We start from the raw sequence: 72,089 nt of genomic DNA on the forward strand, positions 1-72,089 counted from the left end.
TATAAAAAACTTTTAATACATTTTTTATAAAAAAAATTTTAATAAAATGTATTAAAAAAGTAGGAATTTTGGACTTTTTTTTATTTTTTTTCGTTCACCGCCGTTCACCGTACGGGATCATTAACATTTTATTTTAATAGTTCGGACATTTACGCACGCGGCGATACCAAATATGTCTATAAAAAATGTTTTTTACGCTTTTTGGGGGTAAAATAGGAAAAACGGACGTTTTACTTTTTTATTGGGGGAGGGGATTTTTCACTTTTTTTTTACTTTTACTTTTACATTTTTTTTTACACTTGAATAGTCCCCATAGGGGACTATTCATAGCAATACCATGATTGCTAATACTGATCTGTTCTATGTATAGGACATAGAACAAATCAGTATTATCGGTCATCTTCTGCTCTGGTCTGCTCGATCACAGACCAGAGCAGGAGACGCCAGGAGCCGCACGGAGGAAGGAGAGGGGACCGATCGTTCATTTTAATTGCGAACTGCCGCAGATGCCGGGATCTGTATTGATCCCGGCACCTGAGGGGTTAATGGCGGACGCCCGCGAAATCGCGGGCGTCGGCCATTGCCGGCGGGTCCCTGGCTGCGATCAGCAGCCGGGATCAGTCGCGCATGACACGGGCATCGCTCCGATGCCCGCGGTTATGCTTAGGACGTAAATGTACGTCCTGGTGCGTTAAGTACCACCTCACCAGGACGTACATTTACGTCCTGCGTCCTTAAGGGGTTAAAGGGGTACTCCAGTGGAAAACTTTTTTTTTTTTTTTTTTTTTTTTTTTATCAACTGGTGCCAGAAAGTTAAATAGATTTGTAAATTACTTCTATAAAAAAATCTCAATTCTTCCAGTACTTATTAGCTGCTAAATACTATAGAGGAAATTCTTTTCTTTTTGGAACACAGAGCTCTCTGCTGACATCACGAGTACAGTGCTCTCTGCTGACATCTCTGTCCATTTTAGGAACTGTCCAGAGCAGCATATGTTTGCTATGGGGATTTTCGTCTACTCTGGAAAGTTCTTAAAATGGACAGAGATGTCAGCAGAGAGCACTGTGTTCATGATGTCAGCAGAGAGCACCGTGTTCCAAAAAGAAAAGAATTTCCTCTGTAATATACTGCAGCTAATAAGTACTGGAAGGAATAAGATTTTTTTAATAGAAGTCATTTACAAATCTGTTAAACTTTCTGGCACCAGTTGATTTAAAAAAAAAAAATTAAATAAATAAAAAGTTTTCCAGTTACCTAGTGACTACTATTCAACTCAAACATAAAATTAGTAGCACAGTGGCCTGTTCAAATCTCAAGACCACTAGTCCCAGCAAAGCCTGTGAGGTATCCTGCATCCTGGTTACCTCAAGAGAAAATGTTTAACTGTAAAGACTGTTGCACAAGAAGTTAAGTAAAAGTTCCAGTTATCTCATAATCCGGCTGTGGACATTCCATTATTTATTTCCTGACGTTTTTGGGCCGGTTGTCGGCAGGGCCTCATTCAGAAAACTACCCCATCCTGGCATCACGACAAATCAAGGGTTAATCCCACCAGACCCTGTAACACCATTGCCTCACCCAGCCACCACAGAGGCATACGCTTTTCTTGCCTCCGACTCCGAATCTGCCAGTGAGGACGAGGAAGATCCTTCTTTCCTGTGTTCTTCCTCGTCCTCCTCATCATCTAGCAGTGATGATGAGTCCCCTGTATGGCGGCAGATATGCCGCCAGGCGAGGCCACGCACCCCCCATGATAGTGGCCCAGTGGTCGGCACTAGTATGAACGACAATGCCGCTCGTAATAGGAGTCGGCGCCCCAGACAAGTGTACCGGAGCCCCCTTCTGGTGAACCTGCCTGGAGCTCTCCAGAGGGTTATCAGCCACAGGTTCCGGAGTTTCTTGACGACTCCGGAATCCGGATTGACAATTCTGGATTCACTGAAATTGACTATTTCAGTTATTTTTTCAGTGACAGTTTTGTCAATCTGATGGTGGAGCAGACGAATCTGTACGCCAGGCAGTTCATCGCCCACCACCCTGATTCTGTTTTGGCCAGGTCCAATGAATGGTACGCCGTCAGTGCAGAAGAAATGAGGACATTTTGGGGCCTCTTGCTGCATATGGGCCTGGACAAAAAACCAAGTGTCAGACAGTACTGGAGCGGGGACGTCCTATACAAGACCCCGCTTTACAGTATGGCGATGACACGGAAGAGGTTCGAGGCCATTCGGAAATGCCTCCATTATGCAGATAATGCGGCATGTCCACCCCGAGGTGATCCCGCCTATGACCGGCTTTACAAAGTGAGGCCGGTCATCGATCACTTTGGGGCCAAATTTTTGGAGGCCTACGTACCGCTTAGGGAGCTCTCGGTTGATGAGTCTCTTATCAGTTTTAAGGGGAGACTCATCTTCCGCCAGTATATTTCCTCGAAGCGGGCACTGTATGGCGTGAAACTCTACAAACTTTGTGAGAGTACCTCCGGGTACACTTACAAGTTTAGAGTATATGAGGGACGAGATTCCCGTATTGAACCCCCAGATTGTCCCCCCCCCCACTCTGGGTGTTAGCGGGAAAATCATTTGGGACCTTATGCACCCATTGCTGGATAAAGGTTACCACGTGTACGTGGACAACTTTTATACCAGCATCCCTCTGTTCACATCCCTTGCCGCCAGATCCATGTCCGCTTGTGGGACCATGCGGAAGAACCAGAGAGGCCTCCCTCTAAATTTGATCCAGACACGTATGCCCAAGGGTGAGTCCCATGCCCTGACCCATGATAACCTGTTGCTGGTCAGGTATAAGGATAAGAGGGATGTCCTTATGCTGACCACTATTCATGGTAATGGCAGCTCACCTGTCCCTGTGCGAGGTACCACAACACCGGTCCTCAAGCCCGTTTGTATTCTGGACTACAATCGGTATATGGGTGTGAATGTGTACAAGGGTCATGAATTCTGAGGATTACCAATGGATTTTGGGTCGCACTTTACAGCCCAGTGTCAGAAAGCTGGGTTTGTGTCCGAGATCTTGGGTCTTCAAGCAGGACAATGACCCCAAAACATACGTCGGAAAGCAACCAGAAATGGATCGTCCTCAGTGTCCAGAGCCCCGCTTGTCCTCAGTATACAGAGCCCCGCTTGTCTCCTCAGTATACAGAGCCCCGCTTGTCTCCTCAGTATACAGAGCCCCGCTTGTCCTCGGTGTCCAGAGCCCCGCTTGTCCTCGGTGTCCAGAGCCCCGCTTGTCCTCAGTGTCCAGAGCCCCGCTTGTCCTCAGTGTCCAGAGCCCCGCTTGTCCTCAGTGTCCAGAGCCCCGCTTGTCCTCAGTGTCCAGAGCCCCGCTTGTCCTCAGTGTCCAGAGCCCCGCTTGTCCTCAGTGTCCAGAGCCCCGCTTGTCCTCAGTGTCCAGAGCCCCGCTTGTCCTCAGTGTCCAGAGCCCCGCTTGTCCTCAGTGTCCAGAGCCCCGCTTGTCCTCAGTGTCCAGAGCCCCGCTTGTCCTCAGTGTCCAGAGCCCCGCTTGTCCTCAGTGTCCAGAGCCCCGCTTGTCCTCAGTGTCCAGAGCCCCGCTTGTCCTCAGTGTCCAGAGCCCCGCTTGTCCTCAGTGTCCAGAGCCCCGCTTGTCCTCAGTGTCCAGAGCCCCGCTTGTCCTCAGTGTCCAGAGCCCCGCTTGTCCTCAGTGTCCAGAGCCCCGCTTGTCCTCAGTGTCCAGAGCCCCGCTTGTCCTCAGTGTCCAGAGCCCCGCTTGTCCTCAGTGTCCAGAGCCCCGCTTGTCCTCAGTGTCCAGAGCCCCGCTTGTCCTCAGTGTCCAGAGCCCCGCTTGTCCTCAGTGTACAGAGCCCCGCTTGTCCTCAGTGTACAGAGCCCCGCTTGTCCTCAGTGTACAGAGCCCCGCTTGTCCTCAGTGTACAGAGCCCCGCTTGTCCTCAGTGTACAGAGCCCCGCTTATCCTCAGTGTACAGAGCCCCGCTTGTCCTCAGTGTACAGAGCCCCGCTTGTCCTCAGTGTACAGAGCCCTGCTTGTCCTCAGTGTACAGAGCCCTGCTTGTCCTCAGTGTACACAGCCCTGCTTGTTCCCTCACACTTCCTGTATTTCGACTCCTCACAGAGACACACAGACAATAGCTGCAGGGACAAAAATATACACATTTTTAACAAATGTATATTACAAATATACATATAATGGCATCATCTACATTATATAAAATGTTTTTGTTAAGGACGGGTACATTTTAAGGATAAGAACACACAGCACTGCTGCCTCACGAAGCCAACACCTCAATCACACTTGGTGAGTGGGATTTCCCTATAGCTTGTTAATTGGCGCCATCATTTCGTTTTACATTGTGGTTTTAATGTGTTTTTATCTATTGCGAAGATCATGGAAAAGACATATTGCAAAAAACTTCTGCGTTTTACTATGAAGCTTCGCAGTTTTCCAATGCAGTGACTGGCAGCGTCGTTTTATCAGGTAAAATACATTTTTGAAATGTTTCACCTTTTAATATTCACATAAATTCTACTGCTACAATTTGTAGTAACCTTTTCCTTGACACTCAAATAAAATAAAAACACAAAACAAAAGGCACCATATGAATCCACCCGGACCCTCGAACCCTGGGGCCTTTTACAATCTGCATGCGCCTTCTTAGGCTAAGTTCACATGATGGAATTTCCAATTATGCAAATCACAGTATAATAGGGCAATTTTTATGATTTCGGAAAATATTGGTAAAAATGTGGTAGTAATAAAATGCCATGTGTGATCCCAGCCTAAAATGAACTTATCATGGAGATAATTGGTCAGTGCTTACTTGGGGCGGACTGTAAATTAAGGCCTGACTACAACACAACATGACAAAATAGAGTGCAGCCATGGTGTAACCTAACCTGACTGTTGAGACCCAATTAGCTCCTAGCAGGCTATAACTACCCCTCCCCCTTACTACAATAAATAATTAAATAATAACTGACACAACAACAATTCAACTTTTCCGTGGGTGGGGATCGGCCACAGCTTTATTTATAAAATTACTTATATAAATAACAATTTAACTGTAACAAAGACACCGATTGGCTTCTTGCCAACCCAAGAGGTGCTGCCACACTGTCCTGTGTGAAGGTCTACCCTGGGTTGACTCCGCTTTCACCGTCTTCTTACCGCCAAGCTGTGACTTACAATAAACAGATACAAAAAAAAAGGGAGGGAGGGAGGGCAAAACTCCGGGTCCTGGGCAGATTAAGGGGGGGGAAGGGAGGCACCACAGCTATAAATACCCAGGGGAGGGCCCCTGAAAGCCTGGGAAACTATTAAACCCCTGATTGGTGCACTCCTTCCCCCCCACCCATGGGACATACTGCTATATTTACCCACAAGTTTTACAGGCGGAGGAGGGGGCTAAAAAAACCTTGCCTGTACATTTCTTAACCCCTTAACTGCTCACCAGTCAGGGGGCAAGCTAGTTATGCACAGCGTGCCCCTCCAGACTGTTGAGACCCAATTAGCTCCTAGCAGGCTATAACTACCCCTCCCCCTTATTACAATAATTAATTAAATAATAACTGACACAACAACAATTCAACTTTTCCGTGGGTGGGGATCGGCCACAGCTTTATTTATAAAATTACTTATATAAATAACAATTTAACTGTAACAAAGACACCGATTGGCTTCTTGCCAACCCGAGAGGTGCTGCAACACTGTCCTGTGTGGAGGTCTACCCCGGGTTGACCCCGCTTTCACCGTCTTCTTACCGCCACGGAGGAGACCAGTTAGCCCTACACTGGGCTCCGACCCCCACCCAAGAGACACTGGATAGCCAACACCTGGGGCCAACTAAGCCCCCCGAACCCACCCAACACATTTCCTCACCAGGAAATCCGCCCAACACATTTCCTCTCCAGGAAATCCGCCCAACACATTTCCTCTCCAGGAAATCCGCCCAACACATTTCCTCTCCAGGAAATCCGCCCAACACATTATCTTCTCCAGGAAATCCGAGGTACCTGCCGCCAGGACCTTTGTTTTTGCATTTCCTTTTTTTTATTCACTAACTCTTGTGTGAACTCATCTCTCAGACTCGCCCATACACCGAAGAGTGCCGCAGCACTCGCACCTCCTTGCGGAAAGCCGCTCGCAAAACAAAAACACATATGGGAAACCAAACTGGGCGAAAATAGCAACGCAACATGCAGATCGCCCGCGCCCCACGCGCTGCGCTACCCTCTCCGGAAACCAAGCCCTCTCCGCCGACACCGATACAAAAAGAGAGCGAATCCCAAACTCACAACACCCCATCCTACAAAGAGAAGCCAAAACCCAAAACAGACAATCGAGGGCGGGGAGCAGAAAAGAAAAAAAAAGGGGGGGGGAGGCCCCCACCGCAGTCCAGTCAACAATAGGACGACATCCGGAAAAAACAGTCATTCGTGGACCCTCATGCAGCACAAGCTGTGTGTCCCAGATCGCCTAAGCAGTCTCAGACCGACGGACCTGAAAACGCACAAAATAGGCACCCAAAAAACACATCAGACACCCAAGTGCCATGGAAGGAGACGAGGAGAAAGAAAGTGCCCCATCCACCTATCCCCGAAAAAAGCCAGCGCAAAACCTCAGATCAGAAAAAACTACGCAAAAGCGACAACCAAAAATCCGACCCACAGCCGCCACCAAGCGACCCAAAAACTGATAGGAAAAACCGGTCGCCGACAGCAAGGCCACCCTTTTTTTATTTTTTTCTTATTTTTTTTTTTTTTTGCATTAAGTAGTAGGTGATTCACACGAACAGGTGAAGATACCCAGCGTCACATACTAAGAATGTTAATTGGATACATGCAGAATACAGCCCAAATCTCGAACCTCCTTGGATAGGAGACACAGCAGTTAACATATTTTATCACAGCCTATCAAAACGAAATAGGAAATCAAACAGCAGAACCTTGTAGGTACAAAAAACAAATCCCCTATCCACAGACACATTTGGAACCTCCGGGACCCTCCTCGACTGTAGACATCCCGGCCTCCACACCAACCCCAACCACTCGCAAGCGCCTCACCGCGAGTGCGACCAAGTCGCAGGAGCCACCAAAGCGGACCAAGAAATACACCACTCTCCACGATGACCCACAGGCCGAAAGTTTAACCACAACACTTTATCACTCTGTCCTACCCCGGGACCCGAACCCGAGGTGGTCTCCCATTCCACAGCCACATGAGCAAACCTTCCGACTCCACCCGAGGGAGCAACCTCCGGAACCACTGCCAGAGAACGGGACAAAGCGTCAACACCCAATACCGACCCCAGGGAGTACAGCCGCAAAATAAACCTTAACTCCAAACAGCGAAGCACTAGGTGCAACAAGCCGAGCACAGGAAGAAAGCCGAAAGAAATAAATAATAGCAGTTACAACGCCCCAAATGTCAGACCGACAAAACGCCCCCGATCACTCAAGTCACACCCTAAAAAGAAAAGCATCACCATATTAAAGCGCAACCAAGCGCAGGGGCCACGCCAACCCACACAGTACTGTTACAATTCGAGAACATGAGCTGCCGAAGCAAGCACCCAAAGTCCCACAACCAACACCAAAGGAAAAAGCGCAAACAAAAACCCAAGCATGGCAGAAACCCACTGACTAACAAGACACCCAGTAGTAAACCACCCTGCAGCACAACTGGAAAACCAAAACACCACACCAGCAACCAACCAAATCAGCCACACCTGGGAACAGAGCGAGCTCCCCATGAGCTGCAACGGGGGACTGAAAGCAGGCCTGTCCACTGCATTACACCTGAAAAAACCCCAACCAACCGTAACGTCAGCCCATAGTGCACCAGGGGCACATATGCGGGGGCACAGATACCACACACCCTCGGCGGCCAGAGACAACCAGCAGGAAAAAAACTCCGCCCAGGAACACATTCCACATGGAACATTCAGTAAACCAGCAAGGACCGGAACCGGGGCACCTAGCGAGCCCTGAGGAAACCAAATCAGAGAAAACGCAATCACTCCCTGACCACAGGAAAGCAGCAAACCAACGCCAACACGGCATGCGGAACCCATGCTAATCTCCTCTGCATCGTTCCAATTCTAACATAAGTGCTGCCGAAGCGAGCACAAAATATGGACGCTTCACAAATTTGCGTGTCAGCCTTGCAGCAACAAACCACACCCCAACAAGTGTAGAGCACAGGAGAATCACCCTCCGGAATACCACCACGAACAGAAGAACCCACACAGGCAAGACACAAGCGAAACCTACCCACCGCCACATCAGCCAAAGCACCCAGCACGACATACAGGAGTCCCATGCCTACAAGAGATTGGGCAAAACAGGAAAAAACATCAGACAGATACACTAGGACAAATGGAGCAGCGGAGAGAGACTACAACTTAAGATGGAGAGATAAACCGAACAAAGGGGGAGAAAAACCCAAAGAAACAAAACCGTGACTGGGTTGCAGCCACCGATTCAGGAAAAGAAACAAGCCTCGAGAGCTAAGTCAGCAAAACCCCGGCCACCCAGAGCGTAAGGCCAAAAGACCACACACCCAAGCGCGCACTGCAAAAATGATACCCTACCAAAGCACCCCGTCAAGAAGAGACGTACCCAACTCACAACCAGAGACCAACATAGACATAACACCCATATCCGAGACTCAACAAACACACGGGACAAAAGGACGAACACTACTCAGAACATAGCCATAAGCACACAAACCAGGGAAGGGGCCAAGCCCCACATCAGAACACTCACCAATTCCAGAAGATGGAGAAGCACAACAGCTGGAGGAACCACTTCACCACCGCCGCAGGCGTGGGCCAAGGCACGCTGGAGACCGCCGGGTCGCGGGCACTCGGCCGCCGCCTGGAACGGCGCCGGAAACCATGCCGGGAAACCAGCAGTAGAGGACTCCGAGGGAGAACCCCTGTGGGAAGAACCGAAACACCTACTCCCTGCAAGTGAGCAGAAGGCCCAAAAAACACCGCCTGTGCCGCCTCCCAGGGCCAGAGCGGCGACAAATACGTCTATGCTCCCATCCGGCCCCAGAGGGGGAAGAGCAACATGAAATCAGGGGAGCACTTCCTACCCCTCCACGGGGGGCATTGGAGAGGCAGGAGGAAGGAGGACAGCAGCGGCAGCAGGGGGGGGTTGGGAACTCGGGGCGAAGAGGTGATGGGGAGGCGGGGGGGGGGGGCGCAGTGGCTGCAAGAACCATGGGGAGCACTAGAAGAGCACGAGGAAAAAGGGGGGCAGCAGCAGCCACGGTAGCAGTGGGCAGGGGGAGAGTGCTAGTGTGGTGGGGGTAAGGAGCCGGGCAAAGGAGTGGGGACGGTATGAGGGCTCATATAGTTGGCGTTGTGATCTGAAGCTGTCCGTAGTACCATTGTCGTTTTGATCGAGCTTGAGATCGCTGTTTATTCATATTTACGGTATAAAAAGGGATCATAAATACGCTATTCTGGACTGTGAAATTTATTTATTAAAGTAATATTATCATTTATTTATGTATTTTATTCATTGATTGAATTATTTAATTTATTTATTAATTATTTTTTTAATACGCGTACGCCAGAGACTGAGCGCCTCAAATGACGATATATTTTTTATACTACGGACATGTACGCACACGGCGATACCACACATGTGTATGTTTGTTGTAATATAGAGTATTTTATGTATTGTTATTATTATTAATTTATTTTATGAATTTTTTTATTATTATTCTTTTTTTTTAATTATTATAATTATTATTATTATTTTTTTTTTTTTTTCGTATGGGGAAAAGGGGGGGGGGTGATCAAACGTGAAATATTGCAAGGGTAAAACAATCTTTATTAACTTAACTATTCAAATCCTTCAACTTTATATTTTTTTATTTTTTTTGCAATGCTATAGCTCCCCTAGGAGCTATAACACTGCACACACTGAACCTGACACCAATCACTTGCCATGTATTAACATGGCAATGATCGGTGTTATCAATGATTGATTGCTCAAGCCTGAAATTCAGGCTTGGAGCAATCAATCGAGGAGCGGACGCGCAGGAGGCAGGTGAGTGATCCTCCTGCAGCGTCCCAGCTGATCGGGACATCGCGATTTTATCGCGATGGTCCCGATTAGCCCGCTGAGCAGCCGGGATGCATTCAATTACATTTTCAGACGTGGCGATCAACTCTGATCGCCGCGTCTAAAGAGGAAATGCCGGACATCTGCCAGATTGGCGATGTCCGGCATTAGCCGGGGTCCTGGTTGCTAATAGCAACCGGGATCAACCGGCTACAATGCGCGCTCACATTGTGAGAGCGCATTATAACTGGGAACGCGCAAATGGACGTTACTAAACGTCCATTTGCGCAAAAGGGAGGGTTGAAACAGCAGCAGCCACCGAGGGGCCGCCACCTCCAGAGTGGAGGGGACAACAGGGGGGGGGGAAGGAGATGAAGGGGACCGCAACAGGGGGGGGGGGGATGAGTGGGCGCATACAGGGGGGGGAAAGAGACGGACGGGGCAAGGAGGAAATCAGAGCCTGCTCCAGGAGCACGCCCGGAGGAGGAATCAAAGCACAGGCAGGGGAGAGGGCAAAAGAACGGGACAAGGCTCACAGGGATTACAGTGGCAAGGGAGGGCAGGACTGATAAGAGGTCCGCCAGCCTCCCGAGCCCGCCACGGGCGCAACAGGAGGGGAGGCCAGCTCAGCCACTCCTGCTCCATCCGGGCCATAAATAAGGGGCAGCAACATACCCACCAGCAGCCAAAACTCCGGGTCCTGGGCAGATTGAGGGGGGGAAGGGAGGCACCACAGCTATAAATACCCAGGGGAGGGCCCCTGAAAGCCCGGGAAACTATTAAACCCCTGATTGGTGCACTCCTTCCCCCCTACCCATGGGACATACCACTATATTTACCCACAAGTTTTAAAGGCGGGGTAGGGGGCTAAAAAAACCTTGCCTGTATATTTCTTAACCCCTTAACTGCTCACCAGTCAGGGGGCAAGCTAGTTATGCACAGCTTGCCCCTCCAATCTCTGTGTAAAGACTGCTAGGAAAATGCTGCTATACTGCCCACTAGTGGCCAAATGTAGTTAAACTTCACAGGAAAGTTCAGGAATGATTGGCAGCATATGAATTGTAATCCCCCTGTACTTGCACTGTACCGCACTAATGTTGAACCAAAAATCCTGCAACAAACAACAATGAAAAAGACAAAGGAAATGTCTACTGGGGCTATTGGCATGTAAGGTGAAGGGAACAAGTCTAGGAGCGGCAGTCTGTCAGTATTTTCTAAACAGTGTGTCTCCAGCTGTTGCAAAATTAAAGGGGTATTCCAGGAAAAAACTTTTTTTATATATATATCAACTGGCTCCAGAAAGGTAAACAGATTTGTAAATTACTTCTATTAAAAAAATCTTAATCCTTTCAGTACTTATGAGCTTCTGAAGTTAAGGTTGTTCTTTTCTGTCTAAGTGCTCTCTGATGACACCTGTCTCGGGAAACGCCCAGTTTAGAAGCAAATCCCCATAGCAAACCTCTTCTAAACTGGGCATTTCCCGAGACATGTGTCATCAGAGAGCACTTAGACAGAAAAGAACAACCTTAACTTCAGAAGCTCATAAGTACTGAAAGGATTAAGATTTTTTAATAGAAGTAATTAACAAATCTGTTTAACTTTCTGGAGCCAATTGATATACAGTATATGAAAAAGTTTTTTCCTGGAATACCTCTTTAAGATCTATAGAGATCTCTGGTTTACTATATGTTGACAAAAGAGTTAAGCTGCACTGCATTATTTTTTATTGTTGGGCCGAATGCACTGCCACTGCTACATGAACATAGCAGAGCACACTCCTCACTGCTACATGTACATAGCAGAGCACACTCCTCACTGCTACATGTACATAGCAGAGCACACTCCTCACTGCTACATGTACATAGCAGAGCACACTCCTCACTGCTACATGTACATAGCAGAGCACACTCCTCACTGCTACATGAACATAGCAGAGCACACTCCTCACTGCTACATGAACATAGCAGAGCACACTCCTCACTGCGACATGAACATAGCAGAGCGCACTCCTCACTGCTACATGAACATAGCAGAGCACACTCCTCACTGCTACATGAACATAGCAGAGCACACTCCTCACTGCGACATGAACATAGCAGAGCACACTCCTCACTGCTACATGAACATAGCAGAGTACAGTCCTCACTGCTACGTGTACATAGCAGAGCACACTCCTCACTGCTACATGAACATAGCAGAGCACACTCCTCACTGCTACATGTACATAGCAGAGCACACTCCTCACTGCTACATGAACATAGCAGAGTACAGTCCTCACTGCTATGTGTACATAGCAGAGCACACTCCTCACTGCTACATGAACATAGCAGAGCACACTCCTCACTGCTACATGTACATAGCAGAGCACACTCCTCACTACTACATGAACATAGCAGAGCACACTCCTCACTGCTACATGAACATAGCAGAGCACACTCCTCCCCACTGCTACATTAACATAGCAGAGTACAGTCCTCACTGCTATATGAACATAGCAGAGCACACTCCTCACTGCTACATGAACATAGCAGAGCACACTCCTCACTGCTACATGAATATAGCAGAGCACACTCCTCACTGCTACATGTACATAGCAGGGCACACTCACCACTGGTACATTAACATAGCAGAGCTCACTCCTCACTGCTACATGTACATAGCAGAGCACACTCCTCACTGCTACATTGACATAGCAGAGCACGCTCCTCACTGCTACATGAACATAGCAGAGCACACTCCCCACTGCTACATGAACATAGCAGAGCACACTCCTCACTGCTACATGTACATAGCAGGGCACACTCACCACTGGTACATTAACATAGCAGAGCACACTCCTCACTGCTACATGAACATAGCAGAGCACACTCCTCACTGCTACATGTACATAGCAGGGCACACTCACCACTGGTACATTAACATAGCAGAGCACACTCCTCACTGCTACATGAACATAGCAGAGCACACTCCTCACTGCTACATGAACATAGCAGGGCACACTCCTCACTGCTACATTAACATAGCAGGGCACACTCCTCACTGCTACATTAACATAGCAGAGCACACTCCCCACTGCTACATTAACATAGCAGGGCACACTCGCCACTGGTACATAAACATAGCAGAGCACACTCGCCACTGCTACATGAACATAGCAGAGCACACTCCTCACTGCTACATGTACATAGCAGAGCACACTCCTCACTGCTACATGAACATAGCAGAGCACACTCCTCACTGCTACATGTACATAGCAGAGCACACTCCTCACTGCTACATGAACATAGCAGAGCACACTCCTCACTGCTACATGAACATAGCAGAGCACACTCCTCACTGCTACATGAACATAGCAGAGCACACTCCTCACTGCTACATGAACATAGCAGAGCACACTCCTCACTGCTACATGAACATAGCAGAGCACACTCCTCACTGCTACATGAACATAGCAGAGCACGCTCCTCACTGCTACATGTACATAGCAGAGCACGCTCCTCACTGCTACATGTACATAGCAGAGCACGCTCCTCACTGCTACATTAACATAGCAGGGCACACTCGCCACTGGTACATGAACATAGCAGAGCACACTCCTCACTGCTACATGAACATAGCAGAGCACACTCCTCACTGCTACATGAACATAGCAGAGCACACTCCTCACTGCTACATGAACATAGCAGAGCACGCTCCTCACTGCTACATGAACATAGCAGAGCACACTCCTCACTGCTACATGTACATAGCAGGGCACACTCACCACTGGTACATTAACATAGCAGAGCACACTCCTCACTGCTACATGAACATAGCAGAGCACACTCCTCACTGCTACATGTACATAGCAGGGCACACTCACCACTGGTACATTAACATAGCAGAGCACACTCCTCACTGCTACATGAACATAGCAGAGCACACTCCTCACTGCTACATGAACATAGCAGGGCACACTCCTCACTGCTACATTAACATAGCAGGGCACACTCCTCACTGCTACATTAACATAGCAGAGCACACTCCCCACTGCTACATTAACATAGCAGGGCACACTCGCCACTGGTACATAAACATAGCAGAGCACACTCGCCACTGCTACATGAACATAGCAGAGCACACTCCTCACTGCTACATGTACATAGCAGAGCACACTCCTCACTGCTACATGAACATAGCAGAGCACACTCCTCACTGCTACATGTACATAGCAGAGCACACTCCTCACTGCTACATGAACATAGCAGAGCACACTCCTCACTGCTACATGAACATAGCAGAGCACACTCCTCACTGCTACATGAACATAGCAGAGCACACTCCTCACTGCTACATGAACATAGCAGAGCACACTCCTCACTGCTACATGAACATAGCAGAGCACACTCCTCACTGCTACATGAACATAGCAGAGCACGCTCCTCACTGCTACATGTACATAGCAGAGCACGCTCCTCACTGCTACATGTACATAGCAGAGCACGCTCCTCACTGCTACATTAACATAGCAGGGCACACTCGCCACTGGTACATGAACATAGCAGAGCACACTCCTCACTGCTACATGAACATAGCAGAGCACACTCCTCACTGCTACATGAACATAGCAGAGCACACTCCTCACTGCTACATGAACATAGCAGAGCACGCTCCTCACTGCTACATTAACATAGCAGAGCACGCTCCTCACTACTACATGAACATAGCAGAGCACACTCCTCACTGCTACATAAACATAGCAGAGCACACTCCTCACTGCTACATAAACATAGCAGAGCACACTCCTCACTGCTACATTAACATAGCAGAGCACACTCCTCACTGCTACATTAACATAGCAGAGCACACGCCTCACTGCTACATGTACATAGCAGGGCACACTCCTCACTGCTACATGTACATAGCAGGGCACACTCCTCACTGCTACATGTACATAGCAGGGCACACTCCTCACTGCTACATTAACATAGCAGGGCACACTCCTCACTGCCACATTAACATAGCAGGGCACACTCCTCACTGCCACATTAACATAGCAGAGCACACTCCTCACTGCTACATTAACATAGCAGAGCACACTCCTCACTGCTACATGAACATAGCAGAGCACACTCCCCACTGCTACGTTAACATAGCAGAGCTCACTCCTCACTGCCACGTTAACATAGCAGAGCACACTCCTCACTGCTACATTAACATAGTAGAGCACACTCGCCACTGCTACATGAACATAGCAGAGCACACTCCCCACTGCTACGTTAACATAGCAGAGCTCACTCCTCACTGCTACATGTACATAGCAGAGCACACTCCTCACTGCTACATGAACATAGCAGAGCACACTCCTCACTGCTACATTAACATAGCAGAGCACACTCCTCACTGCTACATTAACATAGCAGAGCACATTCCTCACTGCTACATGAACATAGTAGAGCACACTCCCCACTGCTACGTTAACATAGCAGAGCTCACTCCTCACTGCTACATGTACATAGCAGAGCACACTCCTCACTGCTACATTAACATAGCAGAGCACGCTCCTCACTGCTACATGAACATAGCAGAGCACACTCCCCACTGCTACGTTAACATAGCAGAGCACACTCCTCACTGCTACATGTACATAGCAGGGCACACTCACCACTGGTACATTAACATAGCAGAGCTCACTCCTCACTGCTACATGTACATAGCAGAGCACACTCCTCACTGCTACATTGACATACCAGAGCACGCTCCTCACTGCTACATGAACATAGCAGAGCACACTCCCCACTGCTACATGAACATAGCAGAGCACACTCCTCACTGCTACATGTACATAGCAGGGCACACTCACCACTGGTACATTAACATAGCAGAGCACACTCCTCACTGCTACATTAACATAGCAGAGCACACTCCTCACTGCTACATTAACATAGCAGGACAAACTTGCCACTGGTACATTAACATAGCAGGGCACACTCCTCACTGCTACATTAACATAGCAGAGCACACTCCCCACTGCTACATTAACATAGCAGAGCACACGCCTCACTGCTACATTAACATAGCAGAGCACGCTCCTCACTGCTACATGAACATAGCAGAGCACGCTCCTCACTGCTACATGTACATAGCAGGGCACACTCACCACTGGTACATTAACATAGCAGAGCTCACTCCTCACTGCTACATGTACATAGCAGAGCACACTCCTCACTGCTACATTGACATACCAGAGCACGCTCCTCACTGCTACATGAACATAGCAGAGCACACTCCCCACTGCTACATGAACATAGCAGAGCACACTCCTCACTGCTACATGTACATAGCAGGGCACACTCACCACTGGTACATTAACATAGCAGAGCACACTCCTCACTGCTACATTAGCATAGCAGAGCACACTCCTCACTGCTACATTAACATAGCAGGACAAACTTGCCACTGGTACATTAACATAGCAGGGCACACTCCTCACTGCTACATTAACATAGCAGAGCACACTCCCCACTGCTACATTAACATAGCAGAGCACACTCCTCACTGCTACATTAACATAGCAGAGCACGCTCCTCACTGCTACATGAACATAGCAGAGCACGCTCCTCACTGCTACATGAACATAGCAGAGCACGCTCCTCACTGCTACATGAACATAGCAGAGCACACTCCTCACTGCTACATGAACATAGCAGAGCACACTCCTCACTGCTACATGAACATAGCAGAGCACACTCCTCACTGCTACATGAACATAGCAGAGCACACTCCTCACTGCTACATGAACATAGCAGAGCACACTCCTCACTGCTACATGAACATAGCAGAGCACGCTCCTCACTGCTACATTAACATAGCAGAGCACGCTCCTCACTACTACATGAACATAGCAGAGCACACTCCTCACTGCTACATAAACATAGCAGAGCACACTCCTCACTGCTACATAAACATAGCAGAGCACACTCCTCACTGCTACATTAACATAGCAGAGCACACTCCTCACTGCTACATTAACATAGCAGAGCACACGCCTCACTGCTACATGTACATAGCAGGGCACACTCCTCACTGCTACATGTACATAGCAGGGCACATTCCTCACTACTACATTAACATAGCAGGGCACACTCCTCACTGCCACATTAACATAGCAGGGCACACTCCTCACTGCCACATTAACATAGCAGAGCACACTCCTCACTGCTACATTAACATAGTAGAGCACACTCGCCACTGGTACATTAACATAGCAGAGCACACTCCTCACTGCTACATGAACATAGCAGAGCACACTCCCCACTGCTACGTTAACATAGCAGAGCTCACTCCTCACTGCTACATGTACATAGCAGAGCACACTCCTCACTGCCACGTTAACATAGCAGAGCACACTCCTCACTGCTACATTAACATAGTAGAGCACACTCGCCACTGCTACATGAACATAGCAGAGCACACTCCCCACTGCTACGTTAACATAGCAGAGCTCACTCCTCACTGCTACATGTACATAGCAGAGCACACTCCTCACTGCTACATGAACATAGCAGAGCACACTCCTCACTGCTACATTAACATAGCAGAGCACACTCCTCACTGCTACATGTACATAGCAGAGCACATTCCTCACTGCTACATGAACATAGTAGAGCACACTCCCCACTGCTACAGGTACATAGCAGAGCACACTCCTCACTGCTACATTAACATAGCAGAGCACGCTCCTCACTGCTACATGAACATAGCAGAGCACACTCCCCACTGCTACGTTAACATAGCAGAGCACACTCCTCACTGCTACATGTACATAGCAGGGCACACTCACCACTGGTACATTAACATAGCAGAGCTCACTCCTCACTGCTACATGTACATAGCAGAGCACACTCCTCACTGCTACATTGACATAGCAGAGCACGCTCCTCACTGCTACATGAACATAGCAGAGCACACTCCCCACTGCTACATGAACATAGCAGAGCACACTCCTCACTGCTACATGTACATAGCAGGGCACACTCACCACTGGTACATTAACATAGCAGAGCACACTCCTCACTGCTACATGAACATAGCAGAGCACACTCCTCACTGCTACATGAACATAGCAGGGCACACTCCTCACTGCTACATTAACATAGCAGGGCACACTCCTCACTGCTACATTAACATAGCAGAGCACACTCCCCACTGCTACATTAACATAGCAGGGCACACTCGCCACTGGTACATGAACATAGCAGAGCACACTCGCCACTGCTACATGAACATAGCAGAGCACACTCCTCACTGCTACATGAACATAGCAGAGCACACTCCTCACTGCTACATGAACATAGCAGAGCACACTCCTCACTGCTACATGAACATAGCAGAGCACACTCCTCACTGCTACATGAACATAGCAGAGCACACTCCTCACTGCTACATGAACATAGCAGAGCACACTCCTCACTGCTACATGTACATAGCAGAGCACGCTCCTCACTGCTACATGTACATAGCAGAGCACACTCCTCACTGCTACATTAACATAGCAGGGCACACTCGCCACTGGTACATGAACATAGCAGAGCACACTCCTCACTGCTACATGAACATAGCAGAGCACACTCCTCACTGCTACATGAACATAGCAGAGGACACTCCTCACTGCTACATGAACATAGCAGAGCACGCTCCTCACTGCTACATTAACATAGCAGAGCACGCTCCTCACTACTACATGAACATAGCAGAGCACACTCCTCACTGCTACATAAACATAGCAGAGCACACTCCTCACTGCTACATAAACATAGCAGAGCACACTCCTCACTGCTACATTAACATAGCAGAGCACACTCCTCACTGCTACATTAACATAGCAGAGCACACGCCTCACTGCTACATGTACATAGCAGGGCACACTCCTCACTGCTACATGTACATAGCAGGGCACACTCCTCACTGCTACATGTACATAGCAGGGCACACTCCTCACTGCTACATTAACATAGCAGGGCACACTCCTCACTGCCACATTAACATAGCAGGGCACACTCCTCACTGCCACATTAACATAGCAGAGCACACTCCTCACTGCTACATTAACATAGTAGAGCACACTCGCCACTGGTACATTAACATAGCAGAGCACACTCCTCACTGCTACATGAACATAGCAGAGCACACTCCCCACTGCTACGTTAACATAGCAGAGCTCACTCCTCACTGCTACATGTACATAGCAGAGCACACTCCTCACTGCCACGTTAACATAGCAGAGCACACTCCTCACTGCTACATTAACATAGTAGAGCACACTCGCCACTGCTACATGAACATAGCAGAGCACACTCCCCACTGCTACGTTAACATAGAGCACACTCCTCACTGCTACATTAACATAGCAGAGCACACTCCTCACTGCTACATGTACATAGCAGAGCACACTCCCCACTGCTACGTTAACATAGAGCACACTCCTCACTGCTACATTAACATAGTAGAGCACACTCCCCACTGCTACGTTAACATAGCAGAGCTCACTCCTCACTGCTACATGTACATAGCAGAGCACACTCCTCACTGCTACATTAACATAGCAGAGCACGCTCCTCACTGCTACATGAACATAGCAGAGCACACTCCCCACTGCTACGTTAACATAGCAGAGCACACTCCTCACTGCTACATGTACATAGCAGGGCACACTCACCACTGGTACATTAACATAGCAGAGCTCACTCCTCACTGCTACATGTACATAGCAGAGCACACTCCTCACTGCTACATTGACATACCAGAGCACGCTCCTCACTGCTACATGTACATAGCAGAGCACACTCCTCACTGCTACATTGACATACCAGAGCACGCTCCTCACTGCTACATGAACATAGCAGAGCACACTCCCCACTGCTACATGAACATAGCAGAGCACACTCCTCACTGCTACATGTACATAGCAGGGCACACTCACCACTGGTACATTAACATAGCAGAGCACACTCCTCACTGCTACATTAACATAGCAGAGCACACTCCTCACTGCTACATTAACATAGCAGGACAAACTTGCCACTGGTACATTAACATAGCAGGGCACACTCCTCACTGCTACATTAACATAGCAGAGCACACTCCCCACTGCTACATTAACATAGCAGAGCACACTCCTCACTGCTACATTAACATAGCAGAGCACGCTCCTCACTGCTACATGAACATAGCAGAGCACGCTCCTCACTGCTACATTAACATAGCAGAGCACGCTCCTCACTGCTACATTAACATAGCAGAGCACGCTCTCCACTGCTACATTAACATAGCAGAGCACGCTCCTCACTGCTACATGAACATAGCAGAGCACACTCCTCACTGCTACATGAACATAGCAGAGCACACTCCTCACTGCTACATGAACATAGCAGAGCACGCTCCTCACTGCTACATGTACATAGCAGAGCACGCTCCTCACTGCTACATTAACATAGCAGAGCACACTCCTCACTGCTACATGAACATAGCAGAGCACACTCCTCACTGCTACATGAACATAGCAGAGCACACTCCTCACTGCTACATGAACATAGCAGAGCACGCTCCTCACTGCTACATGAACATAGCAGAGCACACTCCTCACTGCTACATTAACATAGCAGAGCACGCTCCTCACTACTACATGAACATAGCAGAGCACACTCCTCACTGCTACATAAACATAGCAGAGCACACTCCTCACTGCTACATGAACATAGTAGAGCACACTCCCCACTGCTACGTTAACATAGCAGAGCTCACTCCTCACTGCTACATGTACATAGCAGAGCACACTCCTCACTGCTACATTAACATAGCAGAGCACGCTCCTCACTGCTACATGAACATAGCAGAGCACACTCCCCACTGCTACGTTAACATAGCAGAGCACACTCCTCACTGCTACATGTACATAGCAGGGCACACTCACCACTGGTACATTAACATAGCAGAGCACACTCCTCACTGCTACATGAACATAGCAGAGCACACTTCCCACTGCTACGTTAACATAGCAGAGCTCACTCCTCACTGCTACATGTACATAGCAGAGCACACTCCTCACTGCTACATTGACATAGCAGAGCACGCTCCTCACTGCTACATGAACATAGCAGAGCACACTCCCCACTGCTACGTTAACATAGCAGAGCACACTCCTCACTGCTACATGTACATAGCAGGGCACACTCACCACTGGTACATTAACATAGCAGAGCACACTCCTCACTGCTACATGAACATAGCAGAGCACACTCCCCACTGCTACGTTAACATAGCAGAGCACACTCCTCACTGCTACATGTACATAGCAGAGCACACTCCTCACTGCTACATGTACATAGCAGGGCACACTCACCACTGGTACATTAACATAGCAGAGCACACTCCTCACTGCTACATTAACATAGCAGAGCACACTCCTCACTGCTACATTAACATAGCAGGACAAACTTGCCACTGGTACATTAACATAGCAGGGCACACTCCTCACTGCTACATTAACATAGCAGAGCACACTCCCCACTTCTACATTAACATAGCAGAGCACACTCCTCACTGCTACATTAACATAGCAGAGCACGCTCCTCACTGCTACATGAACATAGCAGAGCACGCTCCCCACTGCTACATTAACATAGCAGAGCACGCTCCTCACTGCTACATGAACATAGCAGAGCACACTCCTCACTGCTACATGAACATAGCAGAGCACACTCCTCACTGCTACATGAACATAGCAGAGCACACTCTTCACTGCTACATGAACATAGCAGAGCACACTCCTCACTGCTACATGAACATAGCAGAGCACACTCCTCACTGCTACATGTACATAGCAGAGCACACTCCTCACTGCTACATGAACATAGCAGAGCACACTCCTCACTGCTACATGTACATAGCAGAGCACGCTCCTCACTGCTACATTAACATAGCAGAGCACGCTCCTCACTGCTACATGAACATAGCAGAGCACACTCCTCACTGCTACATTAACATAGCAGAGCACGCTCCTCACTACTACATGAACATAGCAGAGCACACTCCTCACTGCTACATAAACATAGCAGAGCACACTCCTCAATGCTACATAAACATAGCAGAGCACACTCCTCACTGCTACATTAACATAGCAGAGCACACTCCTCACTGCTACATTAACATAGCAGAGCACACGCCTCACTGCTACATGTACATAGCAGAGCACACTCCTCACTGCTACATGAACATAGCAGAGCACATTCCTCCCCACTGCTACATTAACATAGCAGAGTACAGTCCTCACTGCTATATGAACATAGCAGAGCACACTCCTCACTGCTACATGAACATAGCAGAGCACACTCCTCACTGCTACATGAATATAGCAGAGCACACTCCTCACTGCTACATTAACATAGCAGAGCACACTCCTCACTGCTACATGAACATAGCAGAGCACACTCCTCACTGCTACATGAACATAGCAGGGCACACTCTTCACTGCTACATTAACATAGCAGAGCACACTCCCCACTGCTACATTAACATAGCAGGGCACACTCGCCACTGGTACATAAACATAGCAGAGCACACTCGCCACTGCTACATGAACATAGCAGAGCACACTCCTCACTGCTACATGAACATAGCAGAGCACACTCCTCACTGCTACATGAACATAGCAGAGCACACTCCTCACTGCTACATGAACATAGCAGAGCACACTCCTCACTGCTACATGAACATAGCAGAGCACACTCCTCACTGCTACATGAACATAGCAGAGCACACTCCTCACTGCTACATGAACATAGCAGAGCACGCTCCTCACTGCTACATGAACATAGCAGAGCACGCTCCTCACTGCTACATGTACATAGCAGAGCACACTCCTCACTGCTACATTAACATAGCAGGGCACACTCGCCACTGGTACATGAACATAGCAGAGCACACTCCTCACTGCTACATGAACATAGCAGAGCACACTCCTCACTACTACATGAACATAGCAGAGCACACTCCTCACTGCTACATGAACATAGCAGAGCACGCTCCTCACTGCTACATGAACATAGCAGAGCACGCTCCTCACTGCTACATGAACATAGCAGAGCACGCTCCTCACTACTACATGAACATAGCAGAGCACACTCCTCACTGCTACATAAACATAGCAGAGCACACTCCTCACTGCTACATAAACATAGCAGAGCACACTCCTCACTGCTACATTAACATAGCAGAGCACACTCCTCACTGCTACATTAACATAGCAGAGCACACGCCTCACTGCTACATGTACATAGCAGGGCACACTCCTCACTGCTACATGTACATAGCAGGGCACACTCCTCACTGCCACATTAACATAGCAGGGCACACTCCTCACTGCCACATTAACATAGCAGAGCACACTCCTCACTGCTACATTAACATAGTAGAGCACACTCGCCACTGGTACATTAACATAGCAGAGCACACTCCTCACTGCTACATGAACATAGCAGAGCACACTCCCCACTGCTACGTTAACATAGCAGAGCTCACTCCTCACTGCTACATGTACATAGCAGAGCACACTCCTCACTGCCACGTTAACATAGCAGAGCACACTCCTCACTGCTATATTAACATAGTAGAGCACACTCGCCACTGCTACATGAACATAGCAGAGCACACTCCCCACTGCTACGTTAACATAGCAGAGCTCACTCCTCACTGCTACATGTACATAGCAGAGCACACTCCTCACTGCTACATGAACATAGCAGAGCACACTCCTCACTGCTACATTAACATAGCAGAGCACACTCCTCACTGCTACATGTACATAGCAGAGCACATTCCTCACTGCTACATGAACATAGTAGAGCACACTCCCCACTGCTACGTTAACATAGCAGAGCTCACTCCTCACTGCTACATGTACATAGCAGAGCACACTCCTCACTGCTACATTAACATAGCAGAGCACGCTCCTCACTGCTACATGAACATAGCAGAGCACACTCCCCACTGCTACGTTAACATAGCAGAGCACACTCCTCACTGCTACATGTACATAGCAGGGCACACTCACCACTGGTACATTAACATAGCAGAGCTCACTCCTCACTGCTACATGTACATAGCAGAGCACACTCCTCACTGCTACATTGACATAGCAGAGCACGCTCCTCACTGCTACCTGAACATAGCAGAGCACACTCCCCACTGCTACATGAACATAGCAGAGCACACTCCTCACTGCTACATTAACATAGCAGAGCACACTCCTCACTGCTACATGTACATAGCAGAGCACATTCCTCACTGCTACATGAACATAGTAGAGCACACTCCCCACTGCTACGTTAACATAGCAGAGCTCACTCCTCACTGCTACATGTACATAGCAGAGCACACTCCTCACTGCTACATTAACATAGCAGAGCACGCTCCTCACTGCTACATGAACATAGCAGAGCACACTCCCCACTGCTACGTTAACATAGCAGAGCACACTCCTCACTGCTACATGTACATAGCAGGGCACACTCACCACTGGTACATTAACATAGCAGAGCTCACTCCTCACTGCTACATGTACATAGCAAAGCACACTCCTCACTGCTACATTGACATAGCAGAGCACGCTCCTCACTGCTACCTGAACATAGCAGAGCACACTCCCCACTGCTACATGAACATAGCAGAGCACACTCCTCACTGCTACATGTACATAGCAGGGCACACTCACCACTGGTACATTAACATAGCAGAGCACACTCCTCACTGCTACATGAACATAGCAGAGCACACTCACCACTGGTACATTAACATAGCAGAGCACACTCCTCACTGCTACATTAACATAGCAGAGCACACTCCTCACTGCTACATTAACATAGCAGGACAAACTTGCCACTGGTACATTAACATAGCAGGGCACACTCCTCACTGCTACATTAACATAGCAGAGCACACTCCCCACTGCTACATTAACATAGCAGAGCACACTCCTCACTGCTACATTAACATAGCAGAGCACGCTCCTCACTGCTACATGAACATAGCAGAGCACGCTCCTCACTGCTACATTAACATAGCAGAGCACGCTCTCCACTGCTACATTAACATAGCAGAGCACGCTCCTCACTGCTACATGAACATAGCAGAGCACACTCCTCACTGCTACATGAACATAGCAGAGCACACTTCTCACTGCTACATGAACATAGCAGAGCACACTCCTCACTGCTACATGTACATAGCAGAGCACGCTCCTCACTGCTACATTAACATAGCAGAGCACACTCCTCACTGCTACATGAACATAGCAGAGCACACTCCTCACTGCTACATGAACATAGCAGAGCACACTCCTCACTGCTACATGAACATAGCAGAGCACGCTCCTCACTGCTACATGTACATAGCAGAGCACGCTCCTCACTGCTACATTAACATAGCAGAGCACGCTCCTCACTGCTACATTAACATAGCAGAGCACGCTCCTCACTGCTACATGAACATAGCAGAGCACACTCCTCACTGCTACATTAACATAGCAGAGCACGCTCCTCACTACTACATGAACATAGCAGAGCACACTCCTCACTGCTACATAAACATAGCAGAGCACACTCCTCACTGCTACATGAACATAGTAGAGCACACTCCCCACTGCTACGTTAACATAGCAGAGCTCACTTCTCACTGCTACATGTACATAGCAGAGCACACTCCTCACTGCTACATTAACATAGCAGAGCACGCTCCTCACTGCTACATGAACATAGCAGAGCACACTCCCCACTGCTACGTTAACATAGCAGAGCACACTCCTCACTGCTACATGTACATAGCAGGGCACACTCACCACTGGTACATTAACATAGCAGAGCACACTCCTCACTGCTACATGAACATAGCAGAGCACACTTCCCACTGCTACGTTAACATAGCAGAGCTCACTCCTCACTGCTACATGTACATAGCAGAGCACACTCCTCACTGCTACATTGACATAGCAGAGCACGCTCCTCACTGCTACATGAACATAGCAGAGCACACTCCCCACTGCTACGTTAACATAGCAGAGCACACTCCTCACTGCTACATGTACATAGCAGGGCACACTCACCACTGGTACATTAACATAGCAGAGCACACTCCTCACTGCTACATGAACATAGCAGAGCACACTCCCCACTGCTACGTTAACATAGCAGAGCATACTCCTCACTGCTACATGTACATAGCAGGGCACACTCACCACTGGTACATTAACATAGCAGAGCACACTCCTCACTGCTACATTAACATAGCAGAGCACACTCCTCACTGCTACATTAACATAGCAGGACAAACTTGCCACTGGTACATTAACATAGCAGGGCACACTCCTCACTGCTACATTAACATAGCAGAGCACACTCCCCACTGCTACATTAACATAGCAGAGCACACTCCTCACTGCTACATTAACATAGCAGAGCACGCTCCTCACTGCTACATGAACATAGCAGAGCACGCTCCTCACTGCTACATGAACATAGCAGAGCACGCTCCCCACTGCTACATTAACATAGCAGAGCACGCTCCTCACTGCTACATGAACATAGCAGAGCACGCTCCTCACTGCTACATGAACATAGCAGAGCACACTCCTCACCGCTACATGAACATAGCAGAGCACACTCCTCACTGCTACATGAACATAGCAGAGCACGCTCCTCACTGCTACATAAACATAGCAGAGCACGCTCCTCACTGCTACATTAACATAGTAGAGCACGCTCCTCACTGCTACATGAACATAGCAGAGCACACTCCTCACTGCTACATTAACATAGCAGAGCACGCTCCTCACTACTACATGAACATAGCAGAGCACACTCCTCACTGCTACATAAACATAGCAGAGCACACTCCTCACTGCTACATAAACATAGCAGAGCACACTCCTCACTGCTACATTAACATAGCAGAGCACACTCCTCACTGCTACATTAACATAGCAGAGCACACGCCTCACTGCTACATGTACATAGCAGGGCACACTCCTCACTGCTACATGTACATAGCAGGGCACACTCCTCACTGCTACATTAACATAGCAGGGCACACTCCTCACTGCAACATTAACATAGCAGGGCACACTCCTCACTGCCACATTAACATAGCAGAGCACACTCCTCACTGCTACATTAACATAGTAGAGCACACTCGCCACTGGTACATTAACATAGCAGAGCACACTCCTCACTGCTACATGAACATAGCAGAGCACACTCCCCACTGCTACGTTAACATAGCAGAGCTCACTCCTCACTGCTACATGTACATAGCAGAGCACACTCCTCACTGCCACGTTAACATAGCAGAGCACACTCCTCACTGCTACATTAACATAGTAGAGCACACTCGCCACTGCTACATGAACATAGCAGAGCACACTCCCCACTGCTACGTTAACATAGCAGAGCTCACTCCTCACTGCTACATGTACATAGCAGAGCACACTCCTCACTGCTACATGAACATAGCAGAGCACACTCCTCACTGCTACATTAACATAGCAGAGCACACTCCTCACTGCTACATGTACATAGCAGAGCACATTCCTCACTGCTACATGAACATAGTAGAGCACACTCCCCACTGCTACGTTAACATAGCAGAGCTCACTCCTCACTGCTACATGTACATAGCAGAGCACACTCCTCACTGCTACATTAACATAGCAGAGCACGCTCCTCACTGCTACATGAACATAGCAGAGCACACTCCCCACTGCTACGTTAACATAGCAGAGCACACTCCTCACTGCTACATGTACATAGCAGGGCACACTCACCACTGGTACATTAACATAGCAGAGCTCACTCCTCACTGCTACATTGACATACCAGAGCACGCTCCTCACTGCTACATGAACATAGCAGAGCACACTCCCCACTGCTACATGAACATAGCAGAGCACACTCCTCACTGCTACATGTACATAGCAGGGCACACTCACCACTGGTACATTAACATAGCAGAGCACACTCCTCACTGCTACATGAACATAGCAGAGCACACTCCTCACTGCTACATGTACATAGCAGGGCACACTCACCACTGGTACATTAACATAGCAGAGCACACTCCTCACTGCTACATTAACATAGCAGAGCACACTCCTCACTGCTACATTAACATAGCAGGACAAACTTGCCACTGGTACATTAACATAGCAGGGCACACTCCTCACTGCTACATTAACATAGCAGAGCACACTCCCCACTGCTACATTAACATAGCAGAGCACACTCCTCACTGCTACATTAACATAGCAGAGCACGCTCCTCACTGCTACATGAACATAGCAGAGCACGCTCCTCACTGCTACATTAACATAGCAGAGCACGCTCTCCACTGCTACATTAACATAGCAGAGCACGCTCCTCACTGCTACATGAACATAGCAGAGCACACTCCTCACTGCTACATGAACATAGCAGAGCACACTCCTCACTGCTACATGAACATAGCAGAGCACGCTCCTCACTGCTACATGTACATAGCAGAGCACGCTCCTCACTGCTACATTAACATAGCAGAGCACACTCCTCACTGCTACATGAACATAGCAGAGCACACTCCTCACTGCTACATGAACATAGCAGAGCACACTCCTCACTGCTACATGAACATAGCAAAGCACGCTCCTCACTGCTACATTAACATAGCAGAGCACGCTCCTCACTGCTACATGAACATAGCAGAGCAAACTCCTCACTGCTACATTAACATAGCAGAGCACGCTCCTCACTGCTACATGAACATAGCAGAGCACACTCCTCACTGCTACATAAACATAGCAGAGCACACTCCTCACTGCTACATGAACATAGTAGAGCACACTCCCCACTGCTACGTTAACATAGCAGAGCACACTCCTCACTGCTACATTAACATAGCAGAGCACGCTCCTCACTGCTACATGAACATAGCAGAGCACACTCCCCACTGCTACGTTAACATAGCAGAGCACACTCCTCACGAAAAAACATGTACATAGCAGGGCACACTCACCACTGGTACATTAACATAGCAGAGCACACTCCTCACTGCTACATGAACATAGCAGAGCACACTTCCCACTGCTACGTTAACATAGCAGAGCTCACTCCTCACTGCTACATGTACATAGCAGAGCACACTCCTCACTGCTACATTGACATAGCAGAGCACGCTCCTCACTGCTACATGAACATAGCAGAGCACACTCCCCACTGCTACGTTAAAATAGCAGAGCACACTCCTCACTGCTACATGTACATAGCAGGGCACACTCACCACTGGTACATTAACATAGCAGAGCACACTCCTCACTGCTACATGAACATAGCAGAGCACACTCCCCACTGCTACGTTAACATAGCAGAGCACACTCCTCACTGCTACATGTACATAGCAGGGCACACTCACCACTGGTACATTAACATAGCAGAGCACACTCCTCACTGCTACATTAACATAGCAGAGCACACTCCTCACTGCTACATTAACATAGCAGGACAAACTTGCCACTGGTACATTAACATAGCAGGGCACACTCCTCACTGCTACATTAACATAGCAGAGCACACTCCCCACTGCTACATTAATATAGCAGAGCACACTCCTCACTGCTACATTAACATAGCAGAGCACGCTCCTCACTGCTACATGAACATAGCAGAGCACGCTCCCCACTGCTACATTAACATAGCAGAGCACGCTCCTCACTGCTACATGAACATAGCAGAGCACACTCCTCACTGCTACATGAACATAGCAGAGCACACTCCTCACTGCTACATGAACATAGCAGAGCACACTCCTCACTGCTACATGAACATAGCAGAGCACACTCCTCACTGCTACATGAACATAGCAGAGCACGCTCCTCACTGCTACATGAACATAGCAGAGCACGCTCCTCACTGCAACATGAACATAGCAGAGCACACTCCTCACTGCTACATGAACATAGCAGAGCACACTCCTCACTGCTACATGTACATAGCAGAGCACACTCCTCACTGCTACATGAACATAGCGGAGCACACTCCTCACTGCTACATGTACATAGCAGAGCACGCTCCTCACTGCTACATGAACATAGCAGAGCACACTCCTCACTGCTACATTAACATAGCAGAGCACGCTCCTCACTACTACATGAACATAGCAGAGCACACTCCTCACTGCTACATAAACATAGCAGAGCACACTCCTCACTGCTACATAAACATAGCAGAGCACACTCCTCACTGCTACATTAACATAGCAGAGCACACTCCTCACTGCTACATTAACATAGCAGAGCACACGCCTCACTGCTACATGTACATAGCAGAGCACACTCCTCACTGCTACATGAACATAGCAGAGCACACTCCTCACTGCTACATTAACATAGCAGAGTACAGTCCTCACTGCTATATGAACATAGCAGAGCACACTCCTCACTGCTACATGAACATAGCAGAGCACACTCCTCACTGCTACATGAATATAGCAGAGCACACTCCTCACTGCTACATTAACATAGCAGAGCACACTCCTCACTGCTACATGAACATAGCAGAGCACACTCCTCACTGCTACATGAACATAGCAGGGCACACTCTTCACTGCTACATTAACATAGCAGAGCACACTCCCCACTGCTACATTAACATAGCAGGGCACACTCGCCACTGGTACATAAACATAGCAGAGCACACTCGCCACTGCTACATGAACATAGCAGAGCACACTCCTCACTGCTACATGAACATAGCAGAGCACACTCCTCACTGCTACATGAACATAGCAGAGCACACTCCTCACTGCTACATGAACATAGCAGAGCACACTCCTCACTGCTACATGAACATAGCAGAGCACACTCCTCACTGCTACATGAACATAGCAGAGCACACTCCTCACTGCTACATGAACATAGCAGAGCACACTCCTCACTGCTACATGAACATAGCAGAGCACGCTCCTCACTGCTACATGAACATAGCAGAGCACGCTCCTCACTGCTACATGTACATAGCAGAGCACGCTCCTCACTGCTACATGTACATAGCAGAGCACACTCCTCACTGCTACATTAACATAGCAGGGCACACTCGCCACTGGTACATGAACATAGCAGAGCACACTCCTCACTGCTACATGAACATAGCAGAGCACACTCCTCACTGCTACATGAACATAGCAGAGCACACTCCTCACTGCTACATGAACATAGCAGAGCACGCTCCTCACTGCTACATTAACATAGCAGAGCACGCTCCTCACTACTACATGAACATAGCAGAGCACGCTCCTCACTGCTACATGAACATAGCAGAGCACACTCCTCACTGCTACATAAACATAGCAGAGCACACGCCTCACTGCTACATGTACATAGCAGGGCACACTCCTCACTGCTACATGTACATAGCAGGGCACACTCCTCACTGCTACATTAACATAGCAGGGCACACTCCTCACTGCCACATTAACATAGCAGGGCACACTCCTCACTGCCACATTAACATAGCAGAGCACACTCCTCACTGCTACATTAACATAGTAGAGCACACTCGCCACTGGTACATTAACATAGCAGAGCACACTCCTCACTGCTACATGAACATAGCAGAGCACACTCCCCACTGCTACGTTAACATAGCAGAGCTCACTCCTCACTGCTACATGTACATAGCAGAGCACACTCCTCACTGCCACGTTAACATAGCAGAGCACACTCCTCACTGCTATATTAACATAGTAGAGCACACTCGCCACTGCTACATGAACATAGCAGAGCACACTCCCCACTGCTACGTTAACATAGCAGAGCTCACTCCTCACTGCTACATGTACATAGCAGAGCACACTCCTCACTGCTACATGAACATAGCAGAGCACACTCCTCACTGCTACATTAACATAGCAGAGCACACTCCTCACTGCTACATGTACATAGCAGAGCACATTCCTCACTGCTACATGAACATAGTAGAGCACACTCCCCACTGCTACGTTAACATAGCAGAGCTCACTCCTCACTGCTACATGTACATAGCAGAGCACACTCCTCACTGCTACATTAACATAGCAGAGCACGCTCCTCACTGCTACATGAACATAGCAGAGCACACTCCCCACTGCTACGTTAACATAGCAGAGCACACTCCTCACTGCTACATGTACATAGCAGGGCACACTCACCACTGGTACATTAACATAGCAGAGCTCACTCCTCACTGCTACATGTACATAGCAGAGCACACTCCTCACTGCTACATTGACATAGCAGAGCACGCTCCTCACTGCTACCTGAACATAGCAGAGCACACTCCCCACTGCTACATGAACATAGCAGAGCACACTCCTCACTACTACATTAACATAGCAGAGCACACTCCTCACTGCTACATGTACATAGCAGAGCACATTCCTCACTGCTACATGAACATAGTAGAGCACACTCCCCACTGCTACGTTAACATAGCAGAGCTCACTCCTCACTGCTACATGTACATAGCAGAGCACACTTCTCACTGCTACATTAACATAGCAGAGCACGCTCCTCACTGCTACATGAACATAGCAGAGCACACTCCCCACTGCTACGTTAACATAGCAGAGCTCACTCCTCACTGCTACATGTACATAGCAGAGCACACTCCTCACTGCTACATTGACATAGCAGAGCACGCTCCTCACTGCTACCTGAACATAGCAGAGCACACTCCCCACTGCTACATGAACATAGCAGAGCACACTCCTCACTGCTACATGTACATAGCAGGGCACACTCACCACTGGTACATTAACATAGCAGAGCACACTCCTCACTGCTACATTAACATAGCAGAGCACACTCCTCACTGCTACATTAACATAGCAGGACAAACTTGCCACTGGTACATTAACATAGCAGGGCACACTCCTCACTGCTACATTAACATAGCAGAGCACACTCCCCACTGCTACATTAACATAGCAGAGCACACTCCTCACTGCTACATTAACATAGCAGAGCACGCTCCTCACTGCTACATGAACATAGCAGAGCACGCTCCTCACTGCTACATTAACATAGCAGAGCACGCTCTCCACTGCTACATTAACATAGCAGAGCACGCTCCTCACTGCTACATGAACATAGCAGAGCACACTCCTCACTGCTACATGAACATAGCAGAGCACACTTCTCACTGCTACATGAACATAGCAGAGCACACTCCTCACTGCTACATGTACATAGCAGAGCACGCTCCTCACTGCTACATTAACATAGCAGAGCACACTCCTCACTGCTACATGAACATAGCAGAGCACACTCCTCACTGCTACATGAACATAGCAGAGCACACTCCTCACTGCTACATGAACATAGCAGAGCACGCTCCTCACTGCTACATGTACATAGCAGAGCACGCTCCTCACTGCTACATTAACATAGCAGAGCACGCTCCTCACTGCTACATGAACATAGCAGAGCACACTCCTCACTGCTACATTAACATAGCAGAGCACGCTCCTCACTACTACATGAACATAGCAGAGCACACTCCTCACTGCTACATAAACATAGCAGAGCACACTCCTCACTGCTACATGAACATAGTAGAGCACACTCCCCACTGCTACGTTAACATAGCAGAGCACACTCCTCACTGCTACATGAACATAGCAGAGCACGCTCCTCACTGCTACATTAACATAGCAGAGCACGCTCCTCACTGCTACATGAACATAGCAGAGCACGCTCCTCACTGCTACATGAACATAGCAGAGCACACTCCTCACTGCTACATGAACATAGCAGAGCACACTCCTCACTGCTACATGTACATAGCAGAGCACGCTCCTCACTGCTACATTAACATAGCAGAGCACACTCCTCACTGCTACATGAACATAGCAGAGCACACTCCTCACTGCTACATGAATATAGCAGAGCACACTCCTCACTGCTACAAGAACATAGCAGAGCACGCTCCTCACTGCTACATGTACATAGCAGAGCACGCTCCTCACTGCTACATTAACATAGCAGAGCACGCTCCTCACTGCTACATTAACATAGCAGAGCACGCTCCTCACTGCTACATGAACATAGCAGAGCACACTCCCCACTGCTACATGAACATAGCAGAGCACACTCCTCACTGCTACATGAACATAGCAGAGCACGCTCCTCACTGCTACATGAACATAGCAGGGCACACTCGCCAATGGTACATTAACATAGCAGAGTACAGTCCCTTTTGCTACATTGACATAGCAGGACACAAGCGTCTCTGCTAACTTAAAGGAATAGTTCAGTCCTGAAAAACCTATCCCCTATCCTAAGGATTCAAATCGCTGGGGTCCGACCACTGGGGCCCTTGCGATCTCCCATACGGGGCCCCAGCTTGCTGGCCAGAGAGCGGCGGTCAACATGCCCCCTCAATATAGCGCAATGGTAGAGCCGGAGATTGCCGAAGCCATGACTCCTCTGCCAGAGTTATATTGAGGGGGCGTGTCAGCCTACGCTTCCCGCAGTGTAAGGTGGGATCGCAAACGTGCGGCCACTCAGAGCCCGGAGGTCATAGGTCTGCGTGAGAGAAATAAGCCACGCCCCCTCATTTCCCCCTCCCGGAGAATGATGGACGCAGGTCTGCATGGGACATGAAGCCAGAGCAGGGGGAGAGAGGACGTACACAGCTCCTCACCTCCCCTCCCTAATGACTTCTATGTGTGAAGGGGACACACTGCCCGGGCTGGGGCTCCTGAATGACACATTATGGGAGTTGTAGTCCCTATGTATGCTAGTGTTTCCCAACCAGGGAATGCTGGGAGTTGAAGTTCTAGAACACCTTGAGGCACCCTGGTTGGGAAACACTGGTGTATGCCCTGTAGAGGTGTTAATAACTACAATCCCCAGGAGACTAATGACAATAGAGGTGTTGGTGAACTACAACCCCCAGGAGACTACAGAGACAGCTGCTGGTGTTATACCACAGACTGAAGACTCCTGACACAACATGCTGGGATTTGTAGTCCCTGTTGTGCAGGGGTGCTCAAACTTTTTAAACGGGGGCCAGTTCACGGTCCCTCAGACCGTTGGAGGGCCGGACTATAGATAAAAAAAAAAACTATGAACAAATTCCCATGCACACTTATATATCTTATTAGTGGACTACCCCTTTAAGTACGCAGCACAGTTCCCCCCACATTAGGTAGGCAGCATAGTCCCCCCCCCCACATTAGGTTGTCAGTATAGATCCCCCCACATTAGGTTGTAGATCCCCCACATTAGGTTGGCAGTATAGTTCCCCCACATTAGGTTTGCAGTATAGTTCCTCCCACATTAGGTTGGCAGTATAGATCCCCCACATTAGGTTGTAGTTCCTCCACATTAGGGTTGGCAGTATAGTTCCCCCACATTAAGTTGTAGTTCCCCCACATTAGGTGCAGTATAGTTCGCCTCACATTAGGTTGTAATTCCCCCACATTTAGTTGGCAGTATAGTTCCCCCCACATTAGGTTGTAGTTCCCCCACATTTAGTTGGCAGTTCCCCCACATTAGGTGCAGTATAGTTCCCCACATTAGGTGCAGTATAGTTCACCCACATTAGGTTGTGATTCCCCCACATTAGGTGCACTATAGTTCCCCCACATTAGGTGCAGTATAGTTCCCCCACATTTGGTTGTAGTTCCCGCACATTTAGTTGGCAGTATAGTTCCCCCACATTAGGTGCAGTATAGTTCCCCCACATTTGCTGCAGTATGTTCCTCCACAGACATACAGCCTCCAGCCAGTCCTTAGGCAGTGGCGGGCCAGATAAATGTCCTCCGCGGGCCGTAGTTTGAGGACCCCTGCTGTTGTGTATGCCCTGTAGAGTTGTGGTGAACTACAACCCCCTGGAGACTACAGAGGCAGCATGCTGGTGTTATACCACAGACTGAAGACTCCTGAATGACACATGCTGGGAGTTGTAGTCCCTTTTGTGTGTGTATGCCAGTGTATACCAACCAGGGCTGATTATATTAGTGTGCTGTGTATAACGCAGGTTTCCTCGGGCTGCAAAGGGGAGTACGAATTGTACGGGATGGTTTCTGTTTTTTCATGGGGTGTTTATTAGCCCCATAAAGGGGACATAGAAATGCATGGGGTTCATACAGGGACGTAGAAATGAACGGGGTTCATACAGGGACGTAGAAATGAACAGGGTTCATACAGGGAAGCAGAGATGCACAGGGTCCATACAGGGAAGCAGAGATGCACGGGGTTCATACAGGGAAGCAGAGATGCACGGGGTTCATACAGGGAAGCAGAGATGCAGGGGGTCCATACAGGGAAGCAGAAATGCACGGGGTTCAAACAGGGAAGCAGCAATGCACGGGGCTCATACAAGGAAGCAGAGATGCACGGGGTCCATACAGGGAAGCAGTAATGCACGGGGTTCATACAGGGAAGCAGAGATGCAAGGGGTTCATACAGGGAGCAGAGATGCACGGGGTTCATACAGGGAAGCAGAGATGCAAGGGGTTCATACAGGGAAGCAGAGATGCACGGGGTTCATACAGGGAAGCAGAGATGCACGGGGATTATACAGGGAAGCAGAGATGCACGGGGTTCATACAGGAAAGCAGAGATGCACAGGGTTCATACAGGGAAGCAGCAATGCACGGGGTTCATACAGGGAAGCAGAGATGCACGGGGATCATACAGGGAAGCAGAGATGCACGGGGTCCATACAGGGAAGCAGAGATGCACGGGATTCATACAGGGGAGCAGAGATGCACGGGGTTCATACAGGGGAGCAGAGATGCACGGGGTTCATACAGGGGAGCAGAGATGCACGGGGTTCATACATGGAAACAGAGATGCACAGGGTTCATACAGGGAAGCAGAGATGCACGGGGTTCATACAGGGGAGCAGAGATGGACAGGGTTTATACAGGGAAGCAGAGATGCACATGGTTTATACAGGGAAGCAGAGATGCACGGGGTTCATACAGGGAAGCAGAAATGCACTGGGTTCATACAGGGAAGCAGAAATGCACGGGGTTCATACAGGGAAGCAGAAATGCACTGGGTTCATACAGGGAAGCAGAAATGCACGGGGTTCATACAGGGAAGCAGAGATGCACATGGTTCATACAGGGAAGCAGAGATGCACAGGGTTTATACAGGGAAGCAGAGATGCACGGGGTTCATACAGGGAAGCAGAAATCCACTGGGTTCATACAGGGAAGCAGAAATGCACAGGGTTCATACAGAGAAGCAGAAATGCACAGGGTTCATACTTGGAAGCAGAAATGCACAGGGTTCATACAGGGAAGCAGAAATGCACAGGGTTCATGCAGGGAAGCAGAGATGCACGGGGTTCATACAGGGAAGCAGAGATGCACAGGGTTCATACAGGGAAGCAGAGATGCACAGGGTCCATACAGGGAAGCAGAGATGCACGGGGTTCATACAGGGAAGCAGAAGTGCCCAGGGTTCATACAGGGAAGCAGAGATGCACGGGGTTCATACAGGGAAGCAGAGATGCACGGGGTTCATACAGGGAAGCAGAGATGCACGGGGTCCATACAGGGAAGCAGAGATGCACGAGGTTCAAACAGGGAAGCAGCAATGCACGGGGCTCATACAAGGAAGCAGAGATGCACGGGTCCATACAGGGAAGCAGTAATGCACTGGGTTCATACAGGGAAGCAGAAATGCACTGGGTTCATACAGGGAAGCAGAGATGCACGGGGTTCATACAGGGAAGCAGAGATGCAAGGGGTTCATACAGGGAAGCAGAGATGCACGGGGTTCATACAGGGAAGCAGAGATGCACAGGGATTATACAGGGAAGCAGAGATGCAAGGGGTTCATACAGGAAAGCAGAGATGCACAGGGTTCATACAGGGAAGCAGAGATGCACGGGGTTCATACAGGGAAGCAGAGATGCACGGGGTTCATACAGGGAAGCAGAGATGCACGGGGTTCATACAGGGGAGCAGAGATGGACAGGGTTTATACAGGGAAGCAGAGATGCACATGGTTTATACAGGGAAGCAGAGATGCACATGGTTTATACAGGGAAGCAGAGATGCACTGGGTTCATACAGGGAAGCAGAAATGCACGGGGTTCATACAGAGAAACAGAGATGCACAGGGTTTATACAGGGAAGCAGAGATGCACAGGGTTCATACAGGGAAGCAGAAATGCACTGGGTTCATACAGGGAAGCAGAAATGCACAGGGTTCATACAGGGAAGCAGAAATGCACAGGGTTCATACAGGGAAGCAGAAATGCACAGGGTTCATACAGGGAAGCAGAGATGCACGAGGTTCATACAGGGAAGCAGAAATGCACTGGGTTCATACAGGGAAGCAGAAATGCACAGGGTTCATACAGGGAAGCAGAAATGCACGGGATTCATACAGGGAAGCAGAAATGCACAGGGTTCATACAGGGAAGCAGAAATGCACAGGGTTCATACAGGGAAGCAGAAATGCACAGGGTTCATACAGGGAAGCAGAGATGCACGGGGTTCATACAGGGAAGCAGAAATGCATGGGGTTCGTACAGGGAAGCAGAAATGCACGGGGTTCATACAGGGAAGCAGAAATGCACGGGGTTCATACAGGGAAGCAGAGATGCACGGGGTTCATACAGGGAAGCAGAAATGCATGGGGTTCGTACAGGGAAGCAGAGATGCACGGGGTTCATACAGGGAAGCAGAGATGCATGGGGTTCATACAGGGAAGCAGAGATGCACGGGGTTCATACAGGGAAGCAGAAATGCACGGGGTTCATACAGGGAAGCAGAAATGCACGGGGTTCATACAGGGAAGCAGAGATGCACATGGTTCATACAGGGAAGCAGAGATGCACAGGGTTTATACAGGGAAGCAGAGATGCACGGGGTTCATACAGGGAAGCAGAAATCCACTGGGTTCATACAGGGAAGCAGAAATGCACAGGGTTCATACAGAGAAGCAGAAATGCACAGGGTTCATACTTGGAAGCAGAAATGCACAGGGTTCATACAGGGAAGCAGAAATGCACAGGGTTCATGCAGGGAAGCAGAGATGCACGGGGTTCATACAGGGAAGCAGAGATGCACAGGGTTCATACAGGGAAGCAGAGATGCACAGGGTCCATACAGGGAAGCAGAGATGCACGGGGTTCATACAGGGAAGCAGAAGTGCCCAGGGTTCATACAGGGAAGCAGAGATGCACGGGGTTCATACAGGGAAGCAGAGATGCACGGGGTTCATACAGGGAAGCAGAGATGCACGGGGTCCATACAGGGAAGCAGAGATGCACGAGGTTCAAACAGGGAAGCAGCAATGCACGGGGCTCATACAAGGAAGCAGAGATGCACGGGTCCATACAGGGAAGCAGTAATGCACTGGGTTCATACAGGGAAGCAGAAATGCACTGGGTTCATACAGGGAAGCAGAGATGCACGGGGTTCATACAGGGAAGCAGAGATGCAAGGGGTTCATACAGGGAAGCAGAGATGCACGGGGTTCATACAGGGAAGCAGAGATGCACAGGGATTATACAGGGAAGCAGAGATGCAAGGGGTTCATACAGGAAAGCAGAGATGCACAGGGTTCATACAGGGAAGCAGAGATGCGCAGGGTTCATACAGGGAAGCAGAGATGCACGGGGTTCATACAGGGAAGCAGAGATGCACGGGGTTCATACAGGGGAGCAGAGATGGACAGGGTTTATACAGGGAAGCAGAGATGCACATGGTTTATACAGGGAAGCAGAGATGCACTGGGTTCATACAGGGAAGCAGAAATGCACGGGGTTCATACAGAGAAACAGAGATGCACAGGGTTTATACAGGGAAGCAGAGATGCACAGGGTTCATACAGGGAAGCAGAAATGCACTGGGTTCATACAGGGAAGCAGAAATGCACAGGGTTCATACAGGGAAGCAGAAATGCACAGGGTTCATACAGGGAAGCAGAAATGCACTGGGTTCATACAGGGAAGCAGAAATGCACAGGGTTCATACAGGGAAGCAGAAATGCACGGGATTCATACAGGGAAGCAGAAATGCACAGGGTTCATACAGGGAAGCAGAAATGCACAGGGTTCATACAGGGAAGCAGAGATGCACGGGGTTCATACAGGGAAGCAGAAATGCATGGGGTTCGTACAGGGAAGCAGAAATGCACGGGGTTCATACAGGGAAGCAGAAATGCACGGGGTTCATACAGGGAAGCAGAGATGCACGGGGTTCATACAGGGAAGCAGAAATGCATGGGGTTCGTACAGGGAAGCAGAGATGCACGGGGTTCATACAGGGAAGCAGAGATGCATGGGGTTCATACAGGGAAGCAGAGATGCACGGGGTTCATACAGGGAAGCAGAGATGCACGGGGTTCATACAGGGAAGCAGAGATGCACGGGGTTCATACAGGGGAGCAGAGATGGACAGGGTTTATACAGGGAAGCAGAGATGCACATGGTTTATACAGGGAAGCAGAGATGCACTGGGTTCATACAGGGAAGCAGAAATGCACGGGGTTCATACAGAGAAACAGAGATGCACAGGGTTTATACAGGGAAGCAGAGATGCACAGGGTTCATACAGGGAAGCAGAAATGCACTGGGTTCATACAGGGAAGCAGAAATGCACAGGGTTCATACAGGGAAGCAGAAATGCACAGGGTTCATACAGGGAAGCAGAAATGCACTGGGTTCATACAGGGAAGCAGAAATGCACAGGGTTCATACAGGGAAGCAGAAATGCACGGGATTCATACAGGGAAGCAGAAATGCACAGGGTTCATACAGGGAAGCAGAAATGCACAGGGTTCATACAGGGAAGCAGAGATGCACGGGGTTCATACAGGGAAGCAGAAATGCATGGGGTTCGTACAGGGAAGCAGAAATGCACGGGGTTCATACAGGGAAGCAGAAATGCACGGGGTTCATACAGGGAAGCAGAGATGCACGGGGTTCATACAGGGAAGCAGAAATGCATGGGGTTCGTACAGGGAAGCAGAGATGCACGGGGTTCATACAGGGAAGCAGAGATGCATGGGGTTCATACAGGGAAGCAGAGATGCACGGGGTTCATACAGGGAAGCAGAAATGCACGGGGTTCATACAGGGAAGCAGAAATGCACGGGGTTCATACAGGGAAGCAGAGATGCACATGGTTCATACAGGGAAGCAGAGATGCACAGGGTTTATACAGGGAAGCAGAGATGCACGGGGTTCATACAGGGAAGCAGAAATCCACTGGGTTCATACAGGGAAGCAGAAATGCACAGGGTTCATACAGAGAAGCAGAAATGCACAGGGTTCATACTTGGAAGCAGAAATGCACAGGGTTCATACAGGGAAGCAGAAATGCACAGGGTTCATGCAGGGAAGCAGAGATGCACGGGGTTCATACAGGGAAGCAGAGATGCACAGGGTTCATACAGGGAAGCAGAGATGCACAGGGTCCATACAGGGAAGCAGAGATGCACGGGGTTCATACAGGGAAGCAGAAGTGCCCAGGGTTCATACAGGGAAGCAGAGATGCACGGGGTTCATACAGGGAAGCAGAGATGCACGGGGTTCATACAGGGAAGCAGAGATGCACGGGGTCCATACAGGGAAGCAGAGATGCACGAGGTTCAAACAGGGAAGCAGCAATGCACGGGGCTCATACAAGGAAGCAGAGATGCACGGGTCCATACAGGGAAGCAGTAATGCACTGGGTTCATACAGGGAAGCAGAAATGCACTGGGTTCATACAGGGAAGCAGAGATGCACGGGGTTCATACAGGGAAGCAGAGATGCAAGGGGTTCATACAGGGAAGCAGAGATGCACGGGGTTCATACAGGGAAGCAGAGATGCACAGGGATTATACAGGGAAGCAGAGATGCAAGGGGTTCATACAGGAAAGCAGAGATGCACAGGGTTCATACAGGGAAGCAGAAATGCACAGGGTTCATACAGGGAAGCAGAAATGCACAGGGTTCATACAGGGAAGCAGAGATGCACGAGGTTCATACAGGGAAGCAGAAATGCACTGGGTTCATACAGGGAAGCAGAAATGCACAGGGTTCATACAGGGAAGCAGAAATGCACGGGATTCATACAGGGAAGCAGAAATGCACAGGGTTCATACAGGGAAGCAGAAATGCACAGGGTTCATACAGGGAAGCAGAGATGCACGGGGTTCATACAGGGAAGCAGAAATGCATGGGGTTCGTACAGGGAAGCAGAAATGCACGGGGTTCATACAGGGAAGCAGAAATGCACGGGGTTCATACAGGGAAGCAGAGATGCACGGGGTTCATACAGGGAAGCAGAAATGCATGGGGTTCGTACAGGGAAGCAGAGATGCATGGGGTTCATACAGGGAAGCAGAGATGCACGGGGTTCATACAGGGAAGCAGAAATGCACGGGGTTCATACAGGGAAGCAGAAATGCACGGGGTTCATACAGGGAGGCAGAAATGCACGGGGTTCATACAGGGAAGCAGAGATGCATGGGGTTCATACAGGGAAGCAGAGATGCACGGGGTTCATACAGGGAAGCAGAAATGCACGGGGTTCATACAGGGAAGCAGAAATGCACGGGGTTCATACAGGGAGGCAGAAATGCACGGGGTTCATACAGGGAAGCAGAGATGCACGGGGATCATACAGGGAAGCAGAAATGCACGGGGATCATACAGGGAAGCAGAGATGCACGGGGTTCATACAGGGAAGCAGAAATGCACGGGGATCATACAGGGAAGCAGAGATGCACGGGGTTCATACAGGGAAGCAGAAATGCACGGGGTTCATACAGGGAAGCAGAGAAGCACGGGGTTTGTACAGAGGTCTCCATGTCAGCGTTCATTGTACAGTAGCTTTGAGAGAAAATCATGTCAGGAGGGATGTACAGGAGAAATAACACTGTAGCATGTACAGCTTCATCCAGGGGAAATTGAGAAGGAGGAGAAAACAGATTTTGGCGGCGGCCGCCAACTGAAATCTACACTTGCAGATTTCAAGTGGAGTTTTAGATTAAATCGTTAACCTGTCTAAGACCCAGGGTGTATATGTACGCACTCAGCATTTCCGTTATATCCGGTAACTGGACGGGATGCCCCCCCCATGTTGGTCAATTGAGACCGGAGCTTTGCGGCGATTCCAGGTCATATGGGTCTCCGATGACCCAGTAAATAAGGATGTTCGGGGCTGTCCAAGACAGCTTCAATCACCCTGAAGTGATAGGAGTGAGGTGGCAGGGGTGCACCCCTCCTATCTCTGCTATTGGTCGGTCAGAAGCAACCGACCAATAGCAGATCGGTGCAAGGGTTAAAGTTCAGTTCCCCCGCTCTGCCCACCCATGGTAGTTCGGGCAGAGCGGAGAACGGTGATGTGAGCGGCGGCGGAGGTCCCTTACCCATTGCGGGCGGCGATCCTCCTCTAGATGTGGCGGGCGGCAATCGTGCTGTTGACAGGAGCCAGGAGGTGAGTAGTTGCCTAGCAACACCTGGAGGGCCACAGTTTGGAGATCACTGTGCAGTGGTCTCTAAATTGTGGCCATCCAGATCTTGCATAACTACAACTCCCAGCATGCACGAACAGCAAATGGCTGTCTGGGCATGCTGAGAGTTGTATTTGTGTGCCTCCAGCTGTTGCATTTCTACAACTTCCAGCATGCCCTTCAGCAGTTGTAGTTTTGCCACAGCTGGAGGCACGCTGGTGAGGAAACACCCAGTAATGTAACAGGACCTAACTCAGTGCTTCCCCACCAGTGTGCCTGCATCTGTTGAAAAACTACAATTCCCAGCATGTACGGTCTGTCAGTGCATGCTGGGAGTTGTAGTTATGCAAGACCTGGATGGCCACAATTTAGAGACCACTGCACAGTGATCTCCAAACTGTGTTCCTCCAGATGTTGCTAGGCAACTACTCATCTCCTGGCTCCCGTCAACAGCACGATTGCTGCCCGCCACACCTAGAGGAGGAACGCTGCCCGCAATCGGTAATGGACCTCCGCGGCTGCTCACATCACAGTTCCCCACTCTGCCCGGACTACCGTGGGTGGGCAGAGCGGGGGAACTTACCTTTAACCCTTGTGCCACCTCCCCGATCTGCTATTGGTCGGTCACGTGTGACCAACCAATAGCAGAGATAGGAGGGGTGCACCCCTGCCACCTCACTCCTATCACTTCAGGGTGATTGAAGCCGTCTTGGACAGCCTCGAACACCCTTATTTATCGGGTAACCGGAGACCCATATGACCTGGAATCGCTGCACCAACATGGGGGGGGAGGCCTCAGGAGCCCCCCAGGCATTGGTACGGGATGCCTGCTGAACAATTTCAGCAGGCATCCCGTTCTGTTCACCGCCCGGTTACCGGTGGTGAACAGAAACGCTGAGGGCGCATAGGTACGCCCTTGGTCCTAGACAGGTTAATGATTTAATCTAAAACTCCACTTGAATTCTGCAAGTGTACATTTCAATTGGCGGCCGATGCCAAAATCCGTTTTCCCCTCCTTCTCAATTTCCCCTGGATGAAGTTGTACATTTCTCCTGTACGTCCCTCCTGACATGATTTTCTCTTAAAGCTGCTGTGCAATGAACGCTGACATGAAGACCACTGTAAAAACTCTGTGCATCTCTGCTTCCCTGTATGAACTTCGTGCATCTCTGCTTCCCTGTATGAACCCTGTGCATCTCTGCTTCCCTGTATGAACCCCGTGCATCTCTGCTTCCCTGTATGAACCCTGCGCATCTCTGCTTCCCTGTATGAACCCTGTGCATATCTGCTTCCCTGTATGAACCCTGCGCATCTCTGCTCCCCTGTATGAACCCTGCGCATCTCTGCTTCCCTGTATAAACCCCGTGCATCTCTGCTTCCCTGTATGAACCCCGTGCATCTCTGCTTCCCTGTATGAACCCAGTGCATTTCTGCTTCCCTGTATGAACCCAGTGCATTTCTGCTTCCCAGTATGAACCCCATGCATCTCTGCTTCCCTGTATGAACCCTGCGCATCTCTGCTTCCCTGTATGATCCCCGTGCATCTCTGCTTCCCTGTATGATCCCGTGCATCTCTGCTTCCCTGTATGAACCCAGTGCATTTCTGCTTCCCTGTATGAACCCAGTGCATTTCTGTTTCCCTGTATGAACCCCATGCATTTCTGCTTCCCTGTATGAACCCCGTGCATCTCTGCTTCCCTGTATGGACCCCGTGCATTTCTGCTTCCCTGTATGGACCCTGTGCATCTCTGCTTCCCTGTATGAACCCCGTGCATCTCTGCTTCCCTGTATGATCCCCGTGCATCTCTGCTTCCCTGTATGAACCCAGTGCATTTCTGCTTCCCTGTATGAACCCCGTGCATCTCTGCTTCCCTGTATGGACCCCATGCATTTCTGCTTCCCTGTATGATCCCCGTGCATCTCTGCTTCCCTGTATGAATCCAGTGCATTTCTGCTTCCCTGTATGAACCCAGTGCATTTCTGCTTCCCTGTATGAACCCCGTGCATTTCTGCTTCCCTGTATGAACCCCGTGCATCTCTGGTTCCCTGTATGGACCCCGTGCATCTCTGCTTCCCTGTATGAACCCCGTGCATCTCTGCTTCCCTGTATGAACCCTGTGCATCTCTGCTTCCCTGTATGAACCCCGTGCATTTCTGCTTCCCTGTATGAACCCCATGCTTTTCTGCTTCCCTGTATGAACGCCGTGCATTCCTGCTTCCCAGTATGAACGCTGCACATTTCTGCTTCCCTGTATGAACCCCATGCATCTCTGCTTCCCTGTATGAACCCCGTGCATTTCTGCTTCCCTGTATGAACCCCGTGCTTTTCTGCTTCCCTGTATGAACGCCGTGCATTCCTGCTTCCCAGTATGAACGCCGTGCATTTCTGCTTCCCTGTATGAACGCCGTGCATCTCTGCTCCCCTGTATGAACCCCGTGCATTTTTGCTTCCCTGTATGAACACCGTGCATTCCTGCTTCCCAGTATGAACCCCATGCATCTCTGCTTCCCTGTATGAACCCTGCGCATCTCTGCTTCCCTGTATGATCCCCGTGCATCTCTGCTTCCCTGTATGATCCCGTGCATCTCTGCTTCCCTATATGAACCCAGTGCATTTCTGTTTCCCTGTATGAACCCCATGCATTTCTGCTTCCCTGTATGAACCCCGTGCATCTCTGCTTCCCTGTATGGACCCCGTGCATTTCTGCTTCCCTGTATGGACCCTGTGCATCTCTGCTTCCCTGTATGAACCCCGTGCATCTCTGCTTCCCTGTATGATCCCCGTGCATCTCTGCTTCCCTGTATGAACCCAGTGCATTTCTGCTTCCCTGTATGAACCCCGTGCATCTCTGCTTCCCTGTATGGACCCCATGCATTTCTGCTTCCCTGTATGATCCCCGTGCATCTCTGCTTCCCTGTATGAATCCAGTGCATTTCTGCTTCCCTGTATGAACCCAGTGCATTTCTGCTTCCCTGTATGAACCCCGTGCATTTCTGCTTCCCTGTATGAACCCCGTGCATTTCTGCTTCCCTGTATGAACCCTGTGCATCTCTGCTTCCCTGTATGAACCCCGTGCATTTCTGCTTCCCTGTATGAACCCCATGCTTTTCTGCTTCCATGTATGAACGCCGTGCATTCCTGCTTCCCAGTATGAACGCCGCACATTTCTGCTTCCCTGTATGAACCCCATGCATCTCTGCTTCCCTGTATGAACCCCGTGCATTTCTGCTTCCCTGTATGAACCCCGTGCTTTTCTGCTTCCCTGTATGAACGCCGTGCATTCCTGCTTCCCAGTATGAACGCCGTGCATCTCTGCTCCCCTGTATGAACCCCGTGCATTTTTGCTTCCCTGTATGAACACCGTGCATTCCTGCTTCCCAGTATGAACCCAGTGCATCTCTGCTTCCCTGTATGAACTCCGTGCATCTCTGCTTCCCTGTATGAACCACGTGCATCTCTGCTTCCCTGTATGAACCCTGTGCATCTCTGCTTCCTGTATGAACCCCGTGCATCTCTGCTTCCCTGTATGAACCCCATGCATTTCTGCTTCCCTGTATGAACCCCATGCATTTCTGCTTCCCTGTATGAACCCCATGCATATCTGCTTCCCTGTACGAACCCTGTTCATTTCTGCTTCCCTGTACGAACCCCGTTCATTTCTGCTTCACTGTATGAACCCCGTGCATCTCTGCTCCCCTGTATGAACCCCGTGCATCCCTGTATGAACCCCATGCATCTCTGCTCCCCTGTATGAACCCCGTGCATCTCTGCTTCCCTGTATGAACACAGTTCATTTCTGCTTCCCTGTATGGACCCCCTGCATTTCTGCTTCCCTGTATGAACCCCGTGCATCTCTGCTTCCCTGTATGAACCCCGTGCATTTCTGCTTCCCTGTATGAACGCCGTGCATTCCTGCTTCCCAGTATGAACGCCGTGCATTCCTGCTTCCCAGTATGAACGCCGTGCATTTCTGCTTCCCTGTATGAACCCCAAGCATCTCTGCTTCCCTGTATGAACCCCGTGCATTTCTGCTTCCCTGTATGAACCCCGTGCTTTTCTGCTTCCCTGTATGAACGTCGTGCATTCCTGCTTCCCAGTATGAACCCCGTGCATTTCTGCTTCCCTGTATGAACCCCATGCATCTCTGCTTCCCTGTATGAACCCCGTGCATTTCTGCTTCCCTGTATGAACCCCGTGCTTTTCTGCTTCCCTGTATGAACCCCATGCATCTCTGCTTCCCTGTAGGAACCCCGTGCATTTCTGCTTCCCTGTATGAACCCCGTGCTTTTCTGCTTCCCTGTATGAACGCCGTGCATTCCTGCTTCCCAGTATGAACGCCGTGCATTTCTGCTTCCCTGTATGAACCCCGTGCATCTCTGCTCCCCTGTATGAACCCCGTGCATTTTTGCTTCCCTGTATGAACCCCATGCATCTCTGCTTCCCTGTATGAACCCCGTGCATCTCTGCTTCCCTGTATGAACTCCGTGCATCTCTGCTTCCCTGTATGAACCCCGTGCATCTCTGCTTCCTGTATGAACCCCGTGCATCTCTGCTTCCCTGTATGAACCCCGTGCATCTCTGCTTCCCTGTATGAACCCCATGCATTTCTGCTTCCCTGTATGAACCCCATGCATTTCTGTTTCCCTGTATGAACCCCATGCATTTCTGCTTCCCTGTATGAACCCCATGCATTTCTGCTTCCCTGTATGAACCCCATGCATATCTGCTTCCCTGTACGAACCCTGTTCATTTCTGCTTCCCTGTACGAACTCCGTGCATCCCTGCTTCCTTGTATGAACCCCGTGCATCTCTGCTTCCCTGTATGAACCCTGTGCATCTCTGCTTCCCTGTATGAACCCCGTTTATTTCTGCTTCCCTGTATGGACCCCATGCATCTCCGCTTCCCTGTATGAACCCCGTGCATCTCTGCTTCCCTGTATGAACCCCGTGCATCTCTGCTTCCCTGTATGAACCCCATGCATCTCTGCTCCCCTGTATGAACCCCGTGCATCTCTGCTTCCCTGTATGAACCCCGTGCATCTCTGCTTCCCTGTATGAACCCTGTGCATCTCTGCTTCCCTGTATGAACCCCGTTTATTTCTGCTTCACTGTATGGACCCCATGCATCTCTGCTTCCCTGTATGAACCCCGTGCATCTCTGCTTCCCTCTATGAACCCCGTTTATCTCTACTTCCCTGTATGAACCCCGTGCATCTCTGCTTCCCTGTATGAACCCCGTGCATCTCTGCTTCCCTGTATGAACCCCGTTTATTTCTGCTTCCCTGTATGAACCCCGTTTATTTCTGCTTCCCTGTATGAACCCCGTGCATCTCTGCTTCCCTGTATGAACCCCGTTTATTTCTGCTTCCCTGTATGGACCCCATGCATCTCTGCTTCCCTGTATGGACCCCATGCATCTTTGCTTCCCTGTATGAACCCCGTGCATCTCTGCTTCCCTGTATGAACCCCATGCATCTCTGCTCCCCTGTATGAACCCCGTGCATCTCTGCTTCCCTGTATGAACCCCGTGCATCTCTGCTTCCCTGTATGAACCCCGTGCATCTCTGCTTCCCTGTATGAACCCCGTGCATCTCTGCTTCCCTGTATGGACCCCCTGCATCTCTGCTCCCCTGTATGAACCCTGTGCATCTCTGCTTCCCTGTATGAACCCCGTGCATCTCTGCTTCCTTGTATGAACCCTGTGCATCTCTGCTTCCCTGTATGAACCCCGTTTATTTCTGCTTCCCTGTATGGACCCCATGCATCTCTGCTTCCCTGTATGGACCCCGTGCATCTCTGCTTCCCTGTATGAACCCCGTGCATCTCTGCTCCCTGTATGAACCCCGTGCATCTCTGCTCCCTGTATGAACCCCATTGTCTACGTCCCTGTATGAACTCTGACATAGAAATGCACAGGGTTCATACAGTGATGTTCATGTCCTGTACAAACCCCATTCATTTCTATGTCCTCTTTATGGGGGTAAAGAACACCCCATGAAAAAAACAGAAACCAGCCCGTGCAGTTCGTCCTCCCCCCTTGCAGCTTGAGGAAACCTGCGTTATACACAGCACACTAATATATATATATATATATATATATATATATATATATATATATATATACAGCGTTATACACAGCACACTAATATATATATATATATACAGCGTTATACACAGCACACTAATATATATATATACAACGTTATACACAGCACACTAATATATATATACAACGTTATACACAGCACACTAATATATATATACACAACGTTATACACAGCACACTAATATATATATATACAGCGTTATACACAGCACACTAATATATATATATATATATATATATATACAGCTGTGGTGTCCCAGTACCGTATTTCATACGTTACCTTGTGGTGAGGTCCCCAAAGACAGAGTCCCTAGGAACAGTGGGGGTCCTCTACCTTAGCTAGTCCCTCATCACCTCATAGTTAGTTAATATTTATGTAAATAAATATGTAAATATGTCTATTAAAGATTCCTACCTTGTTTTCGTCGCAGGACCTGCGGATCATGTGACTTAGTTCAGAACTCTATGGTTTGCTGAAGGACCTATGGTGGTTCTCATGACATGTGATCACCCGCAATGCAATGTAATGGTGAGTGACAGCTGATTGGACCAATCCAAAATGGCCAGCCCCTGCCAATGTAAGGGAGCTGCGCCATCTTGATCGCTCTCTTGGGTTGCTGATTCTGGATGAGGTAGGACCTCAGCAGCTTACAAGACAAATTACTAGGCCTAAGCCTTCTGTAGAGATGGATAGTTCATACAATTCCCTGCTATCTCAGCAAGATCTCCGCACCTAATCAAACCCCTAAATCCGGCGGATCTATGCAAATACAATCCTCTAAAGCTAAAGAGAACTTTCCGGTCCTAAGCATCTGTCAATCACTGCTGTGCTGTTTGAATAGACTCTGTTATCTGGACTGTTACTGTTATTGCAAATACAGAAAATCTTCAGTAAAGATTCCGCAAGTTTTAAGTTCAGCACTGCTGTAGACAATCTATTTATTTCACACTCGCCTATCGCTCTTGGGAAGGGTGGCGATAGGCCCAGCATCAATACCGAGTTTTGACCCTCACCCTGGCATCACGAGTGACAAGGATTAACAGCGCCCTTTCAGTATCCAGAACAGCAATACCCCAACTAACCTACACCACACAAGGCTTTCCACACAGTTCCTCACCACACAGCGTTATAGACAGCACCCTAATATATATATATATACATATATATATACAGCGTTATTCACAGCACACTAATATATATATATATATACTAGCTGAATACCCGGCATTGCCCGGTTTTTCCTTCCTAATCCTTGTTGGGGAGGAAAATAAACAAAGGAGGAAGCTTTTGACTTCATATCCCGTCCTCATATATTGTTGTTATATCCCAACCCCATATCCTGTCCTCACATCCCGACCTCCTATCCTGTCATCATATCTCGACCTTATATCCCATCCTCACATCCCGTCCTCATATCACGGCCTCCTATCCCGACCTCCTATCCCATCCTCCTATCCCGACCTCCTATCCCGACCTCCTATCTCAACCTCCTATCCCGACCTCCTATCCCGACCTCCTATCCCGACCTCCTATCCCGTCCTCCTATCCCGACCTCCTATCCCGTCCTCCTATCCAATCCATCTAATCCCAACCTCCTATCTCGAACCTCCTATCATGACCTCCTATCCCGTCCTCCTATCTTGACCTCCTATCCTGACCTCCTATCCCGTCCTCCTATCCAGTCCATCTATCCCAACCTCCTATCTCGACCTCCTATCCTGACCTCCTATCCCGACCTCCTATCCTGACCTCCTATCCCGACCTCCTATCCCGTCCTCCTATCCAGTCCTCCAATCCTCCTATCCCATCCTCCTATCCCGACATCCTATCCCGGTCCTCCTATCCCGTCTTCATATCCCGACCTCCTATCCCATCCTCCTATCCCGTCCTCCTATCTCGACCTCATATCCTGACCCGTAATATGTATACCAGATATTGAAATATCTCCAGCCGTACGGAAGTTATGGGGGAAGATACATTTCCCATTGATTTGCATGGGACTTTACACAAAAACCCTGACCCTCACAAATGGGGGTAGTTAAGGGTTGAATTAACTATCCTATATTTTAAGTGGACAGATAAGTAACATGTGACCAAGTATTATCGAAATATCTCCAGCCGTTTGGAAGTTATGCAGTAACATATATTTCCCATTGACTTGTATGGGACTTTAAACATAAACCCCACCCCTTGCAAATGGGGGTGAGTAAGGGTTAAATCACCTATCCTATGTTTGTTGATGACATATAAGTAACGTGTGTGCCAAATTTCATGTTAATATCTTTAGCCGTTTGGACGTGATGCTGGAACATACACACATACATACATACATATATACATACATACATACACACATACATACATACATTCACACATACACACACACGTTGAGTTTTATATATATATATATATATATATATATACACAGTGTTATACACAGCACACTAATATATATATATATATATATATATATATATACAGTGCATAGTGAAAGTATTCGGCCCCCTTGAACTTTTCGACCTTTTGTCACATTTCAGGCTTCAAACATAAATATATAAAACAGTAATTTTTTGTGAAGAATCAACAACAAGTGGGACACAATCATGAAGTGGAACAAAATTTATTGAATATTTCAAACTTTTTTAACAAATAAAAAGTTGAAAAATTGGGCATGCAAAATTATTCAGCCCCCTTAAGTTAATACTTTGTAGCGCCATCTTTTACTGCGATTAAAGCTGTAAGTCGCTTGGGGTATGTCTCTATCAGTTTTGCACATCGAGAGACTGAAATTTTTGCCCATTCCTCCTTGCAAAACAGCTGGAGCTCAGTGAGGTTGGATGGAGAGCGTTTGTGAACAGCTGGAGCTCAGTGAGGTTGGATGGAGAGCGTTTGTGAACAGCTGGAGCTCAGTGAGGTTGGATGGAGAGCGTTTGTGAACAGCTGGAGCTCAGTGAGGTTGGATGGAGAGCGTTTGTGAACAGCTGGAGCTCAGTGAGGTTGGATGGAGAGCATTTGTGAACAGCTGGAGCTCAGTGAGGTTGGATGGAGAGCGTTTGTGAACAGCTGGAGCTCAGTGAGGTTGGATGGAGAGCGTTTGTGAACAGCTGGAGCTCAGTGAGGTTGGATGGAGAGCGTTTGTGAACAGCTGGAGCTCAGTGAGGTTGGATGGAGAGCGTTTGTGAACAGCTGGAGCTCAGTGAGGTTGGATGGAGAGCGTTTGTGAACAGCTGGAGCTCAGTGAGGTTGGGTGGAGAGCGTTTGTGAACAGCTGGAGCTCAGTGAGGTTGGATGGAGAGCGTTTGTGAACAGCTGGAGCTCAGTGAGGTTGGATGGAGAGCGTTTGTGAACAGCTGGAGCTCAGTGAGGTTGGATGAAGAGCATTTGTGAACAGCTGGAGCTCAGTGAGGTTGGATGGAGAGCGTTTGTGAACAGCTGGAGCTCAGTGAGGTTGGATGGAGAGCGTTTGTGAACAGCTGGAGCTCAGTGAGGTTGGATGGAGAGCGTTTGTGAACAGCTGGAGCTCAGTGAGGTTGGATGGAGAGCGTTTGTGAACAGCTGGAGCTCAGTGAGGTTGGATGGAGAGCGTTTGTGAACAGCTGGAGCTCAGTGAGGTTGGATGGAGAGCGTTTGTGAACAGCTGGAGCTCAGTGAGGTTGGATGGAGAGCGTTTGTGAACAGCTGGAGCTCAGTGAGGTTGGATGGAGAGCGTTTGTGAACACCTGGAGCTCAGTGAGGTTGGGTGGAGAGCGTTTGTGAACAGCTGGAGCTCAGTGAGGTTGGGTGGAGAGCGTTTGTGAACAGCTGGAGCTCAGTGAGGTTGAGTGGAGAGCGTTTGTGAACAGCTGGAGCTCAGTGAGGTTGGATGGAGAGCGTTTGTGAACAGCTGGAGCTCAGTGAGGTTGGATGGAGAGCGTTTGTGAACAGCTGGATCTCAGTGAGGTTGGATGGAGAGCGTTTGTGAACAGCTTGAGCTCAGTGAGGTTGGATGAAGAGCGTTTGTGAACAGCTGGAGCTCAGTGAGGTTGGATGGAGAGCGTTTCTGAACAGCTGGAGCTCAGTGAGGTTAGATGGAGAGCGTTTGTGAACAGCTTGAGCTCAGTGAGGTTGGATGAAGAGCGTTTGTGAACAGCTGGAGCTCAGTGAGGTTGGATGGAGAGCGTGTGTGAACAGCTGGAGCTCAGTGAGGTTGGGTGGAGAGCGTTTGTGAACAGCTGGAGCTCAGTGAGGTTGGGTGGAGAGCGTTTGTGAACAGCTGGAGCTCAGTGAGGTTGGGTGGAGAGCGTTTGTGAACAGCTGGAGCTCAGTGAGGTTGGGTGGAGAGCGTTTGTGAACAGCTGGAGCTCAGTGAGGTTGGATGGAGAGCGTTTGTGAACAGCTGGTGCTCAGTGATGTTGGGTGGAGAGCGTTTGTGAACAGCTGGAGCTCAGTGAGATTGGGTGGAGAGCGTTTGTGAACAGCTGGAGCTCAGTGAGGTTGGATGGAGAGCGTTTGTGAACAGCTGGAGCTCAGTGAGGTTGGATGGAGAGCGTTTGTGAACAGCTGGAGCTCAGTGAGGTTGGATGGAGAGCGTTTGTGAACAGCTGGAGCTCAGTGAGGGTGGATGGAGAGCGTTTGTGAACAGCTGGAGCTCAGTGAGGTTGGATGGAGAGCGTTTGTGAACAGCTGGAGCTTAGTGAGGTTGGATAAAGAGCGTTTGTGAACCGCAGTTTTCAGTTCTTTCCACAGATTCTCGATTGGATTCAGGTCTGGACTTTGACTTGGCCATTCTAACACCTGGATATGTCTATTTGTGAATCATTCCATTGTAGAACACGCTCCGGGGACTGATTACAAACAGGTTGCCACGTGCATGATCGCGGGCGTCCCCAGCTGCGGGACTCCCGCGATCAGGCATCTTATCCCCTATCCTTTGGATAGGGGATAAGATGTGTAAGCACCGGAGTACCCCTTTAAATCACACTTTTTATGGATATCTTTAAGAAGTGGCTTTCTTCTTGCCACTCTTCCATAAAGGCCAGATTTGTGGAGTATACGACTGATTGTTGTCCTATGGACAGAGTCTCCCACCTCAGCTGTAGATCTCTGCAGTTCATCCAGAGTGATCATGGGCCTCTTGGCTGCATCTCTGATCAGTCTTCTCCTTGTATGAGCTGAAAGTTTAGAGGGACGGCCAGGTCTTCGTAGATTTGCAGTGGTCTGATACTCCTTCCATTTCAATATTATCACTTGCACAGTGCTCCTTGGGATGTTTAAAGCTTGGGAAATCTTTTTGTATCCAAATCCAGCTTTAAACTTCTCCACAACAGTATCTCGGGCCTGCCTGGTGTGTTCCTTGTTCTTCATGATGCTCTCTGCGCTTTAAACGGACCTCTGAGACTATCACAGTGCAGGTTCATTTATACGGAGACTTGATTACACACAGGTGGATTCTAATTATCATCATTAGTCATTTAGGTCAACATTGGATCATTCAGAGATCCTCACTGAACTTCTGGAGAGAGTTTGCTGCACTGAAAGTAAAGGGGCTGAATAATTTTGCACGCTTATATTTTTCAGTTTATTATTTGTTAACAAAGTTTGAAATATCCAATAAATTTCGTTCAACTTCATGATTGTGTCCCACTTGTTGTTGATTCTTCACAAAAAAATTACAGTTTTATATCTTTATGTTTGAAGCCTGAAATGTGGCAAAAGGTCGAAAAGTTCAAGGGGGCCGAATACTTTCACTATGCGCTGTATATATATATATATATATATATATATATATATATATATATATACACACACACATATATATATATACCGTATTTATCGGCGTATAACACGCACTTTTTAGGCTAAAATTTTTAGCCTAAAGTCTGTGTGCGTGTTATACGCCGATACACCCCCAGGAAAGGCAGGGGGAGAGAGGCCGTCGCTGCCCGCTTCTCTCCCCCTGCCTTTCCTGGGGTCTAGAGCGCTGCTGCCGGCCCTTTTCACCCCCTGTTTATCGGCGCCGCTGCCCGTTCTGTCCCCCTGACTATCGGTGCCGGCGCCGATAGCCAGGGAGAGAGAAGCGGCGCCGACAGCCAGGGGGAGAGAAGGGGCAGCGGCACCCATTGCCTCCCCCCATCCCCGGTGGCATAATTACCTAAGTCCGGTCCGCGCTGCTCCAGGCCTCCGTCGTGCGTCCCCGGCGTCATTGCTATGCGCTGAACGGCGCGGCGCATGACGTCAGAGCGCCGTGCCGTGCATAGCAACGACGCTGGGGACGCACGACGGAGGCCTGGAGCAGCGCGGACCGGACTCAGGTAATTATGCCACCGGGGATGGGGGAAGGCAATGGGTGCCGCTGCCCCTTCTCTCCCCCTGGCTTTCGGCGCCGCTTCTCTCTCCCTGGCTATCGGCGCCGGCACCGATAGTCAGGGGGACAGAACGGGCAGCGGCGCCGATAACCAGGGGGTGAAAAGGGCCGACAGCAGCGCTATAGACCCCAGGAAAGGCAGGGGGAGAGAAGCGGGCAGCGACGGCCTCTCTCCCCCTGGCTTTCCTGGGGGTGTATCGGGGTATACACGCGCACATACGCACCCTCATTTTATCATGGATATTTGGGTAAAAAACTTTTTTCACCCAAATATCCTTGGTAAAATGAGGGTGCGTGTTATAGGCCGGTGCGTGGTATAGCCCGATAAATACGGTATATATATACACAGCGTTATACACAGCACACTAATATATATATATATATATACAGACTGTGCAGAGTTATACACAGCACACTAATATAAATCAGCCCTGGTTGGGATACACTGTCATACACACACAAAAGGGACTACAACTCCCAGCATGTGTTATTCAGGAGTCTTCAGTCTGTGATATAACACCAGCATGCTGCCTCTGTAGTCTCCTGGGGGTTGTAGTTCACCACAACTCTATAGGGCATACACAACAGGGACTACAAATCCCAGCATGCTGTGTCAGGAGTCTTCAGTCTGTGGTATAACACCAGCAGCTGTCTCAGTAGCCTCCTGGGGGTTGTAGTTCACCAACACCTCTATTGTATCTTAGTAGTCTCCTGGGGGTTGTAGTTCACCAACACCTTTATTGCATCTTAGTAGTCTCCTGGGGGTTGTAGTTATCAACACATGGCATACACCAGGTGTTCTAGAACTACAACTCACAGCATTCCCTGGTTGGGAAACACTAGCATACACACACATAACAGGGACTGCAACTCCCAGCATGTCATTCAGGAGTTCTGTCCCCCCCTTTCACACATAGAAATCACTCCACTCTTATCCCCAGCCCGTGCAGTGTGTCCCCTGCTCTGGCTTCTTGTCCAATACAGACCTGCTTCGTTCATCCTCCAGGAGGGGGAGATGAGTGGGCGTGGCTTATTTCTCTCATGCTGACCTGCGACCTTCGGGGTCTGACGTTTGCATGGGTTGCAAAATTCCACCTCACACTGGGGCCCTATACGGGAGATCGCAGGGGTCTCAGCGGTCGGTCCTCCGCGATCTGAGCATAGCAGGGCGATATCGTCTCTCCTACACAGACATAGCAGGGCGATATCGTCTCTCCTACACAGGCATAGCAGGGCGATATCGTCTCTCCTTCACAGGCATAGCGGGGCGATATCGTCTCTCCTACACAGGCATAGCAGGGCGATATCGTCTCTCCTTCACAGGCATAGCGGGGCGATATCGTCTCTCCTACACAGGCATAGCGGGGCGATATCGTCTCTCCTACACAGGCATAGCAGGGCGATATCGTCTCTCCTTCACAGGCATAGCGGGGCGATATCGTCTCTCCTACACAGGCATAGCGGGGCGATATCGTCTCTCCTACACAGGCATAGCGGGGCGATATCGTCTCTCCTACACAGGCATAGCGGGGCGATATCGTCTCTCCTACACAGGCATAGCGGGGCGATATAGTCTGTCCTACACAGGCATAGCGGGGCGATATCGTCTCTCCTACACAGGCATAGCGGGGCGATATCGTCTCTCCTACACAGGCATAGCGGGGCGATATCGTCTCTCCTACACAGGCATAGCGGGGCGATATCGTCTCTCCTACACAGGCATAGCGGGGCGATATAGTCTGTCCTACACAGGCATAGCGGGGCGATATCGTCTCTCCTACACAGGCATAGCGGGGCGATATCGTCTCTCCTACACAGGCATAGCGGGGCGATATCGTCTCTCCTACACAGGCAGAGCGGGGCGATATCGTCTCTCCTACACAGGCATAGCGGGGCGATATCGTCTCTCCTACACAGGCATAGCGGGGCGATATCGTCTCTCCTACACAGGCATAGCGGGGCGATATCGTCTCTCCTACACAGGCATAGCGGGGCGATATCGTCTCTCCTACACAGGCATAGCGGGGCGATATCGTCTCTCCTACACAGGCATAGCGGGGCGATATCGTCTCTCCTACACAGGCATAGCGGGGCGATATCGTCTCTCCTACACAGGCATAGCGGGGCGATATCGTCTCTCCTACACAGGCATAGCGGGGCGATATCGTCTCTCCTACACATGCATAGCGGGGCGATATCGTCTCTCCTACACAGGCATAGCGGGGCGATATCGTCTCTCCTACACAGGCATAGCGGGGCGATATCGTCTCTCCTACACAGGCATAGCGGGGCGATATCGTCTCTCCTACACAGGCATAGCGGGACGATATCGTCTCTCCTACACAGGCATAGCGGGGCGATATCGTCTCTCCTACACAGGCATAGCGGGGCGATATCGTCTCTCCTACACAGGCATAGCGGGGCGATATCGTCTCTCCTACACAGGCATAGCGGGGCGATATCGTCTCTCCTACACAGACATATCAGGGCGATATCGTCTCTCCTACACAGACATAGCAGGGCGATATCGTCTCTCCTACACTGGCATAGCGGGGCGATATCGTCTCTCCTACACAGGCATAGCGGGGCGATATCGTCTCTCCTACACTGGCATAGCGGGACGATATCGTCTCTCCTACACAGGCATAGCGGGGCGATATCGTCTCTCCTACACTGGCATAGCAGGGCGATATCGTCTCTCCTACACAGACATAGCGGGGCGATATCGTCTCTCCTACACAGGCATAGCGGGGCGATATCGTCTCTCCTACACAGACATAGCGGGGCGATATCGTCTCTCCTACACAGACATATCAGGGCGATATCGTCTCTCCTACACAGGCATAGCGGGGCGATATCGTCTCTCCTACACAGACATAGCGGGGCGATATCGTCTCTCCTACACAGACATAGCGGGGCGATATCGTCTCTCCTACACAGACATAGCGGGGCGATATCGTCTCTCCTACACAGACATAGCGGGGCGATATCGTCTCTCCTACACAGACATAGCGGGGCGATATCATCTCTCCTACACAGACATAGCAGGACGATATCGTCTCTCCTACACAGGCATAGCGGGGCGATATCGTCTCTCCTACACAGACATAGCAGGGCGATATCGTCTCTCCTACACAGGCATAGCGGGGCGATATCGTCTCTCCTACACTGGCATAGCGGGGCGATATCGTCTCCTACACAGACATAGCGGGGCGATATCGTCTCTCCTACACAGGCATAGCGGGGCGATATCGTCTCTCCTACACAGGCATAGCGGGACGATATCGTCTCTCCTACACAGACATAGCGGGGCGATATCGTCTCTCCTACACAGACATAGCGGGGCGATATCGTCTCTCCTACACAGGCATAGCGGGACGATATCGTCTCTCCTACACAGACATAGCGGGGCGATATCGTCTCTCCTACACAGACATAGCGGGGCGATATCGTCTCTCCTACACAGGCATAGCGGGGCGATATCGTCTCTCCTACACAGGCATAGCGGGACGATATCGTCTCTCCTACACAGGCATAGCGGGCGATATCGTCTCTCCTACACAGACATAGCGGGGCGATATCGTCTCTCCTACACAGACATATCGGGGCGATATCGTCTCTCCTACACAGGCATAGCGGGGCGATATCGTCTCTCCTACACAGACATAGCGGGGCGATATCGTCTCTCCTACACAGACATAGCGGGGCGATATCGTCTCTCCTACACAGACATAGCAGGACGATATCGTCTCTCCTACACAGGCATAGCGGGGCGATATCGTCTCTCCTACACAGGCATAGCGGGGCGATATCGTCTCTCCTACACAGACATAGCAGGACGATATCGTCTCTCCTACACAGACATAGCAGAACGATATCGTCTCTCCTACACAGGCATAGCGGGACGATATCGTCTCTCCTACACAGACATAGCGGGGCGATATCGTCTCTCCTACACAGGCATAGCGGGGCGATATCGTCTCTCCTACACAGGCATAGCGGGACGATATCGTCTCTCCTACACAGGCATAGCGGGGCGATATCGTCTCTCCTACACAGACATATCAGGGTGATATCGTCTCTCCTACACAGGCATAGCGGGGCGATATCGTCTCTCCTACACAGACATAGCGGGGCGATATCGTCTCTCCTACACAGACATAGCGGGGCGATATCGTCTCTCCTACACAGACATAGCGGGGCGATATCGTCTCTCCTACACAGGCATAGCGGGGCGATATCGTCTCTCCTACACAGGCATAGCGGGGCGATATCGTCTCTCCTACACAGGCATAGCGGGACGATATCGTCTCTCCTACACAGACATAGCGGGGCGATATCGTCTCTCCTACACAGACATAGCGGGGCGATATCGTCTCTCCTACACAGGCATAGCGGGACGATATCGTCTCTCCTACACAGACATAGCGGGGCGATATCGTCTCTCCTACACAGACATAGCGGGGCGATATCGTCTCTCCTACACAGGCATAGCGGGGCGATATCGTCTCTCCTACACAGGCATAGCGGGACGATATCGTCTCTCCTACACAGACATAGCGGGGCGATATCGTCTCTCCTACACAGACATATCAGGGTGATATCGTCTCTCCTACACAGGCATAGCGGGGCGATATCGTCTCTCCTACACAGACATAGCGGGGCGATATCGTCTCTCCTACACAGACATAGCAGGACGATATCGTCTCTCCTACACAGGCATAGCGGGGCGATATCGTCTCTCCTACACAGGCATAGCGGGGCGATATCGTCTCTCCTACACAGGCATAGCAGGACGATATCGTCTCTCCTACACAGACATAGCAGAGCGATATCGTCTCTCCTACACAGACATAGCAGGGCGATATCGTCTCTCCTACACAGGCATAGCGGGGCGATATCGTCTCTCCTACACAGGCATAGCGGGGCGATATCGTCTCTCCTACACAGACATAGCGGGGAGATATCGTCTCTCCTACACAGACATATCAGGGCAATATCGTCTCTCCTACACAGGCATAGCGGGGCGATATCGTCTCTCCTACACAGACATAGCGGGACGATATCGTCTCTCCTACACAGACATAGCAGGACGATATCGTCTCTCCTACACAGACATAGCAGGACGATATCGTCTCTCCTACACAGACATAGCAGGACGATATCGTCTCTCCTACACAGACATAGCAGGACGATATCGTCTCTCCTACACTGGCATAGCGGGGCGATATCGTCTCCTACACAGACATAGCGGGGCGATATCGTCTCTCCTACACAGGCATAGCGGGGCGATATCGTCTCTCCTACACAGGCATAGCGGGACGATATCGTCTCTCCTACACAGACATAGCGGGGCGATATCGTCTCTCCTACACAGACATAGCGGGGCGATATCGTCTCTCCTACACAGGCATAGCGGGACGATATCGTCTCTCCTACACAGACATAGCGGGGCGATATCGTCTCTCCTACACAGACATATCGGGGCGATATCGTCTCTCCTACACAGGCATAGCGGGGCGATATCGTCTCTCCTACACAGACATAGCGGGGCGATATCGTCTCTCCTACACAGACATAGCGGGGCGATATCGTCTCTCCTACACAGGCATAGCGGGGCGATATCGTCTCTCCTACACAGGCATAGCGGGGCGATATCGTCTCTCCTACACAGGCATAGCGGGGCGATATCGTCTCTCCTACACAGGCATAGCGGGGCGATATCGTCTCTCCTACACAGACATAGCAGGACGATATCGTCTCTCCTACACAGACATAGCAGAACGATATCGTCTCTCCTACACAGGCATAGCGGGGCCATATCGTCTCTCCTACACAGACATAGCGGGGCGATATCGTCTCTCCTACACAGGCATAGCGGGGCGATATCGTCTCTCCTACACAGGCATAGCGGGGCGATATCGTCTCTCCTACACTGGCATAGCGGGGCGATATCGTCTCCTACACAGACATAGCGGGGCGATATCGTCTCTCCTACACAGGCATAGCGGGACGATATCGTCTCTCCTACACAGACATAGCGGGGCGATATCGTCTCTCCTACACAGACATAGCGGGGCGATATCGTCTCTCCTACACAGACATAGCGGGGCGATATCGTCTCTCCTACACAGACATAGCGGGGCGATATCGTCTCTCCTACACAGACATAGCGGGGCGATATCGTCTCTCCTACACAGACATAGCGGGGCGATATCGTCTCTCCTACACAGGCATAGCGGGACGATATCGTCTCTCCTACACAGACATAGCGGGGCGATATCGTCTCTCCTACACAGACATAGCGGGGCGATATCGTCTCTCCTACACAGGCATAGCGGGGCGATATCGTCTCTCCTACACAGGCATAGCGGGACGATATCGTCTCTCCTACACAGGCATAGCGGGGCGATATCGTCTCTCCTACACAGACATAGCGGGGCGATATCGTCTCTCCTACACAGACATATCAGGGTGATATCGTCTCTCCTACACAGGCATAGCGGGGCGATATCGTCTCTCCTACACAGACATAGCGGGGCGATATCGTCTCTCCTACACAGACATAGCGGGGCGATATCGTCTCTCCTACACAGACATAGCAGGACGATATCGTCTCTCCTACACAGGCATAGCGGGGCGATATCGTCTCTCCTACACAGACATAGCAGGACGATATCGTCTCTCCTACACAGACATAGCAGGGCGATATCGTCTCTCCTACACAGGCATAGCGGGGCGATATCGTCTCTCCTACACAGGCATAGCGGGGCGATATCGTCTCTCCTACACAGGCATAGCGGGGCGATATCGTCTCTCCTACACAGACATAGCGGGGCGATATCGTCTCTCCTACACAGGCATAGCGGGGCGATATCGTCTCTCCTACACAGACATAGCGGGGCGATATCGTCTCTCCTACACAGACATAGCGGGGCGATATCGTCTCTCCTACAAAGACATAGCGGGGCGATATCGTCTCTCCTACACAGGCATAGCGGGGCGATATCGTCTCTCCTACACAGGCATAGCGGGGCGATATCGTCTCTCCTACACAGGCATAGCGGGGCGATATCGTCTCTCCTACACAGGCATAGCGGGGCGATATCGTCTCTCCTACACAGACATAGCGGGGCGATATCGTCTCTCCTACACAGACATAGCGGGGCGATATCGTCTCTCCTACACAGGCATAGGGGGGCGATATCGTCTCTCCTACACAGGCATAGGGGGGCGATATCGTCTCTCCTACACAGGCACAGGGGGGCGATATCGTCTCTCCTACACTGGCACAGCGGGGCGATATCGTCTCTCCTACACAGACATAGCGGGGCGATATCGTCTCTCCTACACAGACATAGCGGGGCGATATCGTCTCTCCTACACAGGCATAGCGGGACGATATCGTCTCTCCTACACAGACATAGCGGGGCGATATCGTCTCTCCTACACAGACATAGCGGGGCGATATCGTCTCTCCTACACAGGCATAGCGGGACGATATCGTCTCTCCTACACAGACATAGCGGGGCGATATCGTCTCTCCTACACAGACATAGCGGGGCGATATCGTCTCTCCTACACAGGCATAGCGGGGCGATATCGTCTCTCCTACACAGGCATAGCGGGACGATATCGTCTCTCCTACACAGGCATAGCGGGGCGATATCGTCTCTCCTACACAGGCATAGCGGGGCGATATCGTCTCTCCTACACAGGCATAGCGGGGCGATATCGTCTCTCCTACACAGACATAGCGGGGCGATATCGTCTCTCCTACACAGACATATCAGGGTGATATCGTCTCTCCTACACAGGCATAGCGGGGCGATATCGTCTCTCCTACACAGACATAGCGGGGCGATATCGTCTCTCCTACACAGACATAGCGGGGCGATATCGTCTCTCCTACACAGACATAGCAGGACGATATCGTCTCTCCTACACAGGCATAGCGGGGCGATATCGTCTCTCCTACACAGACATAGCAGGACGATATCGTCTCTCCTACACAGGCATAGCGGGGCGATATCGTCTCTCCTACACAGGCATAGCGGGGCGATATCGTCTCTCCTACACAGACATAGCAGGACGATATCGTCTCTCCTACACAGACATAGCAGAGCGATATCGTCTCTCCTACACAGGCATAGCGGGGCGATATCGTCTCTCCTACACAGGCATAGCGGGGCGATATCGTCTCTCCTACACAGGCATAGCGGGGCGATATCGTCTCTCCTACACAGACATAGCGGGGAGATATCGTCTCTCCTACACAGACATATCAGGGCAATATCGTCTCTCCTACACAGGCATAGCGGGGCGATATCGTCTCTCCTACACAGACATAGCGGGACGATATCGTCTCTCCTACACAGACATAGCGGGGCGATATCGTCTCTCCTACACAGGCATAGCGGGGCGATATCGTCTCTCCTACACAGACATAGCGGGGCGATATCGTCTCTCCTACACAGACATAGCAGGACGATATCGTCTCTCCTACACAGGCATAGCGGGGGCGATATCGTCTCTCCTACACAGACATAGCGGGGGCGATATCGTCTCTCCTACACAGACATAGCGGGGCGATATCGTCTCTCCTACACAGACATAGCGGGGCGATATCGTCTCTCCTACACAGGCATAGCGGGGCGATATCGTCTCTCCTACACAGGCATAGCGGGGCGATATCGTCTCTCCTACACAGACATAGCGGGGCGATATCGTCTCTCCTACACAGGCATAGCGGGGCGATATCGTCTCTCCTACACAGACATAGCGGGGCGATATCGTCTCTCCTACACAGGCATAGCGGGGCGATATCGTCTCTCCTACACAGGCATAGCGGGGCGATATCGTCTCTCCTACACAGACATAGCGGGGCGATATCGTCTCTCCTACACAGGCATAGCGGGACGATATCGTCTCTCCTACACAGACATAGCGGGGCGATATCGTCTCTCCTACACAGACATAGCGGGGCGATATCGTCTCTCCTACACAGGCATAGCGGGGCGATATCGTCTCTCCTACACAGACATAGCGGGGCGATATCGTCTCTCCTACACAGACATAGCGGGGCGATATCGTCTCTCCTACACAGGCATAGCGGGACGATATCGTCTCTCCTACACAGACATAGCGGGGCGATATCGTCTCTCCTACACAGGCATAGCGGGGCGATATCGTCTCTCCTACACAGGCATAGCGGGGCGATATCGTCTCTCCTACACAGACATAGCAGGACGATATCGTCTCTCCTACACAGGCATAGCAGGACGATATCGTCTCTCCTACACAGGCATAGCGGGGCGATATCGTCTCTCCTACACAGGCATAGCGGGGCGATATCGTCTCTCCTACACAGACATAGCAGGACGATATCGTCTCTCCTACACAGACATAGCAGAGCGATATCGTCTCTCCTACACAGGCATAGCGGGGCGATATCGTCTCTCCTACACAGGCATAGCGGGGCGATATCGTCTCTCCTACACAGGCATAGCGGGGCGATATCGTCTCTCCTACACAGGCATAGCGGGGCGATATCGTCTCTCCTACACAGACATAGCGGGGAGATATCGTCTCTCCTACACAGACATATCAGGGCAATATCGTCTCTCCTACACAGGCATAGCGGGGCGATATCGTCTCTCCTACACAGACATAGCGGGACGATATCGTCTCTCCTACACAGACATAGCGGGGCGATATCGTCTCTCCTACACAGGCATAGGGGGGCGATATCTTCTCTCCTACACAGGCATAGGGGGGCGATATCGTCTCTCCTACACTGGCACAGCAGGGCGATATCGTCTCTCCTACACAGACATAGCGGGGCGATATCGTCTCTCCTACACAGACATAGCGGGGCGATATCGTCTCTCCTACACAGACATATCAGGGTGATATCGTCTCTCCTACACAGGCATAGCGGGGCGATATCGTCTCTCCTACACAGACATAGCGGGGCGATATCGTCTCTCCTACACAGACATAGCGGGGCGATATCGTCTCTCCTACACAGACATAGCGGGGCGATATCGTCTCTCCTACACAGGCATAGCGGGACGATATCGTCTCTCCTACACAGACATAGCGGGGCGATATCGTCTCTCCTACACAGACATAGCGGGGCGATATCGTCTCTCCTACACAGGCATAGCGGGACGATATCGTCTCTCCTACACAGACATAGCGGGGCGATATCGTCTCTCCTACACAGACATAGCGGGGCGATATCGTCTCTCCTACACAGGCATAGCGGGGCGATATCGTCTCTCCTACACAGGCATAGCGGGACGATATCGTCTCTCCTACACAGGCATAGCGGGGCGATATCGTCTCTCCTACACAGGCATAGCGGGGCGATATCGTCTCTCCTACACAGGCATAGCGGGGCGATATCGTCTCTCCTACACAGACATAGCGGGGCGATATCGTCTCTCCTACACAGACATATCAGGGTGATATCGTCTCTCCTACACAGGCATAGCGGGGCGATATCGTCTCTCCTACACAGACATAGCGGGGCGATATCGTCTCTCCTACACAGACATAGCGGGGCGATATCGTCTCTCCTACACAGACATAGCAGGACGATATCGTCTCTCCTACACAGGCATAGCGGGGCGATATCGTCTCTCCTACACAGACATAGCAGGACGATATCGTCTCTCCTACACAGGCATAGCGGGGCGATATCGTCTCTCCTACACAGGCATAGCGGGGCGATATCGTCTCTCCTACACAGACATAGCAGGACGATATCGTCTCTCCTACACAGACATAGCAGAGCGATATCGTCTCTCCTACACAGGCATAGCGGGGCGATATCGTCTCTCCTACACAGGCATAGCGGGGCGATATCGTCTCTCCTACACAGGCATAGCGGGGCGATATCGTCTCTCCTACACAGACATAGCGGGGAGATATCGTCTCTCCTACACAGACATATCAGGGCAATATCGTCTCTCCTACACAGGCATAGCGGGGCGATATCGTCTCTCCTACACAGACATAGCGGGACGATATCGTCTCTCCTACACAGACATAGCGGGGCGATATCGTCTCTCCTACACAGGCATAGCGGGGCGATATCGTCTCTCCTACACAGACATAGCGGGGCGATATCGTCTCTCCTACACAGACATAGCAGGACGATATCGTCTCTCCTACACAGGCATAGCGGGGGCGATATCGTCTCTCCTACACAGACATAGCGGGGGCGATATCGTCTCTCCTACACAGACATAGCGGGGCGATATCGTCTCTCCTACACAGACATAGCGGGGCGATATCGTCTCTCCTACACAGGCATAGCGGGGCGATATCGTCTCTCCTACACAGGCATAGCGGGGCGATATCGTCTCTCCTACACAGACATAGCGGGGCGATATCGTCTCTCCTACACAGGCATAGCGGGGCGATATCGTCTCTCCTACACAGACATAGCGGGGCGATATCGTCTCTCCTACACAGGCATAGCGGGGCGATATCGTCTCTCCTACACAGGCATAGCGGGGCGATATCGTCTCTCCTACACAGACATAGCGGGGCGATATCGTCTCTCCTACACAGGCATAGCGGGACGATATCGTCTCTCCTACACAGACATAGCGGGGCGATATCGTCTCTCCTACACAGACATAGCGGGGCGATATCGTCTCTCCTACACAGGCATAGCGGGGCGATATCGTCTCTCCTACACAGACATAGCGGGGCGATATCGTCTCTCCTACACAGACATAGCGGGGCGATATCGTCTCTCCTACACAGGCATAGCGGGACGATATCGTCTCTCCTACACAGACATAGCGGGGCGATATCGTCTCTCCTACACAGGCATAGCGGGGCGATATCGTCTCTCCTACACAGGCATAGCGGGGCGATATCGTCTCTCCTACACAGACATAGCAGGACGATATCGTCTCTCCTACACAGGCATAGCAGGACGATATCGTCTCTCCTACACAGGCATAGCGGGGCGATATCGTCTCTCCTACACAGGCATAGCGGGGCGATATCGTCTCTCCTACACAGACATAGCAGGACGATATCGTCTCTCCTACACAGACATAGCAGAGCGATATCGTCTCTCCTACACAGGCATAGCGGGGCGATATCGTCTCTCCTACACAGGCATAGCGGGGCGATATCGTCTCTCCTACACAGGCATAGCGGGGCGATATCGTCTCTCCTACACAGGCATAGCGGGGCGATATCGTCTCTCCTACACAGACATAGCGGGGAGATATCGTCTCTCCTACACAGACATATCAGGGCAATATCGTCTCTCCTACACAGGCATAGCGGGGCGATATCGTCTCTCCTACACAGACATAGCGGGACGATATCGTCTCTCCTACACAGACATAGCGGGGCGATATCGTCTCTCCTACACAGGCATAGGGGGGCGATATCTTCTCTCCTACACAGGCATAGGGGGGCGATATCGTCTCTCCTACACTGGCACAGCAGGGCGATATCGTCTCTCCTACACAGACATAGCGGGGCGATATCGTCTCTCCTACACAGACATAGCGGGGCGATATCGTCTCTCCTACACAGACATATCAGGGTGATATCGTCTCTCCTACACAGGCATAGCGGGGCGATATCGTCTCTCCTACACAGACATAGCGGGGCGATATCGTCTCTCCTACACAGACATAGCGGGGCGATATCGTCTCTCCTACACAGACATAGCAGGACGATATCGTCTCTCCTACACAGGCATAGCGGGGCGATATCGTCTCTCCTACACAGACATAGCAGGACGATATCGTCTCTCCTACACAGGCATAGCGGGGCGATATCGTCTCTCCTACACAGGCATAGCGGGGCGATATCGTCTCTCCTACACAGACATAGCAGGACGATATCGTCTCTCCTACACAGACATAGCAGAGCGATATCGTCTCTCCTACACAGGCATAGCGGGGCGATATCGTCTCTCCTACACAGGCATAGCGGGGCGATATCGTCTCTCCTACACAGGCATAGCGGGGCGATATCGTCTCTCCTACACAGACATAGCGGGGAGATATCGTCTCTCCTACACAGACATATCAGGGCAATATCGTCTCTCCTACACAGGCATAGCGGGGCGATATCGTCTCTCCTACACAGACATAGCGGGACGATATCGTCTCTCCTACACAGACATAGCGGGGCGATATCGTCTCTCCTACACAGGCATAGCAGGGCGATATCGTCTCTCCTACACAGACATAGCAGGGCGATATCGTCTCTCCTACACAGGCATAGCGGGGCGATATCGTCTCTCCTACACTGGCATAGCGGGGCGATATCGTCTCCTACACAGACATAGCGGGGCGATATCGTCTCTCCTACACAGGCATAGCGGGGCGATATCGTCTCTCCTACACAGGCATAGCGGGACGATATCGTCTCTCCTACACAGACATAGCGGGGCGATATCGTCTCTCCTACACAGACATAGCGGGGCGATATCGTCTCTCCTACACAGACATAGCGGGGCGATATCGTCTCTCCTACACAGACATAGCGGGGCGATATCGTCTCTCCTACACAGACATAGCGGGGCGATATCGTCTCTCCTACACAGGCATAGCGGGACGATATCGTCTCTCCTACACAGACATAGCGGGGCGATATCGTCTCTCCTACACAGACATAGCGGGGCGATATCGTCTCTCCTACACAGGCATAGCGGGGCGATATCGTCTCTCCTACACAGGCATAGCGGGACGATATCGTCTCTCCTACACAGGCATAGCGGGGCGATATCGTCTCTCCTACACAGACATAGCGGGGCGATATCGTCTCTCCTACACAGACATATCAGGGTGATATCGTCTCTCCTACACAGGCATAGCGGGGCGATATCGTCTCTCCTACACAGACATAGCGGGGCGATATCGTCTCTCCTACACAGACATAGCGGGGCGATATCGTCTCTCCTACACAGACATAGCAGGACGATATCGTCTCTCCTACACAGGCATAGCGGGGCGATATCGTCTCTCCTACACAGACATAGCAGGACGATATCGTCTCTCCTACACAGACATAGCAGGGCGATATCGTCTCTCCTACACAGGCATAGCGGGGCGATATCGTCTCTCCTACACAGGCATAGCGGGGCGATATCGTCTCTCCTACACAGGCATAGCGGGGCGATATCGTCTCTCCTACACAGACATAGCGGGGCGATATCGTCTCTCCTACACAGGCATAGCGGGGCGATATCGTCTCTCCTACACAGGCATAGCGGGGCGATATCGTCTCTCCTACACAGACATAGCGGGGCGATATCGTCTCTCCTACACAGGCATAGCGGGGCGATATCGTCTCTCCTACACAGGCATAGCGGGGCGATATCGTCTCTCCTACACAGGCATAGCGGGGCGATATCGTCTCTCCTACACAGACATAGCGGGGCGATATCGTCTCTCCTACACAGACATAGCGGGGCGATATCGTCTCTCCTACACAGGCATAGGGGGGCGATATCGTCTCTCCTACACAGGCATAGGGGGGCGATATCGTCTCTCCTACACAGGCACAGGGGGGCGATATCGTCTCTCCTACACTGGCACAGCAGGGCGATATCGTCTCTCCTACACAGACATAGCGGGGCGATATCGTCTCTCCTACACAGACATAGCGGGGCGATATCGTCTCTCCTACACAGACATAGCGGGGCGATATCGTCTCTCCTACACAGGCATAGCGGGGCGATATCGTCTCTCCTACACAGACATAGCGGGGCGATATCGTCTCTCCTACACAGGCATAGCGGGGCGATATCGTCTCTCCTACACAGGCATAGCGGGACGATATCGTCTCTCCTACACAGACATAGCGGGGCGATATCGTCTCTCCTACACAGACATAGCGGGGCGATATCGTCTCTCCTACACAGGCATAGCGGGACGATATCGTCTCTCCTACACAGACATAGCGGGGCGATATCGTCTCTCCTACACAGACATAGCGGGGCGATATCGTCTCTCCTACACAGGCATAGCGGGGCGATATCGTCTCTCCTACACAGGCATAGCGGGACGATATCGTCTCTCCTACACAGGCATAGCGGGGCGATATCGTCTCTCCTACACAGGCATAGCGGGGCGATATCGTCTCTCCTACACAGGCATAGCGGGGCGATATCGTCTCTCCTACACAGACATAGCGGGGCGATATCGTCTCTCCTACACAGACATATCAGGGTGATATCGTCTCTCCTACACAGGCATAGCGGGGCGATATCGTCTCTCCTACACAGACATAGCGGGGCGATATCGTCTCTCCTACACAGACATAGCGGGGCGATATCGTCTCTCCTACACAGACATAGCAGGACGATATCGTCTCTCCTACACAGGCATAGCGGGGCGATATCGTCTCTCCTACACAGACATAGCAGGACGATATCGTCTCTCCTACACAGGCATAGCGGGGCGATATCGTCTCTCCTACACAGGCATAGCGGGGCGATATCGTCTCTCCTACACAGACATAGCAGGACGATATCGTCTCTCCTACACAGACATAGCAGAGCGATATCGTCTCTCCTACACAGGCATAGCGGGGCGATATCGTCTCTCCTACACAGGCATAGCGGGGCGATATCGTCTCTCCTACACAGGCATAGCGGGGCGATATCGTCTCTCCTACACAGACATAGCGGGGAGATATCGTCTCTCCTACACAGACATATCAGGGCAATATCGTCTCTCCTACACAGGCATAGCGGGGCGATATCGTCTCTCCTACACAGACATAGCGGGACGATATCGTCTCTCCTACACAGACATAGCGGGGCGATATCGTCTCTCCTACACAGGCATAGCGGGGCGATATCGTCTCTCCTACACAGACATAGCGGGGCGATATCGTCTCTCCTACACAGACATAGCAGGACGATATCGTCTCTCCTACACAGGCATAGCGGGGGCGATATCGTCTCTCCTACACAGACATAGCGGGGGCGATATCGTCTCTCCTACACAGACATAGCGGGGCGATATCGTCTCTCCTACACAGACATAGCGGGGC

The sequence above is a fragment of the Hyla sarda genome, chromosome 9, assembly GCF_029499605.1.
Source record: "Hyla sarda isolate aHylSar1 chromosome 9, aHylSar1.hap1, whole genome shotgun sequence".
Taxonomy (NCBI): Eukaryota; Metazoa; Chordata; class Amphibia; order Anura; family Hylidae; genus Hyla; species Hyla sarda.